Raw genomic sequence first — 72089 nt, 5'->3', positions numbered from 1 at the left:
GGATTATTTCCGATGTCGGAAAACACCCGGAGTTCAACGACGTTGGGCTTAATTCATTCGCTCGGATTTCGGAGCCTTTTATCTACCTTGTGTCTGACAGTAATATGATTAGTTTTTTGTTGTTGTTGTTTTTTTCCATCCCCGTTGACCTTCTTTCGCTCGATTTGCTCCAAGGCTTTCCAGCAAGGATATGATTGCCAAGCACGCTGTGGGCCAAAAATGGCTATCGCCCTTCGACCGATTCGACCAGAAACCATTCGGCCCCGTTTTGCGCATCTGTGCGCCTTCCCGGCGGAAATGGTTTCCCGGCATGGGTTTTCCCGTTCCAGCCCGCTATCCCAGCACAGATTGTTATTACGTTGCTAGCGGGCACCTCATTTTCGTACTCCGAACCGGTGCTCCGATGGCGAGCGTGTGTAGCATTTTATGGTTCCGGTTTCCAGCATCCAAGCAAGCCACAGTTGTCGGATTGTCGTACGGCCGGTTTGCTCCTGCTGCAACGGGAAATTAAACAAAATGCCCATTACGCCCGAACAGGTCGCACCAGGCTGAACACGAGCAAGCTTCACAGAGGACAGATTGCTTGAATGGGTTTTTTCCCCGAATTAGGAAACAAGATGTTACACTCGGCCACAAAACACAAAGGAAGGAAAATGGTTGAAATGGAAAGTGTCTTTGAAAAGCCACAATCATGATGAGAAAAACCAACTCTTTGGAAGGATTTCATTGGCGAGCGAAAAACACTGAACACCACCGTATCCACAACGGCTTTGTGCACAATCGGTGAACTTTGGAATGTGACAGATTTTTGTCTTTTTAGTTTCCTCTTCGTACCACGTCTTGGCCGACCTTGTACCTCCCGTGGCCCGATTTGTTATCCAAATGCCGCGTCTCAAAACAACCGGAAAACAATTATTGACACGAAAACAGCGTTGCCAAACAACGTCGCATACGGTCGTTTTCTTCGTCAACAGCACCAGCACCGAGACGCTCCGACGCTATTTGCTCGAAGCTAACAACGAGATAAATCCGATGGAAACGTACTGTTTATCCAATTGTGGTTTCGAAACAAGGTGAGGTTTTTGTTCGAAGCCGAGAAAGAAAGGCTTTCGTAGCGAACCGTCGCCCAAACCTAGAATTTTCTTAGTCAACTTTCTTATCTACTAATGCATTGGATGCTTGACTTGAAAAAAAAAAGTCTGGTCATGCACTCTTGTTTGCTTTATGTTTCGTTCAGATGTAGAAAACTTTAACCAACAGTTCTGTTGTTTTGTGACTCATTTTTGGAGCGTTTTCTTTACGACTGTCATTTCGCAGAAATACATGTTCCTACAGCTGCCACCAAAATGCCGCCAACGTTCGTTTAAAGTACGAAAATCTCGCATTGTTCTGTCACGTTCCAGTTTCGAAGATTAATGCGTTAGTTTTCTGCCATGTTTTCACTTTCTTTCAGCCAAACCCCAGCATCTTGCCGCCATTGGAACCGGGGAAAAAAAGAAATAATTTCATGTCCATGTCGTCAGCACCATATGGTTCCGTTTCGGCTGACAAACATGCTCGTTCATGGCGCTACATATGCTGCAACATCGCACTGCCGTTGTGCAATTCGTTTCCGTTTATTGTGTCTCCGTGAACCGATCAATTGGATGCACAGCATTACGGCGGGAAATGTGCTGATGCTGCGTACATTAGGGGCAACATATTTCCCTAAGCGTTTTCCAAAAAAATAGTTCACATAATCTCCGTATTTAATACTCCATCTAATGCGAATGCCAAAGAAATGATCCATGATTCCATGCGCAAGACAAGGTCCCTGGGGGGTTTTGTATGTACAAATGCGTCTAGCAAGACACATTTACCATGTTGGCCGATGGTCGGAAAATAGCTTTTACTTTGTCCCATGTTGCGTTCGCATGGAAATCCGCTCATTGTCCGCTGCCTGTACGTAACGTTTCACGCTACAATAGACACTTTGAAAGCCATTTTTCCGTTGCGTTCGGGTTCCGTCAGTTACTTCTTTTTCTTTTCCCCCTTTTGCACTCTGGATCCCGCAGCACCGGCCACGATTCAACCGTAAGGATACGGCACTCCTTTCACCCGGGGCCACCACCAGTGCCACTAGAGATAAATTAAACAGGAAAACCCTTCGGCCATTGTAGTGTGTCCTTTTTATTTATTTTTAATCACGTCCATCATCGTCCGTCTACCTCGAGCACCGGCACGAGGGTTCGCTAGCCCGGTACGTCTTCCCCGGCTTGAAAGCGAGCCGGACAGCCCGGGTACATTATTAGTTTTCGTGGAAAAGGATACAGTAACAGGCCTCGGGTAGCCCCGGCGAGGCTGGTATCGTGGCACAGAAAAGGAATTAATTCGCTTGTAACGGAAAACTACGGGCTTTTTCTCGTTACGGGACACATTCATGGCCGAAAAGGCTACGGATGTTGACTTTTTACTCGATCTGAAAACGAAAAACCGTCGTTCAAAGAGGTTATTGTAATGAGGTTTATTTCTTCTCTCTCTCGTACGGTATATATGTATCAGAATGTGTTATTCAACAATGGCCAACAACATCATGTGGCACCGGATGGGGCTCCGGTGCGAGCGGCTGGTGGGAAAAATAGCTTCGACTCACGCTGGGTTTGGTCGTGAGCGGTGGACTCCGACTCGACGGCTTAACGGCTTCGTTCGGCGAAAAGAAAACTCGATTAAATTGGCACACATGTCGAGACGTGACGAGTGGAGTTTTTATTTCATTGCGAACGACCGAGTGTGTGAAACATTCAACCCAAAACCCCACACAACTTCTCGCCGGGGGTTGTTTCGAGAACCCATCCTGAGGTGTGTTTATTTACGAATGCCTAGCTCGTCTTCTGGCGTCTTCGGGAGACCCGACCGTCCATTCAATTCGCATCTGCGTGTCATATGTACGTCACTAAAAATAACCAACTCGATTCCTGTATTTGACAAAAGCAAACGGTTTGAGTACATAATCCATCAGTCTGCACTTTGGTTCTATATTATTTCTTGTGCATATCTTTAATGCACGGTGGAAATTGCAAGTACGTCTTTAATGGGACACACTTCTTGTTGAATTTTAATGACTTTGGAACTGGTTCCGAAGTCGCTAGAAATATTAAAATTATTAAACGTTCCCTTCATAGCTTGTTTTTGACTTCCAGCATAAATTCGAATTCACTGTTTCGGCACGATTCATTTTCATCCGATATGGCGATGATCGGTCGTTGGTTTTTATAATCACAAACTTTCCCTTTGAGCGCAGGTTGCACCATTCGTTTTTGTCCGGTGAAGTTTACTTTAAGCCGGGTAGTGGAACCTTTAGGGATTTCGTTTAGAGGAGGAGAGTAAATAAGTGGCTTTCGATAAACATGTCGAGTATTCAATTTCGGCGCACGACCCAAGAATCGTATTTCTATTTCTCCAACAAAAACAAGAGGCAGCCATTCTGAAGGAAATTCTTTTTTGAGGTCGAAAAACACCGCTGAAAGCGACGGCAAACAATCATTTGAATATCTCCCGATCCCCCTGATGCAATCGCGGGTTGGTTCCGCAGGGAGGAAGTTTTGCGTTTGGTTCACATTCTCTTCGGTGCAATATGCAGTCAGCGTTTGCCAGTTGCCTCCTTTCCGGCTAAGATGGTTGAGGGACAGATAATGTAAACATAATAATACACTTCTGGGCCGCGGTGGACGATCGGAAAAGGGAAGTTGGGCGATCGCGAAACATGGTACCCACATACAAACATCCTCGTGATTGGTATCTTGCACTTGAATACGTGCCCACGTCGGCGTCCTCCGAAACGGGGAGGGAACAAGAAGTCGCGCTGTGTCTATTCATTATGCAGCGCGATTGCATCGACGGCCGCTGGCATCCCGAATGTCATCGCCATTAACGAGAAGCGCGTGAAGCATTCTGCACAACCCCTTCGGCACTGCAAACACAACGGCAACTCGGTATGGACACCGACCTGCCATTTTTGGGATCTCTTTCAAGACGTCGACCGTATTCGCGTTTACCTTCACCGAAGCTCAAATAAAGGCAACACCACAACGGCAATCCATCCATCCATCCATCCATCCGTTTCAGCCATCTGTTCGTCCCTTTTTCGGGTCTTTCCAGCACGAACGGTGACACGAATGGTCACACGAAAAAGGCAGGACCGTAAATGAAAAGGATCTTTTGCATATTTGCATACGCGACTGACAGCCAGCTCCGGAAACTCACGTGCAGCGAATGGGGAGGGTTTCCAGGGACAAAAGGTTCGGGAAAAATAGCACAAGATTGGCGGCCCATTGTACCAACATCCCGCTTGAGGCCGCTTGTTCCTTGTCGCAAGGAGGTGATTAATAGTATTGGATGCTTTTATTTATTTCATCTGAATTTATTTTTGAAATATTTCAATTCTATGAAGCTAAGACGATAAGGTGAATCATGGATACTGTTCAGAAATCGACGTAAATTTGTAAATGTACATATTCTTCTCCTTTGTGCAACTATTGTGTATATGTAAATGAAACCTATAAATTTGTGAAATGTAAGATCCTTTTTATATTTTTACGTAATTTTCAAACTATGAAAGATAGTGTGATAAAACATGGTTTACATATTTTCTAATCAGCAACTAAGCAGAGCAAAATGTTTTTTCGACTAAATAATCGTCGAGAATACAAATTGTACTTATCAGGTTTGAAATCTCACTCACTACCATTCCACCATCCATTTCTCCGTGGAAAAGCATTACACAAGCCATACGACCACCAGCATTTCCATTCCCGGAAATGGCAAATTCTACCATTCCATGATCACGTTTCGGCACAATCTCAGGCCCTGTCCGCCCGACTCAATCGACTATCAAAAATCCCATTCCGAAAACCCGCCCCAGTTTGCAGCCGAGCGCGAGTCGTTCCGTCCCAGGGATGGAACGAATGGCCGAAATGGTGGCGGAAGGTGGTGGTGACACCATTTCGAGGAAACAAGTTGTTACAATGAGTTTCATTTTCCGTACAAATGGCCACACATGCACTCTTCGGTGTGGAGTAATCGAGTACTGGTATAAAAATAAATAAGTATCGCTAACAATGACGAAAGAAAAAAAAACGCATCTGAAAGTGAACCAAACAATCAACACACACACAAAAAAAATAAACCTAACCGAGAGTACACACCGAACCGAAAGAAACCCATCCCCCCGGAAACGGTTCGCTTGCGCTCGAGATTGGGCTGCCACTTTCGGCTGCTAGTCGCCATTTGGTCCGCACGTTGGTCAAATGGATACCAAACTGGAGGAAGAAATGTAAAAAAAAAACACATATGCCCCAGGAAAACACACACACACATGTGAGACAAAGTTGAAAACCGACATGAAGTGTGGCAGAAAAACAGTCCCGCCATTAATTTGCGAACAATGTAACATGTTGTGCATTATATGCTAAACGAGTCGGGCCGACGTTCGAGAACTCCGTTTCCCGCGGGTCATGAAAAACATGACGACCAACGTCAATGAGCGCTGATCACATCGCTCCGCAAACGCGATTCCGATGATGACGACGACGACGACGACGGTGTGATGGTGCTGAGCTGGGCCCACATGTGGATCCATGGAACGACAACATTCGGCGCTCGGTTGCGGAATACTAATATGACCTACTGGCATAACCTCCACTCTTCAAGGGTTCGCTCGCTCCGGGGGAAAGGATTGGCCCACGGTGGGCGAGGTGGAAACGTACGTTTCAATGGGCAATCGAGTTAGCATTCGATGCGAGCCGAAAGGAAACGCCTCTGTCACTTCAGCTGTCAATTCGGCACAAAACTGCTCGAGGGCCGAGGGCAGTTCATGGAACGTATTTGGCACTATCATTCAACCGGCATGAGTCCATTCCCGGACTCCACACGATCCCTCGTTCAAGGGGAGGGTGGTTTAAGCCGTTTTATTATGTTGGATAGAATAAAAATTCAAAGGTTTTGTACGACTTTTCCTTTCCTGACACGTTGCGGAGTGAACTGTACCTTGATGGAATGACTTCAAGAGAGGTTTTTCGTGTATTTTTAATGACATTTGTCAGTTGCTATTCTGTGTGCGAATAACCATTCCTTCCGAAAGGAATAAAAACCATAAGAACAAAGCATCTGGAAAAGTTTTACATCTCTTCAAAACTTTGAGAAATTCGTGTTGATTTTTCGTCTGTTCTGACGTTAACAATATAGTGCTGCTGAACATCTTAGAAAATTGTTGTTCAAGAAATTGAATCATTTTCACCCCAGCAGAAATAATAAACGATCGCAAAACTCGACTTCGCCATGCCAAGAGCGAACCACTTTCCCACAGTCAATATTTTCGGGGTCAAACGCGGAGGCAGCGCGGTGTAGCCGCATCTCACGATTTGTCCTATCGCGAATCGAAACCCTTTCCGTGCTAGCAATTGTGCTTGATTGTTCGGTAGCCCGCTTTGCCCCGGGTTTCCCTTTCGTCGGTCCGACTTGGGAATTCTACCTCCGGCGGCGAAACGGACGACCTCTTCGAAAGACATCCGACTTGCCGGTGGGTGAAAGTTTTGGGCCAAAACGTGGAGCGGAGGGGGCTTGGGGATTGTTTTGCATCAGCAGCATCCAACTGTACTTGGCCGGGTGGAAAAAAAAAAACTCAGCGACAAAGACGAACAACGGATGGCCTCTCCCCGGGGGCGCCCTATTGTTATGATTGAATAATTGAAATCAATCAAAAATAAGAACCCTACCACCCCATTAGAATTCGTTCCAAAGACTTCGGACACAATTTTCCCAACACACAAACACACGAATACAAAGCGAGACACAATCGACCTTTTAAGATGACTCCAGTTACTTCGATACACTTTTGTTCCTCTTATGCATCGTGCTCTCCGACGTTGTTCCATTGTTTTTCGCATTCGGTTCTGTTTCGCATCATCGACTGCCACGTTTCCTCGCCATTTCCTCACGGGTTTCCGCAACCGCGGAAGAGAGCGCCGGTTTTCCCACACGCCAGACTTCCCGTGGGACGCGCGCCGTAGCGCTTCCGAGTCTCGTTTTGGTTTCGCGCGCGCCCAATCTTAACGACCGTTTCTCAATCGCAATTTATACGATACAAAACCTCGCCGGGTTTCCTATGGGCCATTGAAAAGGGGAATGCTGTCATTATGTGAAGATTGTTTTCTCTCTTTTCGCGAAATCTTTACTTCTACTCTTGCCGGAAAATGTCGGAGCCGTTCTTGATTTCTTTCTTTCTTCCGTGGTACAACAATCGAACCTAACCAGCGACCAAATTCAAATCCACCGGTCGGTTCCGTGGGACTCGTGAGCGTTTGCAACGGTCGATTTGATTTCCCCAACCAGCCACCGTCCGGCTAGACCATGGCAAATCTTTAACCTCGCCAGGGGCATACCCGTACCTAAGTGGCTTACATTTTAACGCTCATAAATTTCGCACTTATTCTGCTCGCCCGGTTCCGTTCGCCTTGCTAAGAAGTTTTCAATGTGCGCTCCCTCACCCGAACCGAACTGTCAGGCCCTAATCACCCGGGAAAATAATAACAATGATAATAAAAATAGTAAATAGGCATACAAAAGCTCAGCGGCAGCCTGCAAGACGTCCTTCCGAGGCTTAACTCTTGAGGAAGAATAATTAATGCCCGGGACGGCATTCTCCGCGCGCTGGTCGGCGCTGCCATTAAAACCTCCCGGCTGCCAAGACTGACGGCCCGGGACGAGGCGGGCAAACAAACAGTGAGGCCCAGCTTAAGTCACGTCCTATACACGGAGGCGACAGGGTTTTCGCTTTCGGATTCCCTTTTTGTTTTGCTCCGTCGTGGATTGTCAAACTAGGCGGCCTAGCAGCAGGTAGCCCCGGAGCCGACATGAAATATGGCGCTGCGATGATCTGTCAACGTCCAACCGGGCCGCTCGGATGAAGGTCAGCCGGTCAGCTGAGTCCTCCTCGATCCGTCCGGCTGGTCGCGGTGGGCCGACCCGGGAATGATGGATGAAGGTACGGATGATGATGATGATGATGGTGATGGTGCATTGTGACAATAGATTAGCTACGCTGCCCAAAGTCAGGACCCGGTCGGAGAGGGGACGGAATGGCTGGCCTTTGGTGAATTTATGCACAACTGAAATCCGGATCCTTTTGCAACAAAGCGGGTTTTCGCTCCAACGAAACCGGATTGATGAATTTTATTCCGAAAACAATTAATTCACCATTCATCACGGGCAGGCTCGGTGCTTCAGGATCTGAAGTTCCGTTACAATGAGGATTAGGTTTCATTCTTTGCCGACCCTCTCATCAAGGCTACCGATCAAATCCCTTTTCCATCAAGGTCCACCTAGAGACAAAAGTTGCCTGGAACCCTGAAGTGAAATATCTCAGTTGATAAGAATCGCTTAGGTTGTTTTACACAATGTTGATCAAATTACCTGCGTGCAAAGAACCCAACTCTATCCCGGCAGAATCCAGACGGCAGCCAGAATAGATTTTTGCAGAAGTTAAGACACTTCTGTCCGTATATTACGTTCGTTGGATCAAGCGTGGCTAGAAACAAATCACGGGCGTACAAATGGCTGCACAGAAATCCAACTGAAATGAGTCACTCGTCAATTAATTGAAGGCTCCCAGCAATCATGGAATAGCTTCTAAAATACTCACATATTTCGCCTTTGGTAATAGTCAACGATGCACAATTATTTTGCGGGTGAAAGCCTCCGTTCGGCAAGAAGGTCTGGGTTCCAACGAGAGGTCCAACGCCTATCTCATAACGACATGTAGCTATCACCTGCACATACCTAGCGTCGGTTTTCGTCAAGCGGTTTCTTGGCCCGACGTCGAACGGATGTGTAAACAGTGGTCCCGCGGGATCCAAGGCAAAGATGGCACCGACCCGTCCGGGGCACGTCTTACCCGCCAAGCCGACAATCTGTCCCCCCATACTGAACCCAACGAGGGACACTTTGGACAGGGCGTAACTGCGTTTACTGAGGAGTTGTAGGAGCTTCGATAGTCGCTCTGCCACCAGCGGAACGCCACGGCGGGCTGAGATCTCGTACGTCAAGGCGGCATACGGGTGCCAGTCTAGCAGGCAGCAGTTGATATCGGGAACGAACTGGCGGAAACGTGCAGCTATCTCCTGGTAGGCCGTCAAGTTGGTGGTTTCAGTCCAACCGTGGGTGACGACCACAAGCGGTCGCGATAAGTCGATCTTGCTCCCGACGCTAGAATCATCCTCTAGGGAAACCTGTTGGAAGTACGACACTCCCGGTTTGGTGCAGAAGAACCGAATGTCCTCTTCTGGTACCAGCTCCTCAAAGCCTGACGTCCGGGGTGGTGGTTGAGCGACCGAGTCCAGGAACCTCGCCAATTCCGCTTCAGGCAGATGCTCTAAACTTTTCAGCAGCGATCCGCTCGCGCCGCAACTCGACCAACAAAGGACAATAATCAGGCAACACTTTCTCAATCCGTCCATAGTTCCGGCGCAGGATCGTTCCCCGATGGAACCACTTCAAAGACAGTGTTTGATGCATCGACCAAAGGGTGCTTTTATGGACAGTAACAATATGATTATCTGCTCTTTTCACGTGCAAGACAACAAGACAGCTCATGTAATGCGTGGTAGGATGCATTGCGGCACGTGTTGTGTTCTTCAGAGTTCCTTAGTTTACTACATGTTAAACACAATGTTACTTTAAGCATGTTGTTCTCTGATATACTGGAGTCTACTTTACGTTCAGTGTGTTTCTTAGTCTCGGTTCCTTTGATACAATATCTTAAAGTTTCCCTATAGAATTAAAAACATTTGGTATCTGAATTCATAGAACACATTTCGTGAAGCTCAGCCACTTCGGAACGCTGCGTTCTAATCCTCTTTTTCGAATCGAGCATTCAGAAATTGTTGTGATTTTTTTACTGTCACTTTATTCTCGAGATGTCGTAAAAAAAACTCTAATTTTACGATCCTTTACGAACTTTTGAACAACGCACCAATTTACGCACCGCCTCTTACGGCCCACGTTCGGAGCATATGGCAAGCGGTCGAAAACCTTTTTTACTTTTCTCTCTTTCCCCGAAAAATAGGTAGCGACGACATATCGCCTTACCGCCTTTCCAAAAAAATAAAAAAAAAACGACAACACTCCCTCCATGTGAAACGGAAACGCATCAATCCGGCAAAACGTCCCACTCGGAGTGCTGAAGTAGACCCCGACGAACGGGCCAGAAGAGATAAAAATCGATCATCAACGCCGTACAATCAAATAATCCTATCAAGCCGTCCCAGAGTGAAGGGTTTCCAACGGCGGAACTTCCCAAAACTCCGGAGAACGCCGGGGAAAACTTCTCGGCACTCGAGAGCATCGTAATCGATCGACGTGTAGCATAAATCAAACGTAAACAAAGCCAATCGTAGCAAGCTCTCTCTCACTCTCTCCTTCTATCGATTAGACCAAGACAATCCATTTCGGCTTAAGCCATCCCTTGAGGCATCCGAAAGGGGCACGGCGAAGACGAATCACTTGAAAACCATGGAATGAAATAAAAATAAAAAAAGGCATACTAAAACATCCCAACAGCCGAATCCGAGCGGACGATCTTCGCAACCGGCAACCGTCAAGGTGAGTGGCCAGACCGGGCAAACGTGAAGGAAGCGTCTTGCCAGGCCAAGAACTTGACGCTTGGAAATGGGCAAATTTACAAGCACTCTGCTCGTTGCGGCATTCGTTGTTTATATCTCCTCGAGCCAACGTTGCCTTCTTAGCCCGAAAGCAATCGGCACGGAAGCACCTCCACCTCTCCCTCCTTCTCACCGGCTGGCCATCGTCTGTTTTACGGCCCCGGAGTTCCCCCTTGCAACATGACTCCTCGGTTTCGCTATCGGCCAGTCCCTCGCCCTCCTAATCCGCACCGCCGCTTATCGTTTGCACCGCCCGGTTTCGGATTCGATCCCTGCATAATAATGGGCTTTGGCCGCGGCCTTATCCCCCGAGCGGTGAAGGTGTGCGCTCCGTGTATTTATTTTCATTAACAAATCGCTCGGGGCCGCTTTAAGGTTTCGACGGATGGACGCGAACGCCGGATCTCCCGGTCGGCACCGGGGTTAAGGGTGCTTTGTTATTGTTATCTTTTGAGTTTCCCTTTTTCGACCGCTACTTGCCGCCCGGGCCAATAGGATAAGACAACCGGCCGTGTGCACTCCTTCTCAAGAACACACTCTCAACAACTCCCATGTGCTGTTTTGATTGTAATAATAATAATGATGAAACCGATGGCGATAGTTGAACTCCCGGGTTCTGTCGGGTAGGTAATTAGGAAGAGAAAGGTATTCTGATCGCAAACAGCGAACAGCGGGCAGGAAGCGAGATAGATTAAGAAGTAATACGGTGGCAACAAGAGAGTACCTGTAATAACACCAATTTAATGAGGGTTCATAGTCTGTTGAGGAAGATAAGTAATGCTGTGAATAATATTTTTATTTCATCAAATTGAATGGGCTGTTCGAAAACTGTTAGTAATGGAGAAGTATTAAGTTTTAAATAGTTCCTCATTTCTCAGTACTTTACTGAAGATAAATTTCATTTAGTTTTACTCTTGCAAGAAACACGACTTTTCATTTTAATGAGTTAAAAAATAATAATACACAATGGAATTCTTGAGTGAAGTTAGTTTCGTCCCTTAAGGACGGGACCTCTGCATGGGACCAACAACAATCAAACACAAACCATCTCCAGTGGTCATTACATTGTTATGCACTCGATGCCGAATATCGTTCATAAATTTGTAGCTCATACAAATCTTAAAATCTGACAATTAATGCCTTCGTAAAAACATTCCCTCGGTTTTCCGTCCCGCGTCGGGCTCAAGTTCACTCGTTAACGGCTCGAGAATGAACGAATCTGATTGTTGTCCAACTGTGTTTTTCGGAAAAGCAATAAATTCTACTGAAACCCTGTACCCTCCCAGGACGCGATCTCCCACTGAGGCGGTGACGTAGGGATCGGGGTCCGGTTGGTCGTACGTTACGTATTTGCCTGTTGGATTCGGGTTTTCCAAGGAACATATTTTTTAGATTTTCCTCCTTCGTCTCGATCTTGTCAGTTTTTCCTATTACTACCGCTACTATTGCCACCCGAAACGAGGTTCATTTTCCCGTGGCGAAGCCTCGTCCGTTGCGTTGGTCCTTACCGTTCTGCTCCCGGCCCGGTTGGCATGACGAATGCTGAGCGTATCCCATGACGTATCTGTCAGTCGTCGGGCGATGGGAACGGGACTTGGCAGGGAGGAACGGAGAGAGGGAGCGAGAGAACTCATAATAAAAACTACAATGTCATGAAATTTTATGCCTCCTTTAGATGTGCGCCGTGCCGTGTTGTGTGGTAGTTTTTTTTTTTCTTTCTTTCGTTTCTTCCAACAACTTCGTACGTGTTGGGAACGTGCATGGTACGAGTCAGTGAAGGAAATAATGGCCAAAACACTCCAAGGATTATGGAGTACGGAGCTCGGTTGGGTGTGGTGTTTCTAGACCTCCCCAGCAGAGCTCGGCAGCTTCACGCAACTCCTATCAACCGGGACCGAATCGGCAACACTGAGTGGAAGCCGTGAAACTGTTCGGTGGAAAAATCTCAGGACATGTAGCTCTCCCACCGGCAGTGCGGGTAACATGATACCGAACCATACTTCCGGGGTGCCATCTGTGGATGTTTTCCAGCTCCATTTCCATCGGGTTTGCGAACCGACCTCTTGGCAAAGTGGGCAATCCAGTCCGCGCCGTGTTCCAACCCCCCCGGTCCGTGCCCTGGTCTGTCTGTTTAATTTCATAAAATCTCTCACCCCGCTCCCGTGTGTGTGTGTGCACGTGTGAAAAGTGTAACGGACGACGGCTGTTGACAACACCGTTGTGTATTGGCCGGGAATGGCGTGGGCCCGGCGTTGCTCGGCAGGCAACATTGTACGCGCCGCTGCAAATCGCTCGTAAATTATAATGGCTGAGCTCATTAAAACCACTATAGCGCCTTCCCACGCTGCGCCGGTGCTGTTGGCCGCGCAGCTGTGCTGACGTATTGATGGTGATTTTTCGTTACAATTTTCCCCTGGCACTCCCGTGCCGATTTACTGCTACTGCTGCTCCCGTTCACAATTCCATTCGGCGATATCATCTCCTGCATCGCACGCCATGTTGTGGAGCGCGCGAAACTAATTTCAATTAATAGTTAGTAGCAGTCGTGGCGTACCGAGCCATTTTTTTCCTTTCAAATGTGTGCTCGATTCTTTTAATTTGTGTTGTGTTGTGCTGTTTTTAATGCCCTCCAAATTATTGGCTATGCAGGCGCTGCGAACCAGGGAGTTTATGGTGGTTGAAGAAACCTAGTTACGACCGATCATCACCCCATTTCGCGAAATTCATGTTTTGTTATTTGATTGTCAAAGGTTTCTATTAGATCTGCAAAAAGAGAAACATATTTTTTACGATCTTCAAAACCGTAGAATCTTTAAGCCAAGGATGTTTTTCTCAATTGCTTCAAAGTTTTTGCTAATGGGACATTAGCTTTGGCGGTCCCCTCCTGTTTATGTTCGAACCCGTTCATGAATGTAGTGATTTTACATTTTCAAGCTTATCCTCCAATTGGTTCTTTCATTTTGAAAAAAGCCTAAAAAAGGACCTTGTAGGCGTTATTTTCGTCCAAAACTAGTATGTTTTTGATAAGTTAGGACAGAACATTTTTTTGTATTCGAGATTACGAAAGTCGGGTTTTTCTAGTGTTTTAGATTTCGTAGATTAAGTTCTAATTCTGGTTCAAATTGCAATCCCATCGAAACAAGTTATATCAAAAGTGGTACATAAATAAGATTTGGTTAAAATTCTATATTGGAATATATAGAAACAATTAGGCTTTTACGAAATAAAACTCATTACTAAGCATGAAAACAATGAAATTTATACGAAAATTATTAAATCAACACGAACAGAATTTACTACGGACGATACGAGACTCACAAGTTTTTAACCACAGCAATGAATCATTTAACATTTTTTGGCGGCGGTTTTTCGTATTCCGACTACTACCAACTATCCTTGATAATTTATATTTCAACTCAAAATTGTTGAGTATGTGAGAAGCAATCAGAATTCTTATGCACAGTACCGAGCACATGTTTCACGGAGGGTGCTTTATCGAACCTTCCATCCATCGATTTGTGGAAGGGTTTTCCTGGGAGGCATGTGCGTGCCGAGGGCCGTGCCATTCGATTAGATTCAGATTTAAATCACTCTCAGCCGATTCCCGGTCCCCGCTCCCACGAACGTGCTGGGCCGCGTGTCACCACGAAACGTTACAAATCGCACACGATGGAAGATGACAGCGTACAGTTTTATCGGATCGGTTCCATCTTTCAGATGCAACTGACATATGAACACGTCGTAGTCGTCCTCGCAACAAGCCGCCACCACAACTGCGCTGTTCATTAGAGGCACGAAAGGCACGATGCGCGGATGCGTCCCGCGTTTTGTGCCCCGCAAGGTGTCACGTGAGCGAGGAGGGGGGGGGGGGGGGGGAAGAACACCCGTGTCTTCCGTGGCCGTGCATGTTGCCGATGTTTCAGCCTGTCAAACACTCACGTCCGTCCGTCCGTGCCGTGCGTGTAGCGTGTGTAGGGGGTCTCCCACCGTGAGACGGCCCGGCGAGAACGCGCGTGGGGCAACGACAAACAAAGTGCACCGTAGTTAATGACGTGATTACCGGAGCGACGTGGGGGAACAGAATGAAAAAAAGAAACAAGATGGCCAGGCTAGGAAGCCACCGTCTCCGAGCGGATAGTTGTAGGCTGCGGCTGGCTGGTAGCTTCGCCGTTTCCTGTCACTGCTGCCAACGCGAGAGATGGCACGATGGCGGCAAACGGCAACATAAAGCACACATTTCGATCGGTTTTTAATGAGAACCGTTCAACTAACGCAGCCAGTCGTTACGAAATGATTGTATAATACAGTGCAACGCGCAACAATGGCAAGTGCGTTGATTACAATGGTTGGTTTGTCAAAAATGTTCTTTACTGTTTTCGATTAAAATGATAGCAGCTAATAAGCAATGGACTTTTTAAACTTTGATATTAATATAGTTCATTTCCTATTATTTTTATAATAAAATTTCGTTTATTCGTACAGTTTGCAGTGTTGAGTAAAGTTACTTGAATAAACATGGCTTAGTAATAACGGCAACTAAATTTCAAATCAATCAAAACTAAATTAAAAATCAATCAAAACGAACAAAAAAGTTTCCGATAAAGAAAATTGATCTTTTTGTGTGCACAAGTGTACCATCGTCAGCAGTCTGAAAGTCCACCCAGCCGCTTTACGCGTACGTAGATCGAAAGAAATGATGGCACAGTGTTCGGAAACAAACATTGTACTCATGTCCTCACCCGCATCCCATGCCCCCATCCTATTCCTTTCTTGGCAGGGCACACCAACTACAAAAAAAAAACAACTTGACAGTCAGTAAAAGTAGGAAAAATAACCACCCTTAGAAAATGCCATTCTCTTCTCCACTGGGCAACTTCCTGGTGCTGCCCCAAAACGGATCGACTCATTGAACGACTCTTCATCAACAATTGTCATCATTTTGTCCGGTTCAGAACTGATGGTCCATTCTGTTTCTGCCTTCATACCGCTCTCTCCAAGCCCTTCCCCTCCCCCAGGACACAGAGTGTCTGTTCCGATTGGCCCATGCCGATGACGAAAACGATGGGCCCCGGGAACGACAACGACGCCGTCAGTCGTTATCGTTATAATAATATCCATTATTCTTCCGGGTTTCCTCGCCACTTTCTTCCCGAGCGGGCCAAACCGGCGGCTCAAGCAGCCAGCACCCCTCGATCTCGGGTGCGTTTATTCTGGAAATTACGGACTTTTATTGTTGAGTGATTTTAATGAATGTGCTTGTTCGGTTCGTTCGACTCGTTTCATTATTGCTTCATTTTGCTGCTGATGACGACACCAGACAGCGAGGAACCGGAGCCCCGGGATGGGGGCAGAGGGAGGCAGAAGGGGCCGAAGAAAGGGGTTGAAAAATGGGCACAATCCTTTCCCAATCCGCCTAGCGCCTAGTTGCCGCTCCCTCTCGGGGGAGCCATTTTGTTGCCGAAGGATACCAATCCCCTTATAAATGGGCACGGAAATGAGAATGGATCTAAGACTTGCACGCGCTCCGGCATCTGGAAATGCCATCCCCCGGGGGGTCGTGGCCGCTTGCAGAGACGTTCCATCAAGATCCGTCCCTAAAACCACTTGGGAGGACAATCATAGCATATTGTGCGTCGTCGCTTTGGTACAAGTATTTCTGTGAAGTATTTATTTTACGACGCATCGCTTGAAAGGAGGAAGTACAACAACATTCTTCCTCCGGATTTCTGGTTTGAGAGAAACTTTTCCATTCCCGTACGGTGCTTGATATTTATTTTAAACGAAATAGTTTCAGCCTTACACGCATTTTTCAAAACATTCCCTCCCGTTTGGGGTGACTAAGGCCCTTGCCAAAGGTAATCCATCAATCTTCAACATATGATCAACGGAAAATTAGAGAACGTTCTTTGCCGCGTCCGGCCGGGGTACATTCTGTTTCGCACTCGCAATCGTCCCTCACGAAGCATAATCCTTTCCCTACCTCCCCGGGCCCGGGAATTCATTCAATGCCATCCGAGACGGCAAAGAACCATAGGCCGGCCCAGCCTTCCGTCGACGCCTACATTCCATAGCCCGGCTTGAGATGGTAAGCCGATGGTACCATGGTGATCGCAATCCATGGGAAACCATGGCCCAGCACATTCTACGGAAACCACTCCGCAGGGCCGTCCTGTAATATTAATTCTAATAACGATAATAGAAAATATGAAACGAGGGAAAGGATGAGGTAAAGGGCCTCACACAGAAAGCAAAAAAAAAAAGATAAAAACAACCGTCCAAAACCTCTACCCATGATTAATCCGGCTCAAGTGAACACCGGCCGGGGACAGGGTGGAAGGGTGGAAAAAATTCTATCCTTTTTTTTGCGAAAAGGGTTAATTACCCTCGAAAAGTATAAATAGTAGTAATGATAGCCCGAGCCCCGACCGATAGACGCGCCAAAACCATTCATTAGCAAATGGGGAAAATTTAAAGGAAAAAAGAGAAATGAAATAAAACCCAAGGGCGAAATGGTGGGCCGGCGGGAAGAAAAAAAAAGGGCAGGGAATTTTAAATTTCTGTGACCCACGAGCGAGCCACTTCGGTGAAACGAAAGCTTTGAAAGATTAATGAAACAGACCACTAGACAGGGCTGGCGCGTTTCGTTAGCGCGAGGTCGCCGTTTTCGACGATAAATTATGCTTATTATGGATCAAACAGTAGGTTTTTTTTTGTGCTTTCGTTAAGTCCTCCGAACGCAACTGCAGTTTTATGATACACGGAGAAAGTATATTTTATTCATAAAGACGTCTTGTGGAAGGAACAGATGTTGGCTTACGAACGGTTGAAATTTGTGATAATATTTTACTAGTTTAATTGGAATTTTAACATCTCATTAAAAGAAAGATACATCGGCACCAAATTTGCGCTAAGAGAAAATAAGGAAAATGTAGGAAACTTTAAGCTTGTTAATGCCAAGCACACAAGACTTTTCTAGAGAATCTTGAACACAATTTCTTCCTCAACGATCGTCACCATTTCGCCCGTCACTGAACGATGGCTGCCGCCCCTTAATGGCCCTCCTTAGAACCTACCATTTTTGGGCTCAAAACTTGTCTTGTCATTAGCCTTTTCCGGCCTTTCGGCGCCCGCCTTTGCCCGCGCCAAAACAAAAAAAAAGGGGAGCATTCGAGTGGTATGTGTAATGTAATTGTACTGTAATTACCGTTCTAATTATCCTTCCCAAACCGCGTCGTTGCCTTCGAGAGCGGGGTTTTCCCTCCGCCATACGGTTCCGTATGGTAACGTTCCTACCATCCTCCCCGTTTCCATTTTTCCTACCCCCCCGGTCCGCGGTGTCCTTCGAGCGGGGAGACTTTATCGGGGGGCCGCTCATCATCGGTTTGCAGGAAGTGGAAAATATGATTTGCGGAAATTGTAGGGTGCAGCGGAACGTTTCTTTCGCGTTCCCATTCGGCCGCGAAGATTGCAGATCTCGGCCACGGCTCACAGACAAAAACACACACACACACACACACAGTCATGGCGCAGTCTATCGATGCTTAATTGCTTCGCCATGCGTTTGCGGTTTCGCTTTTCGTTTCGTTAGGGGCTTTTCCTGTTGTGTGTGCTTTGTTTCTCTAGACCCCGTCTGTTCCTGTTTGTTATTTCGCGTACCCTCCTGCGATGCAGGCTTGCTGGCATTATCAAACAGTAAATGTTCGCCCGTCTCGGAGGAATTTCGGTCCGAAATGTTTTGGCCCCCTTCCGATCCGCGCCAAGTGTCAGTTGAATCGAAACGCCAAATTAAACCGTGGAACATGTAAGACACGAAACATGCCGCCTTGCGATTCGGCTCCACCATCCTTGGAGGCTTGTCTTATGCCGTTCGCCCCATCCGCTCTTATGCTGTGCGCTGCGTGCAGCCGCGTTGTTCACTGTCGTGGTAGGTTTCCCTTTACCTTCGCTCGCCGCCAACCACTTCCCTTTTACTCTCCCGTTGGTTAATGATTATGAGTTATTAAATTTTAATTACCCTCACACGGCGGGGAAGCTAGAATGCGACGCGAATGCTCGCCCCGTATCGTTAATTATCGTTTTGTGACGAAGATTCATCAGCCGGTGCGGATGAGCAAACGTGGCGTGGTATTTAAATGGCATGAATGTGGGCATCGTCGGCCGGCCGGCCGGAAAGCCTGAGTCACAAGAAAGTATGTGTGCCAATTTCGGGTGCGGTTGGGGGGGTTTGGGTGGATTTTCGGGGCCCTCGTAGCGTATGTTTTCCATGTTTTCTTTTTTTTTTTTTGCGCCACGGACCATGTCGAACGCGATGTCGGATTTCTGGTTGACGTGCGGTACAAATTACTGCGCGCGGTTGCACTAAATTGCACTATAAAAACATAAACGCAGTAAACAACAAATATAATTGAACAAACAGCCAGCCACAACCTTGCAATTGCGATTGTATCCATTTCGAGCGTGTTTCTGCTAGGAAATCGAAACCGGAGCGGAGGAACGTTGAACTGCATCCAGCCGACACGTTGTTTGCAAAAAAAACACTAACCGTGTTTTAATTGGGCAAATAATAAACACATTTTATTATGCTACGGTTTACCTTTGCTTGTAGCAAAACATTAAATGAGGAGTAATGTTGTATGCTTTGAAGCAAAGTATGTCTACATCTAATTTATTAAATAGCCAGTATTATGTTTGTTGTGACCGATTAATAACACCACCTTATTTTATGTACAATGTAACCTACATAAAGATGAGCTCAAAAAACATGTAGTTCGATTACTGATCATTTATTTCGAACAAACGTGTTTTATTTATCAAAATCAAATAAAGAATGTAAATGTAAGTGAATCGTTGTTTTACATTTGAGTTGGGTGTTATACATTTGAGCTTATTTTTCCTTTTGTCAGTCAGTTGAAAATGTTCCTATAGATACCAACTTTTCTTTGTTCAACTGATCTACGATAAAGAAGATCCTTTTGTTATCCAAACCCATCTGATCAAGGCGATCAAACCGACACAAAGATAAAACACTCTCTAAGTACAGCGTAACATTTTCCTCGAACAACCAATCTCAATCAAATGGAAGTGGTTTAAATTATCTAACATCATAAATCAACAACACTACCTGCCCGTTTGGTACCCCTATAAAACAACCATCGAATGGCAGGAACTATCCAACGTACTGGGGGAAAAAAAAAACCCGGGGCGAAACATCGTGGGGCCTTCAAATCTCTGCCGGTCAGAATAGATCCGTCGTCCGATTGGTGCCGAACAACACTTCAATCAAACCCTTTCAGCGGGCTGCGGTGGCTGCCATAAAACTTCAAGCTACATTACGTCTCCCGCTCGTTAGTGGCAATTAAACGGAAAACCCCGCCGTCGCGACGTGCGTACGGCCTGCGACGCGTCAATTGAAATTCAAATCGCATCCATTTGGAAAATTAAGGTCACCTTAAAGTGACTTTCTAATAACTAGCAAGAGGTAGAAAGGGGCGTTGGGAGGGTAGAGCGGTAAGGAAAAACCTGTCAATCGCTCCGGCAATCCATGCGGTGGTTAATGTTCCAAAACATTACTACTTCGGGTGGGTTTATTTATTTTTTGTTTCCATTTTGCGCTGACTTTGTAGACGCGACGAAAGGTGTTCGCATGAGACAGGGCACTTTTTTTTGTTGGTTTCCTTCAACTCCACCAAAGGGCGAAGGTGTTAAGGAAGGGTTAGATAAAACAAACCCCCCCCACCAACTCCCCGAACGGCAGGGGATGGACCAAAAGGTGCCTGCTCCAGCAACATCACCCTCCCCTGGTACAAGAGTAAAGCGCTCTTGTTTGGTGTTTCTCGTTCATATCGCTGACAGTTTTCCGTTGGCACGGCGAAAACACATTTCCACCGAATGCAGCCTGGCGTGCGGGAAAAACATTGCGGATGAGCGAAGCAAGTAAAGCAAAAAAAAGAGGGAAAAATATACACACAAAACTGGCAACGAAACAAACCATCAACAGCAGCAGCAGCAGCCCCAAAGCATCTCGAGAGGGCTGTCTGAATGCGCAATATACATAAATATCGCATTTAGAGCCCTCATGCTACATACATATTACATTATTTTTATTTCGCCCCAGCATTGCAGGCCCGGCCTCCCGGGTCGCCGGCGAGAGTCGTTTGGATGGCCCTGAACTGCCACCATGGTCGCGCGGAAAACAACATCCACAACAGCCGCCCTAGCAGCAGCTGATGCACGACAATGCCAACAACGACGACGTCGACGACGACGATGGGGGTTGGAGGCGATCCGGTGGTCCGAAGAAAACGCACTCACGGTGGCAGCACGGCGTTGGCATGGCGCATTGGCGGGTAAGGCAAGGAATAAATTGTAATACATTGTTCATAAATAACTTCGGCACACTGGAGAAAAGCCAAACAAACGCGCCCGAAAGCCGAGATGGTGGCGAGGGAAAAAGGCACAAGGGAAGGGAGGCACAGATACTGTCGACATCGACATCAAACCCGCTCGCCCACTTTACGGCCGGCAAAGCAGCGCCGAAAAAAAACAAAACAAATTATTATTCTCCCAGCTGGGGGGGGAGGTAAAGCGGGCCGAGATTTTCCTCGATCGTTTTCTTTCTCCCTCCCCCCACCTCGCTTTGCGTTGTTTTCATCGCTTCCTTTTTGACTGATCGGTTGATCTTCGAACTTCTTCTCGCCGCGCTGGGTGTGTGTGTATGTGTTCATCGGACCGCGAAAGGGAATTCAATCCGGGGCTGGAAGGATTATAATAAAGCAGCAACGAAAGAAAAGAAGCAACCTGAACAGCCTGAACCGCTCCGAGGGCTCAGATGGTCGGGGATTGCAGGATTGAAAGATGATTTAATTAAAATAATTGAAAGATTTATTCAAACGGAGATGATTCGACCGGCCCATCATGGGAAGGGGGGGTTCCACCATTTATTGCCAGGCAGAGTTTTCGGAATCGAACGCCGACGAACGGCGAATCATAAAACGCCTAAGAACGTCGAACACTAGACGTCGAGCTTTTTTTTCGGAACAGCTTTGCCGAACAATCGATTCCACGCTTCTCAACCATGCCGGGGTTGGGTTGGGGTTCCTTCTTTCTTTTTTTTTTTTATTTTTGCCTTGCCCCGTTTCGTTCACCTTTTCCGCGGCCACGCTCGGTTTCGCTGCGGTTCGGGATTAATTATCCTTTCCGATTGTGTCCGTGGGTTGTTAAGGAAGCTCACCACGGCGTTGCACCGTTCGCCTGCAATGGCGTGCCGTGGACTCGTTAGTTTCGATGAATGAGACGATTTTATCCATCTATCCATCAGGGCCCCGGGAAGATGATGATGACGACGGCGATGATGATGGCGGTGGTCGGATGATGGTGGTAATGAAGCATTCAGTTTTATGATCGCATTCGCCTGATGGCTGGTGTTCCTTTTCTTTCCCTCTTGCTTTTTTTTCCACTAACGAAACGACCGATAAGATCGTCCTGGGAGGGGGGGGGGGGGGGGGGGACGAAAAAAGATACATTGTCACATCACGTCGCGGGAAAGGTTTCCACGTGGGATTTGAAGATTTATTGGGCTTGGAATGGAATAATTATTCGGAATGTAACTACGCGAAATAAAATACAACACGAGCTGGCATGATTTAAGATACGGTTTCGTCACGCTGAATTTTAAGGAGCATGCGTTCGGGAACGTGTGTTTTGTGCGGAGAATTGGCTGAGGTCTTAAGCATGTTTTATTCAAACTGCGTCTTATTTGATAGCCCGATAACATCGCTTCGTTGTGTTCTTTGCATCTGCGTTTTCCAACACGTTTTTATCCTATTATCTAACGCGACATCAAACCCATCCTCATCCAGTTTCTAGAAACATTACTGCTTTTGACGATTATGAACTCTTTCTTGTATAAGCCTCATTCCAGCATTAAATTACTCAATAATTTTTGGCTAGCTGTCAAAGGGAAACATTCCCAAATTGGATGAAAGAAATGGCCCCATATGTTGCCATAATAAGGTTGGAGCACTTCCAACGTGCCGACACAAACGACTCACTAAATGGTGATGATTATGCCGTCTTTCAGTTCCCCCCGCCCAGCTTCTAGCATAGCATTACTACGCAAATCATAACTACACACACACACACACACACATGCCAAAAAGGCACTCTCTTTTCCTTTCATATTGCGCACGTACAATAGCGCGGCCATTTGTAGCTCATTGTCTATTAGTGACTGCTTGCCGCTTGGAGCGGGCGCCAAAAGGAGGCGGAGTTTTTTTCTCTCTCTCTCTCCTCATTTCTTTTTTGTCTCATCGTTCCATTCTGCATCGTTGCCAGCGCCTGCCTCGATTGCGGTTGTTGTTGCAGAAATGGATGGAAAGCCATTTATTAGACGGCGATTGATGGAAAAACTGGTCGGGCTGGGAAAGGCACGGACCGGGTCGGGAGAACGCGATGACTAGCGCCTAATGTGGCTTCGCGCTGAATCATTAATCTTTCGGGGGGGGAGAACGAGCCATGGAGCCGCTTTCTTCCTGGCCTGGCCTGGAATTGTTCGATCGAGCATAAATCGGTCGGAAGTTGGGTTCTTTGTTTCGGGGACGGTCGAGCTAAAGATAGTTTCAATCGTCCATGATAAGTTTATAATAAAATTGCGTGAAGAAAATTCATTTCTATATCGTCCGCAAAACTTTACCTCTTCTGCACCAACGGTGACAAAAAAGTCGATCGAAAGACAAATGTGCGGTATTGAGAACTTACGGACAGTAATCCCCGATCACCGGTCAACACAACCCTCGTGGAAAAGTTAGACGAGAGGAGAAATGAAAAAAAGGGAGGCAGGAAAAATCCATCCCACCCGTAAGCCGTTGGATGGCGGTTAAGATTAAGTATTTAAAGGCCCCCATCGACCACAAACCGAATCCGGTGGACCTCCCGCATGCGACCTCCACCCAAGAGCTCGGTTCTCCCGTCACTCGGTCCCACTCCCCTCCATCAGCCCGATTCTACCCCCGTTCAACCCGTGAGGAAAAGAAAAACGCCGGTACGCGATTACCTGCGATTTTTACCTCCCCCTTTCCCTGCTCCATCGTGACCGGTTTAGCAGCGGGTTCACACGGAAGGGAGGGCCGGCAGGTGGGGGGTGCCTTTTGTGACGAAGACAAGGTAACGACGGAATCGGCGAAGAAAGATGACGACATTACGGGAGGAGATTATGTGAACTGCGAGCGGCGACGGTGGACGCTGTAGGGCGTGGAAGGAGGGTGGTTGGATGAAAGTAAACCCGTTACAGGCGGGGTGTAGCCGGGGAGGGACGAGCCGTGGACGGACAAATGGTGAAGATGACACTTTTATGAGATCTGCCCAGTCGGTGGAGTGGATAGAGGAGAAAAATATAATAAAACACGTGCGATAGAAAGCGAGCGACGAGCTAAAGGAGAGAGGGAGAGATGAACACAATCTAGGTATGCTTGCTCACTTCCACTCCTATGCATTTACGTTGTCATACAACCACAGCACCAGCTAAGCAGAAACATAAACATAGAGGACAACAATGTATGGGTGTGCATAGTTATGCTGTATCAAATACATTATGGGAACTAATCGTCAGGGAAGAAATACTGCAGTCATGCTATTGAGCGTTTCGTAATTTTTCATTAACTCTATGAAATGTTTATAGATTTTTTTTGAATTTTTCTATGTTCAAATATTAATAATTAATGCCTGTATTCGATCGTGTTGCAAAATATGCTAGCAAAATTTTCATACAAATTTTCTTTCCCTTTACTACTCCAGCATCGTTTTGAGGTTGCCTAACCCTGACTGCTGCCTGTGGATGTGTTGGTAAAGCATAACCACCCCCGGTGAGAGTGTAGTTGTCTAGTCCATTCTCTCCGTTGGTTGGTTGGAGAACAAGGATTTAAACAACCGTTCGCCCGTGTGTGTGTGCCACCCTTAACGATCGCATCATATGGTGCCGCATCGTGTACCTGCGCGAGAAAAGGAAAGGTGCAATCAGCTGGAAACAAACACACGAGGAACCGGTCGCCATTGCGATCGCACACCAGCGTGCGGGATTCCCATCTTTACGCGCCGCTACGTCATCTGCGGCCGCGTAAACGGTGTGGAATGAGAGAACACCGTCATTGGTCGCGGCGCTAGTGTGCGTACTGGGGGCTGGTGTTGGTGTTCGGTTTCTCCGAAACGGTCGCCCGACGGCGTGCGCTGCAGACGAGCGTCGAGCACGATGCTCAGTCGAGGCTTAACGCCCGAAGAAGCAAGATACCCTTCCAAGGAAGGACCGCGAAACAGTACGTCGAAGCAAGGCGTTCTACAGAAGCAAACGTTCAAGTGAATGAGAGAAGGAGACAGAGATAGCGAGTGTAAGAAAGAGGAAGAGTGTGTGTATAGTAGAAGGTACACACGCATTGTGAAGAAGACAAGTGAGTGCAAGGATATCGTAACCGTGGAGGAAAAGGAAGGAGCATCCGTGTGAAGAGTGTTCCGAACAGCCAGGAGTAACAATATCAGCAAGAAACGGAGTGTTAGAGCGAGAGAAAAAGGAAAGAGCGAGTGCGCGCGCGTTATTGCTTAGAGAAGGCAATTGGTGTGAGCAACCTCCATTGGGAAGCGAGTCGCTGCAGTGTGCACACAAGAGAGGAAACATAGATAGAAGGAGCAAAGCAGAGCAGTGGCTGTGTGCAAGCGCATGTGATAAAAGTACGCGAGTGTGTATGTGCCTGGCAAAGCAAAAGGAGCCATCCTTTCGTCCCGACGAAAGATCGGCAGAGGTGTGAGGGGTGTGTGAAGTGACAAAAATCAATAGTCCTTCGTTGGTCCTTCGAGCCGGAGCTAAAGTGGTTGGAGTACACAATACAGCAACGACAACAAAAAAGAATCAAGTCGCAAGCAAAAAAAGGAATACCAGCAGCGTGTGTACGGGTTTTTGTGATACCACCGATATCCGGGGGTCCAGCGAAAACAACTCGCTGCGGCATCGTGTCAACGTAGGGTTGGAGCAGAAAGCAAAGAGAAGTGTGTGCGAAGTGTCAAAATCAGGTCAGCAGACGCGCACGTCGAGTGGATTTCGTAGCTCCGTCTACTGCGGACCGTGTTACGCTACGCCATCGTGTTGTGTCCGATCTTCTACAACGCCATCCACCGCTAACAGCTGCCCGTAACACAGTTGCCAACAGTTTTGCCAACAGTGTCATTTTGTGTGGTTTATTTTTCTACAACGGAAGAGAAGAAGTGCTCACCGAAATACCAAGTTAGACCGTGATTTGTTGTAACAACCCCAAAAATTTCTAACCCACTGCCGGCAACACAATTCACAACAGCAGCAGCAAATCGCAGTGTGCACAGTGGAACAGCAACCAAAGTGTGATAGCAAACAGGAGGAGGAAAGTTTAAAAAGGATACCTGTCCAACTGCAAAACCCCGTCGGCAATCGGTCTGCGGATCTTCGAGAAGACTGAACAGTCTGACATCAAGCACGAGCAAGGCTGCCCATCATTCCGACGGAAGGCTCAACGTCGTCGCATCCTTGGATTACTCAAAGTTCCTTGTGGCAACGCGTGCGGAAGTGTGTGCGGTTGTGTGTTTCGAAACGAGAATTTCGAGCTGTGTGCTTCAGCTAATCCTTGCTCCCCGACGGTAAAGGTTACGACACATTTTCGCCGAGTGGGAAGTGAGTGGAAGGAAGAGGAGTGCAAGCAAAAGAAAAGAAATACAAAATCGGTGCCAAATGAAGTAGCAACAGTGACGACCGCAGCAGGAGTGTGAAGTGACAGCTCGCACGGCAACAGTAGGCTGTGGTCTCGTGTGTGGGTTTGTGTTTCGTGCGTGAAAAAAGGCGTGAGTCAAGGGCAAAAGTCGTCAGGATGGCGATGGCAGCGTGCTACCCGACCTACGACCACATGACCGGCGGCAGCACCAACGTCGGCTCGGTGCAGCAGCTCCAGCAGCAACAGCAGAGCCCAGTGGCGGCCACTAGTCAGCTGCACCATCTCTCGTCGAGGCTGTCGGCGGCTGCAGCGGCAGCAGCCGTGGCCGCCGCCGCCTCGTCGAGCCGCTCGGTGCCGAAGGATTTCAGTATACCGCTGCACGTGGACTGCAGCGTGGAGTACGAGCTGCCAAACCAGGCCAAACCGCCGGTCGGGGCGCGGGTGGAGCCGCTGCTGATGATCCATCCGTGCTACTTCCGCAAGATGGAAAGTCAGCGGCGCAGCCCGTTCGTCAACAACATGCCAAATTCGTCCCGCAGCTCCGGTTCGTCGATGGCGGCTAAGAATGCCGCCGGAGTCAGCAGCAGCGGCAGCAGCAGCAGTGCAGGGAACGGTACCAACAGCTCGGCCAACAGCAGTAGCGCCAGTGGCACCGACTCGTCGCTGGTGAACGGTGGTTGCTCGACGGCTGCGGGCAGCCGGCGGAACTCGTCCGCCCTCAAGTCGTCGTCCTCCACAGCCGCCAGTAGTCAGTTCCTTCAGCTGCACCTGGATGACTACGTCCAGCGGCAGATGCATCGCTCGACAGCGGCCACCAGTCAGCAACAGCAGCAACAGCAGCAGCAACACTATGCTGCTGTCAGCAACACTGCCGGTGGCCATATGCAGCAGCAGCAGCAACAGCATCTCCATCAGCAGCAACACCTCAGTCGCCACCAGGGCCAACAACACCACCACCATCAGTCACAACAACACCTTACCAGTCAGTCGGCGAGTCAGTACAACCTCACCAGCCAGTCCCAGTCACAGCAGCAGCAGCAGCAGCAACAGTCCGCGGCCAACACCGACTGGAACCGGTACCATATGGGTTCGTCGGACTGTGCCGGCGCCACCGGGGCGGGTGTTGGTGGTGGTGTGGTTGTCCGCAACGGTGGCACCGGCTACCCCGGCAGCAAGGTGGCCACCGGCTACTCGACGGCCAGCAGCAACGCCGTCAGCAGTAGCAACAAATCCAAAAGTGTCACTAGCGCGTCGATGAAGCGCAACGCAAGTAATACGGGTATGAGTCAGCATCAGCTGCAACAGCAGCAGCAGCAGCAACAGCATCAGCAGCAGCAGCAGCAGCAGCAGCAGCTTCAGCAACAACAGCAGCACCACCTTATGCCGGCCAGCTGCGCCGTGTACAATAGCACCGCCAACGGTGTCAGCAGTGGCCTGGTGGAGGGTGGCGGCGCAGGCGGAGGCCCCCGGGGCTGGGGCGACATCGAGAAGACTTCAATGGCGGCGGCAGTGCCCCGCGATTTCCAGGCCGGGCCCGAGTCGCTCCCACTGAAGGCGGGCGTGATGGCCGCGGCCAACCTGCCGCCCCTGTCCTACCAGCGGGGCAGCGGGGGCAAGCGGGACGCGATGCTGTCCGGCGCCGGCGGCTGTGCTGTGTACAGTAGTAATAGTAACCGAGGCACCAACAGCAACACTAGCACTAGTAATAGTAATAATAGCAGTAGCAGCACGAGCGTCGTCAACACGGACCTCAGCCTGTGGGAGGCGGCGGCGACCGGTGCCAGCTCGCAGGACAAGAGCTCGATGGCCGCCGCCATCCCCCGGGACTACCACGCGGCCGGTCCGGAGCATCTGGCGGCCTGCAACAAGCTGGCGGCCGCTCGCCAGCAGCAACAGCAGTACCAACAGCAGCAACACCACCACCATCAGCAACATCACTCACAGCAGCAGCAGCAACAACAACAACATCGCCAGCAGTTGCAACACAATCAGCAACAGCAGCAGCAGCAGCAACATCATCACCAGCAGCAGCAGCAGCATCTGCACCATCAGCAGCAGCAGCAGCAACAGCAACAGCAGCAACATCACCACAACCATCAGGTTGCGGTGGCGGCTGCAGCGGCAGCGGCAGCGGCGGCGGCGGCGGCCGAAGCCTCCGAGAAGCTGCTGTTCGCGGCCAAATACCGCCAGCACCAGCGGGCCTCGCACCGGCTGCATCCGTACATGATGAGCTCCAGCTTCACGCCGCTCATGACGGCGGCCTTCCCGCCCATGCAGCAGGTGTCCTGCTACAACGTGTGATTCTAAAGCGGCCAACTCACGGGGCGACCTGCTGCGGACCCGGTGGACGACGGTGGCGGTGGTGGTGATGGTGTGCCGTCCCGGACGACAAAGGACGAGACGCAGGAGGTAGTGTGCGAAATGGATATATAAAATAGACAGCAACTTTTTTGTTGCAAATTTAAATGTGATAGTAGTTTTTACTCCCAATTAAACTTCAGCTAAAAGATGGAAAAAAAAGGATAACCCAAATCGAAGACTATGATGCAAGCGAGCGAGGGAATCGGTGGGAGGGAGGGAACGTATGTAGAAGAAGAAAAAACATGAGGGAAAAGAGAAAACGAAGAAAACATCCGGACGTTCTTTCGGCATTAGGCGAAGGTAGTAGGCAAATAAAACGAATAAAACAAAAACAAACCAACGGGACTTTTCGTTGCTAGGTGGAAAATGCAAAAGAAATTCTGCCGTGTCCGACGTAGTGAGTGTTTGGCTTTAATGGAACGATAGTACGGGATATAATATACATATATCTATATACATATTACAACAACAACACAACAACAACAACAACAACATCAACAAAAAAAAACTATCTAGCCTCAATATCTTGATTTTTCACATTACCTTCAGAGGAAAGCGCATATGCAATGCAAAAAACCTAGTGATGAATGAAAGGAAAGGGGAAGGCGTGGCATAGCAGGAAAATGCATACCTAGAACGAGTAGAAAAGTTGACCGAGAAACATATAAAAGTAAATAAATTCAGTCGTGGAATGACAAAATTACATTTAGACCAACCACTGTTTAGCTATGTTAGTAATCCAATTGACAATTAATCTATCTATGTTCCAAAGAAAGGCGCAATCGCGCAACACGACTGCATAATGATGGGGGCTGGGGCGACGGAGCAAACCCCGGGGCTGTACGCCATGCCGAGACCGGAAATGGGCACCCCCGGAGGTCGTCACTAATCATGTTGGACGTCGCTGGACGTATCGACCGAACCGAAACGGTGGCCATACTTCACTCGGTGGTGTCTTCTTTCGCTGGTTTTGCTCCGTCTTGTTGCGCGTTGTGGCAAACGTAGTTTTGTTGTTGCCCTGTTTAGTTGTGCGTGGGTTCTCGTTCGTTTATTCTTTCTGTATTCTTGTGCATGTGGGTCTTGTATACTGTATGTGGAGTGTGTTGTGTTTATCCTTTCGGGCGTGTTTGAGCTCGTTCTCGTTTTCTTCAACTGCAAAGCGCCGCTCTTCTATCGCATGAGATTTCAGCCCATACTATCTAGTATCGTCGCCATTTGCTGCTGGAACATGTTCCATTCCTTCCAGTTGCATAGATCTGATAGACGTTATGCCTATTATTCACATACACTGTGATGATTGAATCGTCAAAAATGCCAGTGTTTCATGTTCGTTTCGACTAAACGCATAGAGGTGTACCTATTTATTATTATACTCTTTCGTTTACCTTTACTCTTTTATTATCTTTATTACGTTGTTTTGTTATGCCCGTTATGTTTTGCGTATCCTTCACTCCCTCAATGCTAGCGGGTTTGAGGCAACTATCTCCTTTTCTGATCATCTTTTTATTTACCTAAACTATCCTTCTGTGTATCACTCTGTGCATCCATCAGTCGACGTCTTCACGTCTTCTCACGTAGCTCATGTATGTCTCTTGCCGCCATCGGTTGTCCGCATAGTGAACATTGGTTTTCCGCTAGCCTCTATCTACTGACAGTACTGACATAATCGAATAGAGAAGGTAAGACGTATACTTAATGCCAAGTTATTGCATGCGAAACTGTAAGCTGAAAAATAGTCATAAAAAAAAACTACGAAATCTAACTAAAGCGAGAAAGCAACCAAAAAAAAATACAAAAGACACAAAAAAGAGAAACGAGCAAACAAAACAAATAATCAAACTCAATACAATACGTTCTTTGGATGTTTACAAACGAACCCTGGAATACTATAGACTTGTTTTTGGAACACCGCAATACTAAAACAATGAAAACGAACCGACAAAATCTATCATAACAAACGAAACACACACACACACTATGCAAATGAATATTCGGTATAGGAAGTAATGGACATGCATGAAAACAATGATAAAATAAATATGCTAACGACGAATAAAATCAGCAAACCAAAATGGAAACAAATAAGCAAACATGGTAAACACTCATTTAGACGCATCAAAAAGTGGTTCGAAATACACAGCATGCTAAAAGTAATGGAACAAAAGTATACTCAAACACACCTTCTCTCTCTGGTTGGCAAAACGTTGGCAGAGATGCAGGGCACAGTTTAGTTATTTGCGGAATTGGGACAAAGCGATGGAAAGCGTACCGGGCCGAGTGGGGCAGCTGTCTGGCTGGCCCCGGCGAATTGGTGCGCGATGGCTCGGCCGTCGTGGCCCGACGGGAGGATGGCGGATGGTCATGCAAATCTGTGTGTTTTTGAAGGAAATGAGGAAAATAACGATGTAAGCGTACACAAGTCTTATGTAACAGTAGAATAGGAATGTGCAAAACTTAAAGCATAAACAAAACGGATAACAAATTACACGGGCAAAACCTACAACCTTAGCATAAAATTAACCATACGGAAAGCTGTGGGGTGGAAAAACATTCAGCAAAGAGCGAAATAAAAACTACATGCAGTTAAAGCAGAACAGCGGAAAACCCTATGTGTATGTAACTTGTTTGTAAATAGTTGACTGGATGGAAGTGGGGGGGTGCGCGGAAAATCCGGAAGGACTGAATGGGAACGATGAACGGAGCCGAAGGGTGGGCCGAAAAATGGATATGGAAAAAAAATTGAAACCACATGCACACTCACGGATGACAAACACAGAAACACGCAACACATATGCGTACAGGCGTACGAATACATACACTCACTCAGTCAGACCGACATGCGTCAATGTCGTTGTCGTTGTCAAGTCAAAGTTTAGTCATCGCAACTATTTCGCTGATAATAAACGTTTAGTAGGCAAGGTAGTAAAAGGTGGAAACCCCTAGGAGAGGCAAACAGAAGAAAAACCGGCACAGAAGCTAGAAATTCCAATTTACAATGTGAAGCGAAGGCGTGCGGTCCTGCAGCGTGCGGTGGCAGGGATATCGAGTAGGGACCGCCACGAGGGTAAACAAGAATAATAAAACAAGTAAACTGAAACTAGTAATAGTAACTATAAGAATAATGTAACAAAAAAAACTGATAATAATAGTAGTGGAATGAAAGGAACTGAATAAAACGAAAGAGGAAAAAAATCATGTGAACAAAAAAAAAACATAAAACAAAAGTAGGAAAACCAAGTGTGATGAAGTCAATGGGATGGAGGAGAAGTTGACTGGGAGAAACAGGAAAGCCGTGTTGTAGCCGTAGCAAGGGACGATTAAAACGAAGAGCAGTGAAGAAAAGAAAAAAAAACAACAGGAAACGAAGGACAGAAACAGTAAATGACGGGAACGGAAATACGCGAATAGCAACTAACTGACAGCGAGAAAAGGCAAAAACATGAGAGGTTAAAAAAAAAGAAAATGCAAGTAATCTGTGTATAAATTATGATAATTTAATTATTTAATTAAAGAACAGAGCAACAAAGGAAACACGAAGCAACCTACAGACGAGCACACACACACACACACATAGACACACAGTAAAACAAACGAATAACCCATTGGCAGACGAATGGACCGACCGGGACAGACAGGAAAACAGGACAGACAAACACTCTCTCACAAACATTCAAACAACACACAATAAGACAGTGCAGGAAGTATATAATAAAAAGCGGAAGAAAAATGCAAACACATCGCGAACGCGAAGAAAGTGTTGGACGAAAACACATTGTACGGTGATGCTGAAGAACGGTAGGCAAGGGGGGAGGTGGAAGGAGGGGAAGCGAAATCAAAGAAGAAAATAATAATCGCAAAAAGGTTAAAACAAAAACAATTTTAATGGCGTTTTTATTTGTGTTATGTGGGGTTGGGCTGGCATGGGTGGGTGGGATGATTTAAGGGTTGAATGATGACAGCGAAATGAAGATGTTTTCCTCCGTTTGTTACTTCCGTGGGCGCATGCAAGGTGTTGTGAGAACGTTTGTGCGAAACGGGTTTAAATAGGTCAAGCGGTGCTTATGACGCCACCGGCCTGGCATGCGAGCGATGGTTGAAGTGGAGTGAAAGCATTCCAAACTTTGTACCCGTGTGGTCGTGGGCCAAGAGTTGGTAAATGCAGGCATCAATCATCAGGGAGGTTTAATTAATGAGCCATCCACATTTTATCTCGTGTTTAATGGATCGTTTCCGATAAAAAGTTTCTACAACGCGCGGCTCTGCAAATTGGTTTCGGTCGTGAAGTGGGGAAAGGTTCTTATGGTTAACCATGAGATTATTTCTTTCAGAGTGATTTTCGTTCAATATGTTCTATTCATCATTTCTAGTTTGTGAAGGGTTTTCCCTCGTTTCTGCAGTCCTTTTCGGTTTCAGTCGCATTTTAATTTTCCTAAGGAACTTTTCAGATCATAGCAATTCACTTTCAGTGTATTATAGTAACCCCTACAAACCCTATGTTTTTTATTAGTAAATTTAACACATTTTAAGAGACAGTTGTGTAAGAAAAATCAATTCACTCGGAAAAGATCGTCCAACGTCCTGAAACGGCAACATCATCGTTAATTTTTTTTTCCTGAAAATGATTGCATTGAAAGAATGAAAGAAAAAAAACAGACTTGTTCCAGGAGTTGCCTGGTTCCTTTGCGTTCGTCGACCTTGCGCCGGAATGTACTTCAGGACATCACATAATTGTAGTGAGAGGATAAGCTCCAAATTGGCCTCCCGACAATCGATTGCGGCAGCCAGTGTTGGTGTTGGGGCGAACCGTGCGCATCCACACACACTCACGCCAACAAAAATGGCCACCGTACAGCTGGGAGCACGCCTAATGGAAGGGAGCCAGCCAGCCGGGAGAAAATAGAAAAAAAGGATGTCTGCGTTTTTTGTGAGTATTTCCCATTTTCTGCTATCCTTTTCTGGTGGGCTTGTTTTGTGTTTCGTTCTCGAGCGGCGCTAGTAGATAGCTCCATTGTATTCGAGCGAATTTGGTATCCCCTTCTGCTCCCCCCAACCAGAGCAGAGACAGCCCTTGCCAATGCGGTGTCCTTGTTCCTCCGAGGCGCAGAAAGGACCGGCTCGGCTGTTCGCCCGCGTTCGTTCGGATTCCGTTCGTTTGTGGATGCGCAATTCGAACAGATCAGCCGGTTTCGTTTGCAGGACGTTCGCACCAACACCACCAGAAGCGAATCGGTTTCTCAAACAGCTGGTTTCCAGGTAACATGCGCGCTGCCTACTACGGAGCTCCAAACGTCATCGGGCGTGGTACTTCCGTGCGTCCTCACTCCGGCGCACCTTTCCTCGATCTCTCGTTCGACGTCGCTCTTGGGTTTTATTTCGGAATACGCTCTAGGCAGCCTCCAGAACGAGCTACTATTTGGACCGAACACCATTGGAGCCTTACAAACACACAAACACACAGGTTAGATAAAAAGAAGCAGATAAATTAAGAGATAAACCCTAGCGACCGTACCTTCGAGTTTCTTCTGGCCAGACGTCGATGACCGCGGAGCATCACCAACGCTGAGGTGGAAGGGCGCAACGCAGGCGAAGGGCAAGTATAACAACCAGCCTGGCCAAAGCGCAGGCAAGCATCGACATAAAAATACAATCCCAAACCGACTGCCTGCCAACAAGGCAGGAGGGCAGGATTTAGTGTCGAGAGGAGTATAAAAGGAAAGGCAAAAAATAAAGCATCGTGTAAGGTTTTACAACAGCACGAACCCACGTCCAATCTGACTGATCGATGCACAGATGGAAGGATGGATTAGCCAGCGGTTACCTACTCCATTACTTTGCAACTTCGTTGGGGTTGTTTATAAAGCGTGTGTAGGTAGTTTATACCATGTGCAACGCAAAAAGTGCAGTTTGCCAGCGTGTATTGAGCATGTTGAGAAAACAAATAATAAATCGATCCACGTGAAAACCAGTTCGACACAGGAATTTTATACCGCAAATATCCCATCATTATTTTTCTAGGTGATTTTGTGCAATTTATTTGTAGCTTGACCGGGCAAAAGATTCTTCCAAAGTCATCACGTTTTAGCAGCTTTGCATAATCATTATGTGAAATTTATAATCTTCCCAAGTAGTACGTGGTCGATAATCCTCTTCGACAAGTTTTAAAAGTAGCTAAAGCTAATAAACAGGAAAAAAAAAACTGAAACTTTATCTTTTCCAGCGATAAACCCACGCCAACAGCAACGCTCCGAGGGTTTCAGCTGGGCTTGGGACGAAAAACGGCCCAATAAACTTTACTTTTATCCACCGATTCGTTTTCTCCCTTTTGGCACAAACATACAAAATAGCACAATTGTTGACCAGAAGAAGGAGGTGGAGATGAATCTTTTGCAGGGACCGACCAAAACCGGGTCTTGGGGAGTGCCTGGAGGGGTTAGAATACGTAAATTGCAGCTTCCTCGCGACTATAAAGTCAGCGCACGAAAGAGTGGATATGCAGATAAAAGTTCGCTTTATTATTATTATTATTATTTTAAAACCTTTCGGAACGACTCCAACAGTGACCGAGAGTGAAAGAGAGAGTGAGGGACATAGGGAGAGAGTGAGATAGAGAAAGAGAGCACAAGACGAAAAGGTACAAATTCATGCATGATGCTTCAAAATGCGTGGAACTGCTACTTTGGAACCCCCCCCCGAGGGAGCCTCTGTGGCCATTTGGGTTCTAAAAAGTTGGAAATCCGGTGCCGGTGCCGCAGAAGGTGGCCCACATTCACATATTCGCCTTTATTTTATTAGTTTATACGACCGGCCGTACGCATTTTGGGCGAACGAAGAAGAGAGATGAAAAATCCCTTTCGTTTCCATTTTTATCACTTTCGTTACGGGTTATCGCCCATCGATCGGCACTGACTAACTGGACGGGGTCGTAAGGTAGGCTCCTATCGGGTGGCAGGTAGAGGTGTCTGGCTGGGTCGCGGGGTAACGGTTGTTGTGTTGTGGAGAGAGAAAAAAAAAAGATTTACCCACATCCTGGGCCTTAAGAGGATTGCCTTGTTATTTCTGCTGCCTCTCGTGCCGCCGCACGCTCTTGGCTAAGATTTTCCATTTTCTTCGGCCATCGCGGGTCGGTAATCTGAGATCGATTTGCGCGCTAGGAAATGGTTATGGCTCTGGCCATCCGAGGTCGAGGATGTGTGCCTTGAGTGCCTGCCGAAGACGCTCTCTATCATCAATGTGTTTCCATTTCCTTTTTCATTCCTTGCCCTGAACCTCCCATCCATTTTCCCTCTCGGGCGTGACAGCTGTCCACGGTCCGGGGAGGGTTTCCCGTTGCAGCAGGTCCCAAAACTTTGGTGACGTGTTCCTGCAATTATCTACCTGGAGGGCGAGGATTACTTATTCTCTTTCCAAAGGTGTCACAACAGTGTGCCCGGTGCCCGATCGATTCGATCCGATTGCACGATGCAACCGAGGCAACGGACAATTCGGGCTCGAAACTTTTACTACCACCGAGGGGGAATCATCTCCCGGCTTATCGTAAGTGTGCATCGAACGGACACCGGAATCCCCGGATGTCATCCCGGTGCCCGGCGGTGGCCCGATAAGATAAGCCCACGAACTGCATCGACCAGGGCTCGCTGTGCCGGTCGACAGGGCAAGCGATTTGTCTTATCGATTCTGTCCACTTCTTCAACTTTCGATGGCTGTTGGAATGCTCACGATGCTGGTAGTTCCTGCTGGCTTTCGTTACTTTTGTAATCGCCTTCAAAATCGCGTCCATCGTCGGAGCCTTCGAGAGGAGGACGCACAGGTACGGTGGGTTGTCTGTGTTTCTGACGTTGACGTCCTTATCTCCCGCTCGAAGAGGGGGGAAGGTTAACTGGAGTCCTTTATCCCAACGGCAATGGCAACGGAACACTATCATCTTCCGTCGGTTTGGAGCTTCGACGTCAATGCAACGTTCACTAATGACTCCATTCGGATGAATGCGACCCGATGAAATGAGATGATGAGATTAGAGATCTTTCGTGCTGACGTTTCCTTTTAGTCTCTGAGTGGACGGGCTTTATCCGAGGTAGGATTTTAATTGTAATAAAACCGGAACTTTATCGTCACGATGGTTTCTGAGTGACCTATTGGAACTTTTCGGTTTGATATTCAAAAGGAAGGATTTCTTTATAGGAGCTTTCGTTTCCAGCTGAGTTTCTTTTCAAATTAAATAAAAACACCCTTGAACTGTGAGAAAAAGTTAGTGACTGTAATCGGTCAGATAGCAGTCAATTCGATTTGATTTTATCGAAAGTTTTTGTTCAATTTCTTAGATATAAATTTAAGGATTCAATTGGTATATGTTTTGGGACAGATTATACTTCTTTAATGTCAACAAAGTACTGCTAAAACAAGATGAACTTCAAAGAAAAGGTTATATAAGTTCATTATCTTGTTTGATAGTCTTGTTTAGTGCCGTTTTTACAGGGATCATAATTAAGTTACGATTGACTGAATTTACTCAGATTCATTAGGGATTAGGAAGATTCATTAAGAATCAAAACAATAATTTTGAAAATATTACCAATATAAGCTCACTTAATACCTTCAGTGGACAGAGCCCCCTTAGTGTGAAATGAGTCTGTTCCAATGTTATTTATTGTATGTCTGACAACCAGACTAGAGTGTTCGGGTCTGTTTCGTTTGTCACACTCAGTCAATTCCACTTCCAAGAAACTAGTTCAGCCAGCTTTGACGTCGAACGACGGCGCGTCCCAACGATGACCCCACGGGGACGCTTAATGCGTTCAACGCTCGTAATTAATGACACCCCGGGAGAAGTAGTGCAAAACAAAACGTGAAACGGTTATGGTTCCCCGCACGAAATAGAACCGAATGTCGCTCTTCAGCTGCAGCGCACTCGCCAGACATGCACGTCCAAACGGTCGCTCCAAGGGCAAGCTCGGCGTGGAAGCACTGTGGTCAAACTCGAACACGGCGGCATGATCATCTCGGCGACGGGACGAGCAGCATCGCAATTCCCAGCGCCATCAAAACAGTCATACACAGGCGCTCGCACATACCGTGCGCCACGTTCGACGCCGAGTTTTGACGATTCCGTCCGCGTTCCGGGTCCGTGCGTCCTTCGAGCCGGGAAACGGTTGACATTTGGTGTCGCCTGCAAACGTGGGGTTTTTCGTTGGTACCGCCCGAGGGTTAATGGTTCGCCCGGGTGTCAAACGGCAGTCCCGGCGGCCCGGGACTGACAACCTACCCCGGGAGCTGGCAAACATTAGAGCGAAGCGAAGGGAGGCAAACAGAAATGAAAATGCGGAGAAAAAAACACCACCAACTCATAAAACATGACTATGTCACGTCTGTGAGTTCTCCATCGTCCCGGACGGACGGACACGATCGGTCATCCGTTGGTCCCGTGGGAAACGTGCGGACGGTTTGTCAGCAAAAGTAGGAAAAATTGACATACCCCAAAAGAAGGAACAAAAAACAGACACACACATATAGTCAACTCTGTGTCCCTCGACACATTGCAGACGTGCTCCACGAACTCGTATCGGCCGCATGCCACAGTGGACGGCGCATCGGATGGTGGTTTTTACTGCTTTTCCGAAGCGTTTTACTAGCAAAGAAGAGGAAGGTTACTAAGGCCAGTATTCCTCCACTCGAGAGGTTTTGATTTACATCGAGTCGAAAAAGCGGACCCAATCAAGTGAGGGAGAGAAAGAGTGTTTGTTTTTTTACCATTTTTTTTTGCATATTTTTCCTTCCTTGCCCTTCATCAAAACGACATGTACTTTGCTCCCGGAGCGGCATCCAACGCCAATCGTTTGCGTACCATACATCGTGCTGATAATGAAGTGAAGTTCAGTAGAACGCCCCTCCACGAAACTATCTCGTGGTTCTAATTTTGTGGATGTTTTGATTTGGCGCACGAACAAAAACACATTCAACCGGCACTGGACCGACCTTTCGGTGGAACGTTTACGATCCAAAATTACTTAGCTTGTTTACTGTAGGTGGCTCTACATCTAGTGAGTTCAAATGCGTAACCCCATTTCAGTACCTTTTACGAGGAATCCAAAACATATCGTCTGCCAATCTATAAAACCTTGTACGTTTAATCAAGAAAATTCCTATTCAAGAGTTTTATTCCAATTTTAAGTTGAATCGAAACATAGATCTCGTATATCTTTAAGTCTAAGATCTTTCTCGTTTTCGGTGTCAAATGTTTTTGAACAGACTTCACTTTGTGATTGCTTGGTAAATAGTTATTGTCACCTTTGGTACATCGTATTCGTTTGGCTATTACCCTCAGATTCCTTATTAATTTTTATGTCTTGCAAAATTGTTTGCCTTAACCACATTCGATGTACTCGTAGTACCAGATCCCATGAGCTCAGGAAATCTCATGAAATATAAAGAGTCCTAAACATTGAGACCGATTCTTCCCAGTTTATGTGCTCACATCAGTTCATTGACGTAGGATTCAAAACTGCTGCAGATTTCTAAAAGAATCGAAGTACCTAAGCTTCCTCAGGAAATTGATGTTTCTCGTTAGACCATCATCTTTGAAAGCGCTTCGCAATTTCTCCCAGGCTTCCTTGTATAGCATTCTGAACTAGGCTACAGTTCATTGGTCCATTAGATTAAAGAATTCCATACCATGCATCTGGTTTGTTTAACACCGTGAAAAGTAACGAGCTCATGACACCAACCTACTGCACTATACAATTAATTGGGCTGACTTCTTATAGCCTACAAAAACAAAATGTAGTAAGGAATTGAAAAATGAATCACTCCAAACTTTAACGCTTTAGTATTCGTGTTTCCTATTGGTGGATAAGTAATCAACATTTTATTGCGTTACTAACTGTTCAGAACTGTTTTGCGCGGGGACAAAGAAAGGACATGCTTTGTGAACGGGATTCGTGGTACGTCACTGAGGCGCTTCGGTGTCTCCGTTTCCGTTTGCGTCAGTCACGTCGCGAGCCGGGTGCACTGGAACAGATGGATGGGGAATTAAACCGATGGTGGTACAGTAATTGAATTGAGTTTACCCCCTAGACTCATCAACCGCCTTGCACATGACACCGAAATCTGACGTCAGTCTTACGATCGATAACGCGAGTGAGTTTGTGTGTGTGTTTGCATTCAGGAGCAAGCGAATTGTATTTTTCTCGATGTTGACGGAAACTCTAAACTCGAGTCAGCGCCCTCCCCGCGTGACAGGCGTGATGTATTTGGGTGGCACGGTAGCATCCCCGTCCGGAGCAACCCCTTTCGCAGTGATAAGACGCATCGGGTAAATATTTGTCACCCCTTGACGTCCCCAGGCAACCAGGTTCTGGCGCGCGCGTCATTAGCAGACACGATTCGGTTCGATTTATGGTGGCTCCAGCATCGCTTCGTTGCGTTTCGCATTTTCGGAGACGCACGACTGTGATATGCGTCATCGTGCGGCCTCTCGGAACGAAACAATAGACTTTCGTGGGGGGGGGTGGTTTGAAACGTGACGCAGCGTTCGTTGGCGATTGTTTACGCTACTTGCGCACCTAATGACCTACACACACCGTAAACTCGGGCGGCTGAAGTAAGGGCATTTGTTTCAGCGAAAAAGAACAACCCTCTTGCGATGCTCGTGTTCTCCCGGGTTTTTGTTCTTGCGAGACCTGAGACATTCCAACGGACGGGAGCAAGGAATCGAGGAAGGAAAAATCATCCCCCTCTTGATGCCATGTGCGCGAAAATGCCCATCCTTCTGCCCTCCCCGGTTCCGGCCCTCGAAGGTAATTGATTTTCAGGCAATCGAAAACAATCCAACAGTGAGCAGTGTTTTTGATGCGTGATCAGTTTTTATTTTCGTTTTCTGTGTGTGTGTTGGCTCATTTCGTTTGTTTGTTCGAGATTTCCAGCTAGATCTTACCGGAGATACCAGGTTTATTATTATTATTGGCAGCTCGGCATCGGGGAGAAGATTCGGCAGGGAGATAAAGCAACAGCAACAACCTAGGAGAAAAAAAACAACTCCACCAGAATCCATCATCATTAGGACGCGGGAAACAATGATCTTACGGATCGGTGGAACGGGGGCGACCTGGGGATGGGTCCTTCGCCCTGAGGCTTCGTTCGATTGCTGGAGGATTGTTTTTTTCCGTTTTGGGGAAACAATCGTGAACCCCCCTGGAACTGATAGTCAACGTGCTCGTGAGTGTGCGATGATGGGGCTGTAAATCAATCTAGGTTAATGGAGGAATGCGAAACAATTGGATGATGATTTGCATTACTCGCTGCACGTCGTTAGCGTGATCTCATGGCGGATAGGAAATTCTACTGGCAAAAAGACGCCGTTGGTTTTTCTAATGGTATGAGTGGTAAATCAGCCTCAGTTACGGGGATTCCGGTTCCTTAGCGATACGAAAGGAATAACTTAATTTGTACGATCCATTTAAATAGGCGACGACCTTCAAACGAGCTTGCTTATACAATCAGCCTCGTGAGGTTCGAAGCTGTTAGCGCAAAACGAGGAATAGCAGTTCATTGCTGAAGGTGAACTTCATTATTTATTCCTAGGATATACTTTCAGATAGTTTTATAGCTTTACATTGCACATCCTATAGGAACATTGATGAGTCTAGTTAATTTTTATTGGTTTTTTAGAGAAGGAACAGGTATCTTCAAACAAGATTTCATTGTTAGGTTTTTTTATGTGTTCCCAAACCTGAGCTAGAAGAATCTAACTATTACTTGGTCGCCAATTCAAAAAACAAAGAAATATTGTTCCATCATTGTTGGCCGTCGAGAGCAGAAAGAATAGGTTTTTGTCTTGCCATCCGGGCAGCAGGCGAGAAAAACGGAAAAGTTTTCCTTCGGCACCATTCTTCCCGGTCACTTCAAACTTCCACTTCCCTGCGAACGTTGAGAACTTTCCATAAAAGCCCCATTGTGAGCGCACGGCGATCGATCTCCAATCGGCAAGCGATTGTAATTGACGACAATGAGCTTTTCTTGCCTACATTTCGTCATTCGTTGATGAGGAGTGCTGCTTCAAGACGCGTGTTTTCATTTTTCTCCTCCCATTGCCTAGCGTACGTCTCTTCAAAGGTGACCGAGGGGCTTCAAAGGTGGCCCCCTTGTGTTGAACCTAACCTTTTCGCCTCCCCTGAACCGCCATGATGATTGGATGCATTGTGCAAAAAGGCTAAAGTGAGGCTCGGATGGGGGAGAAGGGGAGGGGGAGAGCAAAAAAAAAAAAGTAAATCCGATAGCTCAATAATAACCGCAGCAAATCATTTCGGAACGAGCAGATAATGAGTGTTTCGTCCGCGCGGACCGTGCGCTGCAGGCTGGGAAAACTGTGGCCGGGGCTGGAAAAATGAATACCACCAGCACCACACGTTCTCCCGGCTGGGGAGGAAACCCATGGGGAGGGCGAGGGAACATTCAATCGTAGCGCGAACTGATTGAAATGGCGCACCGTGGCAATGGCATTAACGTCGGGAAACGGTAGCGACCGGCATCGGTCGGAAAAAGAACCTCCAACCGATCGCCGGCAGCCAAACCGAAGCCAAAGAAAAACCGCGGTGCGCCGCCTGGAGTGCCGGAGGTCCCGTGCGATGATTGTTATTTCTTTCTTTTTTTTGCTTTCCACCCAACCGGCGGTCGTTGTCTCGAGGTACTTGTGCACTTCTTTTCGATTTGGGGCCCGCTTTTTTCCCACTCGGAAGTCTCACCTCATGAGTCGGAGTTCTCTCGGCGGCGTGTAATGGTGTAATGGGCAGCCAGGAAAGTGGGCTGCTTGAACTCTGGCCACGATTATCGTCGGTTTCGTGGCTTCGGAAACCTGTCCGTCCGGAGTAAAAAGGCCGCGCACTTTGAAGCCGCGCGAAGCGTGAAGCGAGATTCAATTGGGGAATAGATGGTGTTTTTTCTTTACTTCACTCTTCTAATTTCATTGTTACCTGGCACGTCTGCTGATTGCAGTATTGCAGATTTCTTCCGTAATGGGATGGGTTTCATTTATGGCCATGATTGCTTCGGGGAAGGTATTTTTTTCTTCTTCTGCTTCTGCTGAACACTTTAAAGTTTTCTATGGTCGAGGGTTACTTACTTCTATTTCGTTTGCTTAGAATTTTAAAGCAATCTGATATTTTTAATTGTCCTCTGGCAAAAATGAGAACATGAGCCCACTTCAGCAACAATTTGCCTTTAAAAGCATCTGCAGCACTTTTTCGCAATGCGTTTTAAAAAACGCAACGGTGCAATGCACGGCATCGTTCCTATCCTTGACGATGTTAAGCTGGTTCATCTCTTCTTCGCGATCGTGATCATGATTGAGCGGAGATTTATGATCGTGTCTTCGTCGTACCTGCACATGAGCTAGTGGTAATGAGGTTATTTTTCTCTTATTTTTCCATCAACCAACTCACTTTCAATCGCGCTTACCATTGGCTTCCTCGAGCTGAGGCCGGCTCGTTTCGATTGGATTTGATTCTGCAATTTTTAAGGCATCCATTCCATTTCGATATTCCCCCCCTGGGTGATCCCCTAAGTGCAGTGCTCGGCGAGCTCATTAACATGCCACCACCACCAATCGAGCAGGAGGGAGGTGGGCCCGCAGATCGAATGCGCCCGCAGTTAATTAAAAGTCCATTGTACCATTCGCGGCACGCAAGGCAAAAAAACCAAAAATTGGAGCCAAGACTGCAACTAATCGGCAATCGATTATCGGACCCGGCCAAAGAAATGGGGCAACAAAGCAACAAACCGTTCCGCGGGGAATTGTTTCAAACGTGATTAGTGTGATGAAAGGTAAGCCCCTGGGTGCAGGAGGACGGCAGGAAAAAAAAGAAACAAAACATTTCGCTATTGTGCGCGGCGAAAATCGTCCCTTTGCCAAACGCGGTGGAAAACGGTTCCGACGCCGAAGAAGATCATTAATTAGACGCCCGGGTTGGTGAGTGTCGCCCGTTGGTTTTTCCCTTCGTGCTTCGTGTTTTTCGTCAGCGGTCCGTGACAAAAATGGTTCCCAATCCAAATGGGATTAACGTTTGCCCAACGTGGGGAGCGTCTTGATGGGCGAAATGGGAAAGGAAAACAAAATACTCGGAAAGAAATTGCGTGCGAAAGCTGGAGCAGGTTCGCGCAAATCGACCGGAACGATCGATAAAAGACGCTGAGTTATCCGTGGGACGGGGTTGTGGGGCGGTGGTGATAGGGTTCCCAATCATTTCCATCGATCTTCGGTCGCCATTACGGGGGGAAAAGCGGGCCCCAAAAAGTGCCTCCGGTCCAAAGTGGGCCCTCTCCCTCCCGCCTGCTCGAACGATCAATCATCGTCACTTCCTTGGGATAGTCAAAGGTCGAAGGCTGGCCTGGGGTGAAGCAAACGATCCCCGAACTGATGACTGAGACGAAAACGTTCCCACTTAAGCCGATGGAGAAGGAAAAAGGTGGTGGTTTAAAGAAGAAAAAAAAAAATGGCGAAGGTGACAAACGAGCGAAGAAAATGAACGCGATGTTTAAATTGCAAATTAGGACCGTGGGTAGGCTGGGCCCGCGAATCGTGCGATCGGATATCTCCACCATCTTCCGTGCCTCTCACCACCAACCGGGCCGGCGTAAGTTAATACTCGCCGGAAAAACCCCTTTCCTACCGTTTTCGTCTGGATGCATTTGAATTTACGATTTTTAAATCATTTTTATGAGAACCACCAAGGGATGGATGGCATTTTCGTGCGCGGTGAAATTAAATCAAATATCTCAACTGATCGATTACGGATGATTTGATTTTCGCGCTCTAATCAATTTATGCAAACAAATTGGGCCGAGTCTGGCCTGTCAGTGTATTTGAAATGCGGTCGTCATCATTTGAGATTTCGATTCCGATCATCGATAGTCGCGACAGCTGCAATGATGGGATAGGAAATGAATTATTCATTTTAAATTCTGATTTACGTAGATGAAATATACGAAAAGTTTTACCTTGGCTGTTTTATAAAAAAGTATTATGGACTTCAGTTTTCCACCGAGCGTCATTGGTGCCGTCAGCAGCAAAAATAGCGACCCGGAATTATGTTTTATACACGCTTCATATTCACGTCACATCGTCCCAACTAATGGCAGCCTTATTCTCCACGAAAAGTGTCCCACGACATCTCGGCGTGTTGGTGTGCGGCGTATTAATTTCACCCAATATAACCGGCCGGAATGGTTTAATTACGGCTCCCCTCCCTCGCAGAAACCTTTCAAATCGAAAACGGCTTAATTGTGTGCCGCAATCTAATTTTATCTTGATCGCATTTTGATCTCGCGCGAGCTCGCACCCTCTCCGCGTTTTATGATTTGCGAGCTTCCTTTCGAATGGGCGCGCCCGTGTGTGTGCCTGTGTCTATGCCGGTCTCGGGCACGATTGCATCAAAGTCCATTAAACAGACGGGAAAACAAAAGAAAACCCCTCAACCGCACGGAAGTGGGCTATAATTGGTAGATCGCCTCGGTATCGCCGGATTGTGGCTGGAAAACGGAATTTTTCGAGCGATTGCAATCGAGGCAAGGTGGCCGAGGTGGCCGAGGTGGAAAGCCCACACCAAAGAAGCGCTCTCCAGCACAAGGTCCTCGAATTGTTTGTGCGGCAGTTTTTCTGTTCGCTTTTCTCCTTTTTCCTGACGTTTTAACGACCATCGCCAAGAAGAGAGCTCCGTAGGGCGGAAGTCTTGAATAGATGGAGGACTAGTGTAGTGGTTTTCTTCGACTTTTCTATACCCCTCCTCCCCTCTACCCCCTTCCCCTTGGGACACGTACGGACGTCATTAGACGTTCGACGATGGACGGCGAAACGTGTCGCCCTGGTCAGGATTTCAGTTGTCCAAACGCAGGGCTCCAGCTGGTCGTTTCCGTTCCGTCCATCGTTACCATTTATCAATAGTTTTTCTCGTGTGTCCCCTCCTTTCCTCCTCCCTTTCCCCCACCCGGTGCTGGTGGCCCTGGGCTCGATGGCTCCTAAAATTCCCATTACGCCACCGAAAACGCCGCCATTATCGATGAGTGAAACCGAGTCGAAGTTTCCGGCCCGTTCGCTCGCGGTCGTCGTAACGTCAGGTCCGGGGGTTGTTACAGAAATGAGGCCATTAAAAATCAATTTATGCACAATAAATCACATTAGTGTTATTATTTCCAGTCCCTTCAGCACCAACCCCCCCTCCTCCCCGGGGTGTTGCAGAGGAGGGAAGGTTACTTGCGCCAGTTTGTTGTTTTTCCTTCGTGGTATTTTTATTTTACGTTCCGCGTTGCAACCATCGAACGAGCGCTGTGCATTGTTTTGTTGTTATCGTTACTTTTTTTTCTACTGTAGCGGAAAATTAAAGGAAACCCCTCGGGCCGAAGTTCTTGCTGGCCGGTGAAATAGGAGGGCAAGTTGTTCCATTGTTGTTCAATGTTCGAGTTGCGAGAATGGGTTATTTAGGCACGGGCAAGAAGTTTTCCACGGAAGGAAAAGAATCCGCTGGAACCATCTATTGAAAATAATGACAAAATAGAACTTTCACAAAACGGAGCAGAAGGTGTGTTTCTTCACAAATTGTCTTGATTCGTTTGATGGTTTTATCTGAAACTTTTAGGACAGATGCGATGCAAGTTTTCCACCTTCATTAGTACAACAGCCGGATGCGCCATCAAATAAGGTAACAGGTTGCACAAAGAACACACACACACATGCACACGTAGGGTGGGCATCCATTTTGTGCGGGGGTTCTTCCCCGAGGAAAAGGGTCGATCGAATCGTAAAACGCGAAAGCCCCAGCGCCGGGCGGAGTTTGCGCGGTTCGGCGGCGGAATGTTTGCGGAACTGGGTTGCAGTGAAATGGAAAATTAATTACGCCCGCTTGCAATTGATTAACCCGCCATCGATCCGCGGCCCGCATTCCGAAGCCCGGTGCGGCCAATGCCTAATTGGAATCGGGATCGATGCCAGCCCGGATGGGTGTGTTCGGGAACGGGTTTGGCTTCTTGTTTTCTTTCGCAGCCCGTTGTTGTTAGCCATCGGGCCTGTGGAAGACCCCGTGGTGGGCCAAATATGGGCGAAGCACGCGGCACAATCCACATCCCCCCCCACCCCTTACAATGGCCCCGTGACTTTTTACAGCGCACTGTCCGCAGCGCAAGGGCCCCGGTTTGGCTAGGGATCGGATTTCTTTGAAAGGCTTCTCGTCCGATGGCCATGTGACTTGGAAAAAAGAAAACCCAAACCCGGCCATGGGATGGGGAAGGTAGGGGGCACGTAGCACGAAACGGGGCCGAGAACAAACGACTCGACGCAGAACGCGCGCGCCAAAAAGCAAAACACGGCTGGCGAGTGAAAAGTTGTGTACGGAAACGTGATACACGCGGCCCCCTCCCCTCGCGGGGAAGGGAACCACAGGTCCGGGAGGCCAATGTGCTGTTGTGGAAGTTGGCCTTAGGAAAAGCGACCGGCGGGTGAAAAAAAAAAACCCCATAGCAAACCCCGGCCCGGTGTCGTATGATAGAACGGGAGCAGCTCGATTTTCGTTTTTCTCGCAAGAAGTTGACCACTGTCGGCAGGACGAGCAGAAACCGAACCGCTTCTGGCTTAACAATGGACAATATTTATTTTCCACTTACCGAAGTTTAGTGTTACACTTGGCAGCGGAAATTGAAAACAGGGACCGCTTTGTCTGAAAGCAATTGGTGTTTGATACGCGCGTGGCGTAATTCGTGCACAAGTCTTAAGCTAGCATATTTGAGGCTTGCATTTCTTGTGGTAGTTATAAATTTAGTGTATTTTTCTAATATGTAGTAGGTTATAGCCCACTTCTCTTATGACTTTTTGTAAAACAATCGTTGTTTTCCAGGGACGTTTCAAATCTTTTACTTCAAAGTAGAGAAATTGATTTTCGCCAACTATTTCTTCCCCATTTTCCATTTGCCCATTGGTGATGGAAACTGAAACCATAAGACTACATTTCCTTCACGACTTCTCTGCCGTGAGGCAGGCTTCCCCTTTAACCCTCGGCAACTCGTTGCGGGGCACGTGAAGATCACCTTCTGGGAAATCGATCGTCTCGTTTCGAAGCCTCACTCGGTTGCACTGAAGAAGATCTTTAAGATCGATTGCATTTTTCAGCGCGACGAATGAGCAAACCCGTCAGCATCTGTCATTCAAACACGAGAACGGGAAAGGAGGGCTTCAAGAACTCCGCGGAAAGAAGACCGGCGGACTGTCGTTGCGAAGTGGTTTTCGAATTTACTTGAGACGCTCGTGGAGAAGTCCCAGACGTGGGAAGAAAAAGAAACGGGCAACTTTAACGAACGGTCGGTCGGAAACTTTAACCATCAACCGATAACCGCTTTCATCACGTGAGTTTTCAGTTTTCTTTCCGACATTTGCGCTCCACGCTCCGATCGGTTTTGATAGCTGCCCGGCGGCGCAGACGGGCAAAAGATGCTTCGAACCGAACCGTAGGATGCCAAAAGATAAGATGAAGTGTCACCGGCTTTCTTGGCCGAGTGTATTATGGTTTGTACGGTGTTTTTTTCCCCCTCGCTTTGCTTATTTACGTTTTCGGTTCCACCAAAGATTCTCGCCGCGTTTCCACGACGGAAACGGTCCGCCTATTGGTTTATCCTTCACTGCACGTTCGCGCACGGAACTTCCATCGTCGAGCAGACGAAAGATGAAAGACAAACCACTTTACTCCACTTCACTCACTTTACGTTTACCTCGGCCAGAGTGTGTACATTTAAGTTTTTTTTTACTTTTCCCCCCGCTGGCCCGCACCTCTTACGTCGACCTCCTCCTCGGGAGGGGGTCCGAGCATGAGTCGATTTAGAAGTGAAGTGAAAATAAATGGAATGCACGGGGGATAAAAGGCAAAAGCCGTAACTCACGGACCGAAAATCCATCCGCAGCCGCAGACGGACGGAATCAAATTTCATTCACTTGTTCTCACCTTCCTCGAGCGTCGCCTTCGGCCCCTCGTCGACCCCTCCTCAACCGTCGTCCATTTCACCGGACGAGTGACGAATTCCGTGCGCGTGCAATTCGTGGCCTAATGACGCGGCCGGCCAATGTCGTACGTTTGCAACGATTTCACTTCCCGTGGGGTTTATTTAGCGAAAAAGTTTTGAGAAAAATTTAAAATATTCTTGGAAAGCAGAGGATGCATTACGATACATTTTTTAAAACATATTTCAACACCCTGTTTGTTTGGTTCAATTTTGTTTCCAACGAACAAAACCAAGTAATGCTGGTTTGACAGAAGTTTTGTGACAGATTTTCCCTTGAGCAGCTTGATTAAAATAAATAACAAATTCTGAAAGAAAACCGATACGTGGTCAACCTGAATAAACTTACATTTTAACCGAAGCATAAATAGCATAAATTTTTATTTTTTAATGGTGACTTCTTTTCAAATATTTTCCTGTTATTTAAAAAAATCCGGTGTGGAAACAAATGGTAATCCAAGAGCAAGTTCGCTAGCGCATCGAAGCAGAAAATGCTGAACCCTTCTGCAGCCACTTTCCACCGATCCAACGATCAAAATTAGCCCGGCAGCAATCGAGAACGTTGAGAATTCGGTTTGAAACGCCCCGACATTGCGATCGCGAGATTTATGGAAAATGTGCGAAAAATTCTCAACCTTCCACCGACGCCCATTAGCGCGAGGATAAATCTTGCCGCCCGTTTTCCCCGTTCGAGAACGGAGTTCGGGGGAGAAAAAGAAGGAAGGGAAGGTGAAAAACATTCACACACCACACTCGTACGAGCGTTGGTCAGCGCACCGTGTTGGCATAGGACCCCCGGTAGAGTGGGGTGCCCTAAGCTGCCCGTTTCGAGGACGGCACTAAAGTGCGGGTCGCCAACCCAAATCCGCCAGCCGCGGTACGTAAATCACGGTCCGCCGGCACCTGCCACTCGCAGCTCGCCCCGCGAGAGAATTTAAAAGGGGACATCAAAGATGGATGTGCGCGCGACATTCTTCGCATGCCACACTGGCCGCACCTCGGGGGGGTGGACACATTTTTGATGATTTTTGGTTTCGGGTTTTCCCGGGAAGCATCTCGCCCTGGTGTGTGTGTGTGATTGAGAAAATCCATGACATTTTGCCCCGGGGAAAATCCCGGGGCTTCCGGGCGGACGTGTGACGTGGGTCCGTTTTCGGGCGGAAGTCATACGCGACCTCCCTCGGAGTGTCGTTTCGTCAAACGAATGCAACACGGAACATGATGCACACAAAGACGAAAGACGAAAACCAAACCTAGATCCAAAGGGCATCGCTAGGAAGAAATCGAACACGACAGGATGTGCTGGGTGGACAAGGTCGAGGAATTAGATACCGGGAGGTGGCTGAAAACCGATTCGAGAATAAAATGCATCCACGCCGTGGGTGTCCACTTTCGGGACAAGCAAGGATCTTGTATCCGATCCGAACATCAAACGTCAGGCGAAAGGTGGACCCGGCACAAAACCTTCCGAAAGCCACACCGCGACCGTGTAACCGTATCCGGGCGCAAAAGGCACTCCCCTTCCCAGCGTGCCAATTTAAAGTCTCCACGGCGAAACAGTATCACCATCGGAGTATCGGTTTTTGCAGATGTCTAGACCTTGGACACCCAACCTTGGGGAAAAGGACGTAAAGGGCCTGCGACGTTCGACGAGTTCTCGATTAATATGTAAATATTGCAACCGCTCGGATGGGGGAAGAAGGCCTCTGCCTCCGACAGTGTCAGACGGTGTCGCACAACCAATAATGGCACAGCACAAGGCACATGCAAATGCCTTCCGAACGGATCGAAAACAACCCCTGGCGGAATGGGCTGGCGGGTGTGTGAATGTGGGCCAACCTTTGCATCAGGCCCGCATCCATTCCATTTTCCGAGCGCTACTCGGCAAGACGCCGGTAAAGTAATTAGATGCAGATGCAGTTCGCGCTCAGGGAGCCTGATTGCAGACGTCTTTCCATTATTTATCGGAAAGTGGATTTGCATGAGGGTAGGGAACTGTGAAATATATTTTGAACGACAGAAGGACATATGCACCGATTAGCCGCGGCCCGGTAGGGTGATGGGTCCGGAATCTGCGGGAGAAACATATTCCTCCCTGGCGGACAGATATTGCGAAAGAATGCCCCATCGAGGCGGTTCCGACAAAAGGATGCGCCGATACTTTACAATGCGGTCAGTTGTTTGACTTTCCTTTTGGATCACTTTATTTTTTCCTTTGCCTTCCGATTGTCCTCCCTTTTGCATAATGCAATATTCGTTGAAATTCGTCTTCGCACGTTTAGAAAGAGAAGAACGTCGGCGCGACCTGGGAACGGCGTTCGGTTCTGTTCGGTTCGGTCGCCCGCCGTTGTTGTCCTTATAAAGTAAAAACTCACTTATTTAGGCAAATTCAATTCCAACTCCATTCATCCGTTCATCCATTCATTCATTCATCGGAGAAGTTGTGCTTGGAATTATTCATAAATTCAAATGTCCCTCCGGGCGGTGTGTGTGTGTGTGTGTTCCGGCAGATTGATGCTAATGCATTCACCAATTTTTCCTCACCGTCAGACGGTTCGGTTACAAAACTTGGTAAATATCATCTTCCCTCGACGGCTAGAACTAGGGGCGTTTTGGTGCAGAAGGTGAAGAAGATTTGAAGCGAGATCCCTTCCTTCACGGCTATCATTAGGGGTTGGCTTACCGGGAAAAGCGTATACTTTACAACCGTCTCATCGTTTTGGCATTCGGCTTTAAAGCCCCAATTTATTTCCCACCGCCATTGGTTCCCCTTCTTGGTGGCGTGTCGTTTGTAAGTACGATTTATTTAACCTCTTGCATCGACCCATAAGCCCCGGCGAGATCGCCTTCGGAGCGGTTGCGGAACGTAGGAAAAACCTTCAATTACTCATCGGCAGCGGAACTGCGCGATTATTCGCCTTCGCAAAAAGTCGGCGGCTCCGGTTCTTTCCACCATTTTTGCTTAGAGACGTTGTGTGAATATGTATGTGTTAGTTCCGAGTTTGGTTTTTCGCAGCCCATAGATTTCGTCTCGCCTGCGATTTTGTTTCTTGTATCCATCGGGGTTTCCACTTTCGATAAGCAGCCCGAAAAAAAACGGCCTACGGTCACGAGCAAATAAATTTACTCACGTCTTGCACGATCAAGTTGCAAGGGATTACCTTTTCGCTCGATCGCATCGCCGGCTTGCACTTGTACGTTGTGGAATCGGTTTCCTTCCACCTCGCTCAGGACCTTCGAAATGCTTCGTCTTTATCGTGACGCCACAAAGCGACGTTCCTCGACCGAGTTACGGTAAGAATGAACGAAAACATCGTGATAAATGACTATCATTTACATTTATCACGGTGATGATCCAGTTTCCTGCGTCTCCCATCCCACTGGTTGTCGTGTCACGGTAAAAATGGAGAGAAAAAAAAGCAGTACCGACACGACATCGCATAAAACAGATGGAGCCCTACGCCATTTGCCTTGAGTTCAGCTCTGCTTTGCGTCGATCGCTGTAAGGAAAGTGTTTTCCCCTTCACGGACCTTTGCTCACGGATCGCGATCGGAGGTTAATCGATTCCGTTGCATTCTATTCCGCCGTTCCGTTCAGCGTTACCGGATGACGTTTAGATGTTCTTAGACGGGGAAACACTTCGAGGGCCGGTTGCCGTTCCGTTCGACTCGTTGTTTGGTAATCACGAGCCAGGTAGCCTTGAAGTGGCGCGGATGATTCACCAGCATGACGCATCGGGCATTCGCTTGGAATTGCTTTGTTCAAGGAGTTAAATGGTTTTTCCCTTAGGTTGCAGAACCGGTGTTTAACTACCATAAAAACCCCTCAAAAGGTGAGAACCGTTTCCGGTTTCGTTTTTTTTAAAGTATCAGGGTCGCATCTGGTTTTACTTGCATTATTAACACATCAAACGAGTTTTAAAAGAACAAAATTTGTATTTTAAAGGACAATATTACGGTTGAAAAAACTCTTTCATAATTAACATTTCTAACCATTTATTTTTGTATTCAATCATTCGATCTAATCTACATCAAACATACAATGGGTTTGTTTGAAACCATCACACAATTCAGCTTCCCGGCCATATGTCCGTGAGCGGACTTAAACTACTTCCCATGGACGATTTGGTGTTCCGTCCGCCAAATGAATAATCCATTTCGGAAAGAAACAACTACCCTATTAAATCCTGATTGCCTCACGAACCGATAGCATCGGACGGCTCACGATTAAAAAACACCAACACACACACACACACACACAGGTCGCCTGCCTTCGATAGGTTGCCCTGGGGGAGCGACAACCCATTTCCTACAGCCGCTTTCAAGCGGTTTTTCAAAAAACTTAATAGAAAAAGGACGACGACAATGTCGCCAACGGCACCCTCAGCCGTCCGTCCGTCCGCGCTGTCACATGTCTGCCAAAGATAGAATAGGGAAATTAAAAAAAAAAACAAGGTACACGGCACTCGTGGCCGTTTCCCCTCCCCCCCGGCGGTGCATTGGATTTTAGTCTGGCCGTGCACCACCGACAACATTATCTTGATTGCCAGACACGATAGTCGGTAGCATTACAGCGTTAATTAAAATCTACAATCGAAACACAGCGTGCGGCCCCAACTTGTTTTTCCTCCCCCCCGGGGGGGAAGGACCTGTTAAAAAGGGGGGTTGTGGGACGTTGGGGCTTGGTTTTTGCGCTAATTTCCAACTGACAGCGATTGTTATTCTGTGTATAGCTCACACACTACGAGCCCTCTTTTTTTCTCGTGCTCGGTTCCACGTTCGACGGCTTCTACCGCATAGCGTCATTAATTCTATCACACGATGCGCGGTTTGCCGGAATGCACAGACACATCAGAGGCCTCTCCCCCAGGTGAGGGAAGGAGGACCGAGAGACGCGATAATCGCGAACTCATGCAATCGCGCCGGCCCAGGGTTGCCGTGGAGACGCCGCCGCCGATGGTTGCCCCGTTGTACGGACTAATGTCTGCTGCAATGGGTTTTAATTCGCATTATTAAGCTTGATTTATACTTTTATTTTCATTTGCTAGGAAATTGTTGTGATGTGTTTGGATTGTGTGTAATTTTTCTCCAACCCCCATCGCCCACTGCGATGCGCAGGAATGTGTGTTTATGTAGGTTTGTTGTGCTGCTGTTGTTTCATTGTTGCGCGCCTATTACACACATTCGCACCGTTCCCAGAGACTAAAACCCAGATGTGCGTCAGGTTTTAGAAGGTAGTTTGCCGGGATACACACACACACACATTGTAGTTCATGCACCATCGGACCGAACTCATCGCCGTACGGTTTCGGTGATGCCCTGTCATTATCATCGCGATGGCGCCCCGAAGGAGATGGATTAAAGCTGTCAAGGGTTGGTTTTGTTGTTGTTTGTCGAAGTAGGAAACCCTTTTGGGACCCCCGGGGGGTTGGAAGTGGGGTGGCGGCGAAGGAAATGTTTTTCGTAGTCGATCAAGCGCAAAGACACACACGCGCGTTCCGTACTTCGGCCCCCTTTTTTCGCAATCACGCACGCACAAAGCGGGGAAACAGCTAAATATGAAATTAATGCCAGACCCCTCTCGCGTTCCTCTACAAGGGGCTAATGATGGCGGCGGTGGCGTCTGCGGGTGTACATTGTTGCCGTTGGCAACAACGAGAAGCAACCCCCGGGTTACTAAGTAACGCGGGGTGAGTGAGTGAGTGAAACACCGCCCCGCACTAAAGACACCAAAATGCTCGCACATGCACTTACAACTAAATCGACACAAACCCCGCCACGGGCGGCCCAGTTCCGACTCCATTACGCGGGGTTTTGTTATTCATCATGGCTCGCTGAGCTTCGCGGCGCACGGAATTAACGGCAGCAACGCTTTATCTCCACCACCCTACCCTCTACTTCTTCTTTGGTTCGGGTGGGGGAAGGCTTTATTTTTTGCTGCGCCACTCCACGATTGTTTGCGGAGGATTAAATTCGATTAGGTAATTAAAGGCCTTATTTATGGCCTCGGCTTCGATTAGACGCGCTTCGGTCGACGCATGCGGAGTTATGCTACCGAGCCGGTGCCATATTGTAGCGGAGAAGTGGTTTCGCTAATGTTGGCCATTGGGGCCGTTCGCTCGTGTCGGTGGAAAGCACCTCAAAAAAAAAAAGTGGCACTCTTGACAGGATTTTTGTTTCACGCTTTTCCACACGTTCGAGCCACGCAAAACTAGGCAAATAGTTATCGACAATAATAAATTGATCGTCCACCGATCGATCGATGGTTGACGGGCGAGAATTAATTTCAAAAAACCCATGTTTGCATGCACCGTTTATTTGGCTCTTTCCCTCGGCAGTTGAGCGTGGAAGGAAACGCTATGGAAATGAATCACGCTACCGAGAAAAACTACCCCGAACCGTCAAACTCCACCCCGCCGGAATGTTGCCGACGGTAGTGGTGCAAAGTGCAGCTGCAGGTGGCAGAATCGTGGCCAGGAAACGACCGTGCATGGCACGTACCCAGGGTTGGTTGTAGGGACCCACCCGGACGGCGAATGGAATGATTGGAGTGATGAATGGGTTTTAATTGAATTACAATCGCCACGATTTCTCGCCGTTTTTGCAACCAAAGAGGGAAAGGGCAAAGTGTGGGAAAATGTGTCCTGTCCTGCTGAAGGCGATGGTGAATGGGAAAAGGGAATGTATGAAACAGGTTGAACGACGAGTAGCAGAAATAGCACCCACTGTTGTCGTTCGGCAAACAATCATGCATTGATTGCATTTTATAATTGCTTTTAGGAAGTGAACGACAATTTTCTATTGAATCATTTAAATAGATTGATACGGTTGATTAACAAGAAAAATAGTAAAACAATCTAGTTGTACTGTTTATTTAGTTGCAAAAACGAAGGTGAAAACTGGCTAAGCTAAAACAAAAAGGTTCCCAGTTTTCATCAGAGTGGAGACGCCGGGGATTGAACCCGGGACTTCTCACATGCGAAGCGAGCGCTCTACCACTGAGCTACGTCCCCGTTGTGGAAGGAGAGTGCCCAAAGCCAAATAAAACCGACCATCCCAAACAAACGGTCCCTCCGTTCGTGATGGCGACCTCGTAACTCTCATCTTCTTTCTCTTCTTGCGCTTCCGCTTTACGCGAGGCGGCGCCGGTCCATTCGCGATACGCGCGGCGTTACGTTCATTCATAAAACGCGCCCCCTTGCGACAACGGGTCCCGGGGACGGGGATAATGCCTTGTGACGTGTGCTCGACGGGGTTGGGTTGGGTTGGGTTTGGTGCCTCTTCGCTTCGCGTGGGGTCGGACTATTTTTAGCTCGTCTCACATATTCGTCCGTCTTCGCTCCGCGTGCGCTCCGTACCCTCCGTTCGCCGTCCACCCATCGTGCCGGGTCCGGTTTCTTCCGCTGCCGGGTCCGGTTTTGAGAGTTGTCGACTTGGCGGAGCGAACGTCGTCGGTACATCAAAGCGCACAAGCGCCCGGACGGGCGCGATTGGGAGGACAGAAAACCCCCCCGGTCGGCTGCCGGTACGGTTCATCTTTGCGGGAAATTATTTAACGACGGGGACGGATGATGACAACTTTGCGGATCGATGGGAATTTTCTGCATAACCAACCATCGTTGGCTGCATGTAAATGGTTTTTAACTCATGCGAGAGAAAGAAAGAAAAGCGTTGTTTTTTTTCCCTCTCAGGAAACACATCCCAATTGGGATTGTTTTTGTTTTGCTTTGCCAAACAGGGTTGACCATCGAAGCGCTACGCACCTCGGGACACTTGCCGCCAGGCTGGGTCGCGCCCTCTTTCGGGCACCAGTTCCACCTGAACTCGGCTTACATTTTCATTTATTACCTCCCAACGAACGCCGTTAACGAAAGAACTCATCACGAAAACGGCTGATTATCGTTAAATGTGTGCTGCATTTAAAAAGGGAGGTTTAATTAGTTTTTAATTGCATTTTCCAATTCACCCGCCAACGTTTCGGAACCTCGATGCCCGTTGGCACCGGTTCGTGCTGTCATTCGTCCGTTTCGAGGATAATCTCACCGCGGGCACGGCACGATTTTCTTCGAGCCTCGAACGCGCGGCGCCGACGTCGGGACAGCCTTTAACAGCGACGACCGGCGGCAAGCCAGTGAGACACGACGACACGAACGACGGCCCCTGCCCTTGGGTTCTCGACACCTGGGGAACGGGCCGGGGCTAGGGCTTGGGCACCCCGTCGAAAGGCGTATTTAAAGCGCCGAAAGCAAAAGGAAGCACACAAAGACGGGCATTAAAAAGGCCGCCAGAATGGCAACGATTAAGGAAATAAAAACACCATCATTAGGAGCGGAAACGAACTGCAGTGACAAGCAAACGTTTCGGCTTCGGCAAGACACCCTGGCTCGATGTTGGATGTGGGATGGGACCGTGGACGAACGAGGGCTGATTGGTGGGTGATGAGAATGAAATGCAAGAATAATGAACATTAAACTAGAAATGGGGCAATTAATTGAGCAACATTGTATGGAATGGTGTCTTTGAAATCAACTGGGAAATATAATTAGTAAATATAAATGGAATGAATAACCTTGAGCTAAAAATATCATTAGGCTCATAAAAACGTTTTAGTTTGGTATTGAAAAATTGTTTTGTCCTCTTGAAAAAGAAAACCGAAAACAGCTGCCCGAGAAGTGTTTTTCAACACCACCAAACACAAAACATCAAAAAGCCTAGAATTGTTCGAATTTTGTGCTTCAAGTAGCGAAAACGCTTCCCCGCCAGCGTCACAATATGTGCCGGCTTTGGAAAGAAGCGAGATGGTAATAAAAATAATAGTAATAAAAAAAAACTTTCAGTGCCATTTAGGGCGGCCATAAAATCTAGCTGAAATTGGCTATAAATTCCACCTTAAATCGGCACTTCTACAATAGTAATCCTAAGCAGACAAGCTACGACGGCAGCATGCCGATGCCGGGCCGACGGGGCGGCCTGCGGGACACCCCGTGAGGGTGATGAAAATTGCTTTAGTTTTCCGAGCCGCGTTTCCCTTTGTTTTGCGACGGCAATCGAATCGGGGCCCCAGCTTTTTTCAGGCCCGCCCGTTTGCCATTTTATGTCAATTGCTGTTTCGAAATCCGACCTTACCCAGTTTGCCAATTCGCCCTTCTTGGCCGTGTGTTTGTTTTTGCTGTGCGATCGATTTTCTTACGCCGCGGGACCGTGGGAGGGAGGGACCGGTGTGTCGGGGGTGGGGCACGGCTTTGGAAATGTCGTTAAAATTGCGAAACGCCACACAAAATCTCACCTTTCCGGCCCCAACCCCAACCCGGCCCGTTGGGCGGGAAAAACTTCATCAAACTGTTTGCCCTCTTAGGAGCGCGCGTAGGGAAGGAAAAACCCCTCGAGCCGAGGATTCACGGGCATTTAAATTTTTTAAATGCACCCAAAACTTTGCACGCCCCTCACTGTCGAGCGCGAACGACGAAAGAGGGCCAAGGGGAGGCTGACTTTGCTTCCGGGGGGAAGGGCCGACATTTTAGCCGTTTCGGGGTCGTTTCGGGAACGGAAAACTGTCGCCATTCAAAGACGCTCGGCGCGGCCTAGTCCCGGACGCGTCAATGGCGGGAAAACCTGTCACCTCGACTGGCACCCGCCTGACGCGCATCGTTAAAGCGGAAAATGTCATCCAAGTCACGAACGAAATAACGATTTTCGTCGATGGAAAAGGGAGGGCACAATAATCTTGCGTCGCTCGGGAAACATTTGTTCGGGAAAAAGTCATGCAAGATTGATTGCTGTAGGAAATTTGAGTTTAGATTTTCAGGATGTGGCCCGTACGACACGGGCCCGAAAATTCAGCTCGGATTTCGTTCCATTTGTTCTCGGTTCCATCTCCCCTCTCGCCTCCGGGGGTTGCACATCCCGCTCGGAGCACCATAACGGTGGGATTAATTTCGACAATAACTGATCCGAACGATAAACAACACGATTAACGGTGGGTATGTTTTTTTTTTGCTGATTTATCTACCATTTTCCTGTCCCGAAGCTGTCGGGAAATCCCTTCGCAATAGTGCTCGAGATGCTAAGACTTAAAGCAAACTGTCTAAAAAGCGTATTCTTTTTGTTTTTGAAGAGACGAATGAAATATTCATAAAAATATGTGAAAAATGTCACGTTTGGGTCGGTAGCGGAAAGAAGCTCTAAAATATTAAAGAAAATATCCTATCGCCACGAAGAGGAATATGAAAAATATAAATAGAGGGAGAGCGAGAAAAGAAAATGACAAAATCTATAGAAAGTGGTTTGAGAAAACCCCAGGACACCATTACAAACATTGCAAAAATAAACCGATACCCATCATCCGATACCTTGAAAAGGCAAAAATCGGTCCTTTCCGCACAACGGAACAATGGATCCGTAACACATTTTTGTCGCATTATCTCACCAGCATTCCAGGTCCCGAAGCCCAACAGCGCTGCAGTCCGATCGATTGTGTCTGGAAGAGATGATCCGATTCCCGGAGCTGCACAAGAAAAAGGTTCGAGGCAAGAAAATAACCTCCCGTTGGACGAGACTCGCCTTGGCAGAAGGCCGAGAAGGAATTGTCTTATCACGGGTACCAAGGTGAGAATCTATCATTAGCTGCTTTCGGGCCGGCACTACCCGCAACGAGGGTGAGTAAAGGCCGGGCGCAGGATGTTGCTGTTTGCCACACACTACCAGAGAGTGTTTTTCTTTCGTTTGCAACACGACCGAAAAGGGGAAGGTAAAAGCCAGATTGTTCTTTCTTATCTTGCCATCCCAGGGAACGCAAGAGGAAGGGCAGCAGGAAGCTCGTTAATTCTCTCTAATTTATCACCGACCATCTTAGGTTCATTTGTTCTTCCACTTAGTGTTTTTTCTCCTTCATCTCTCCACTTACGGTCCATTTGGTAGGGGAACGTAGGTTGGCTAGCTGGCGAGCATGACGTGAATGGTACCGGCTTTTCTCTACGAACGTTTTTGAATTTATGTTACACATTTTCGGAACCGGCCGGGTAAGAGGCGTGTTCGAATGAATTTATCTTTCCCCACGCTAAAATTATTCGATCTTTTCATCGCGAATGCGAACAGCTGATCGATCGATGGCAAACTCCGGCGAAGGCTTCCGGTTGCGCCCATTTTGGCCGAACCCGCGTGGGGTAAAACACGGGAAAGGCCGGCTCAAGTTGCGAAAGTTTCCTCACGCGCTTTTACCGTTTACCGTTTGGCAGAATAAATGTCTAAGGCCTTCAGTTAAAGGCGTATAATTAGGAATCAAATTAATTATAAACGGCCGCTGACGGTTGACGCATTGTTTGACGGCTGATCGAATCGAGCCAGACATAATGCATTTCGTGCGCTCTTGCACGCATTGCACGAGGGAGAAAGTGAAACACACACACAGAGCCTTTGGGTTGGGGTGCTGGGCTTGCCCGAAGGCCATGTTGGTAAAGTCTGTTGGAATCATATCGAGGGTATGCATGCTGCAATGTTGGCGCAAGAACACGAGCGCAGGAGCATGGAGCGAAGGGATGGGGACGCAGGAAGGGAAGGGTGACACAGAATGTGTCGTGTTATCAATGTTGCTCAAGGGTTTTTCTTTCCGTTTACGATTGCCATATGGGGTTTATCCTGTTGTTGTACTTGAAATCATTTTCAAGTTTTTTTCAACTTTTTTTTAAGAACAAATTAAACTAGAGATTGTTGTTACACGAATAATAGAGGAAAAATTTAGGTACCAAACTGATTTATGTCCTTTCATATAACCAAAAAAGCTGTAAATTCGCGATATATTCTTGTTTGGTAACAATTGTAAGATTTATGAATTGCTATCTGGCAATTAATTAAACAAAACTGACTCATGAAATTGAGCAATGTTAATGAAAATACAAAAATAAGAATAAAACTCTGTCAGGAAACTAGTTCTTTCTCAATAAACCAAACAAAAGTAATCCCCGCCGTCGATCTCGGGGTCCGAACTTCCGATAAACAATGCGTCCATCCATCCGTCCGATCCATCGGAATGATGAATGATTTAATTTCGTGCAACTCTGTGAATGTGATTTATGTTCCGCCAACGGATCCAACCCGTATCGCTTCCCTTCCACGATCCACCCGGTTGGAGGCCGCCCGGTTGTCGTGGTTTATCTGCTGCCCTTCCCTTCCCTCTGCAGCTTGCGGTAGGTCGTCCATTCCCAGTGGCCAAACAGAAGGAATCGACGGTGGAAAGGGAGGGAAAGTGGAGAAGAAAAGAATGCAGAAAGAAAAACATAACAACCAAATGCGCCCTACGGCGAGACGCGGTGGCGATTACGACGACGATTACGGCCACCGATCCGAACGTACGGCGTGGTCATTCCTTGAGCCTTCCTTTTGCCAAGGGATAATGAAGAAAGCAAACGGGAACGAGCAGAGAGAAGGAAAAAAGGAAAACAACACAACCCGATGTCCTCGGGAAAAACGACAACCGCCCGGAGTCGAAGGAAAACAAAAGGCGTCGCAAAAGGGAAAATCGGTCGGCCAGCGAAATGAAGAAAACCGACCGGGCACACACAATGACTCGCCCGACAATGAGCGTGTACACCGAGGCGTATGCGGAAAAGTCTTTTGTGAAACGGGAGCATGCAACATAAAACCCCGTCCACCGATGTCCGGGGGTCCGGAGTGAGATAAATGGTCCGATCGGTGCATCTATTGTTTGGTCGGCAGCACAATAACGGGTCGGAATATCTCTCCTGCTTCTCAATGGGCACGGTATGGTAATGAGGGGACGGAAAGGCAATTCTCCTGTCCGGGACGACGATCAAATTAAATGTGTGTCGGGTTTTACACACATCTGTGGGGAATTGTTACCATCCCAGCTTTAGAATTGCAGGCAATTTAATTAAATGTTGTTGCTCGGCCGATATCATGCTGGCAAAGGACAACTTAGGGTTGGTTGGATGATAGTGTAACATTTGTTTGTAACAATTTCATGAATCTATTAATATTTTGAAGATCAAATATGTACAGTTGCTATACTTTTTAGTTATGTAACATTCTCTGATAAATTGATTGTAAAATTACCATTCATTTTATATCCTTTTTTATGATAGAATGAAAATTTCCTCTTTCAACTTGTTCTGGAACTCATTTTACAACCAATATATTTTAATATTTTCATTTGCATTGCATGTAAATGTTTCATTCCAGCGTTTTGTACATTCAATCAAACAACTTCACAGAGATGTTTCCAACATGAAAAGAACCGAAACAAGAAAGACTTTAATCTATAGAGTTTTCGTTTGTATGGTAAAGTCTTTAGAAAACTCTTCTTGTCTACTTTTAGTAACGCCGGAACGGGAGTTTCCGTATCAGCAATCGGTTGGACTTCTATTTAAGTCACGCCTTAGTGCAAGGGCAAAATGCAGCCGCATCCTCTAGCGTTGAGCATTTCCCCTTCCCTCCCCAGCGGCCTCCCCAGGTTCGGATAGTTTCGAAGAGGATTACGTTCATGGCCGCATCCACCGTTCACCGTTGAGGTAGGGCTTCCTCGGCCCTTCGGAACTCCTCTACCACTGTTCCGCGGCGCACCAGGTCTACAGTCCAGGGGTTTTATTTTTAAGTTGGCTAAGAAGTAAAATGGATTCCGAGCGAAGCATCCTCCCGGCCAGGGATAGTTGATGTAACAAACCGTGCCCTTAATCCGAAACCGGTCCGGTCGAGATAACGTGAGCCAAAACCCTCACACCTGCACACGAACGGTTTCGGCCCTGTCAGCAGTGAGCGAACCACGGTGTCACGGTTCAATTCAATTTGTTCCGCTGTACACACAGCTTCCGGCACGGGGGCCGTCGTCTTCCACCCCAAAGCGGGAAGCGGAGCGGGAAAAATAATAAAACCGAGGAGGCAGGCAGGAATCGATGGAAAATCGAATCGTACTGGTGTTTCCCCTCCCTGCCCGGGCAGGGTGGTCCGAGCGTGAAGGGGTTGGTCTCTGCCATTTTCCCGTAACCGTAGTTTGTTTGGGAAACTCCCGCCAGCGCGTTTTGTACCCCCTCGGGGCTGCGTGACGAAGGCACGTTAATGAGATTTGTGAAAACTGTAAACACAATCTGTGAAATCGTGTTGTTTACTTGAAAGATAACCTTCTGGGAGGTTTTCCGTTCGCTGGCTCGGTCGGTTTGATCCGGGGCTGTTTACCATCCCGACGCCGGATTTGGGGCGAAAGGAAAACCAGAGGGTGCAGGAATTCCGGCTGTCCGACCGTTCGAACTTCATCAAGCAAAACCTCCGGCCGTCGGTGAACTTTGACGCATTTCCTTCGACTGATGGTGGGTGGGTGGGGAGGAGGGAGGAAATTACCAGGTGTTCCTTCAGTTGGTGGTGGTCGGTCACTTTACACCGGAAGCAGGCAGCTTTTCGGCCACGGCGACGGGTTTTCAAATGCGTCCTTGCGAAACGGGTGAAGTGGCGTGTGACTAATTGTGTCTGCCCTCGACGAGAAAATGCCATTTTACGCCACTTCAACTCAACTACTAGCGAGTGGGCCCGGTCGGTGTCCGTCGACTTCGTCTTCGTCTGCACAAACGTAAGACACGCGGTGTTCTTTCTTTTTGTGGCCAGCTCAGTCGTGCTGGTAAGATCGAGTAGACTAAATAAACAGGGACACACCGGAGTTGGCATGCTGTTCTGATTGTTTTAAGATTCCTTTTCACATGCCCCGGCTGTTTGAGATTGGATCATTGAATGTGGTTGGAGCTTGGTTATGTATTCACCAGCAACTGAAGTGTTTGTACACGGATTGTATTTCTTTTTGTGTCAGTCGCTCATCTTAGATCATCTTACGAGAAAATGTTTTACACTCTTATTGTGCAATGGAAGTAAATATAATAGTAGAAAAAAGCCTGTTATGCCGTTCTTTAATAAAAGATGTACTCAACAAATGCGACGATATAAAGATTTGATTGATTGTATTGTATAACAACAGTCATCATCAGATTAATTCAGAATTTCAATTACTTTTCAAATTACAATTTATGTTTAACTTGACATTTGTTTTGAAATACTTTCAATGACGAGATCAGATTTTTCAATTATTACCCTGAGATTTATAAATTGTTAATCTATGGTTTTTAAATTGTCTATCTGATTACTACTCTTTGTTCACGGTGTATTCTTACGATTCAAGGCCCAACATCATGTCGCGGGTGAGTTGAAACAATTTTTATGGTAACAAAATCCCCACCGATTGTTTACGTTCTGCCCTCCCCCTGGGATTACACGATTCAATTTATCAATAATCCTTGGAGTGGAATTAATGTTCAAATCACCACGAACGCCACACAGATGTGGCCGCGGTCGAAACCTGCACGAATCCAATTATAGGCAACCGCGAAACCGGCGGGCTAAACAAAATAAACACTCCAACCGGGCCGTGCTGGTTGATTGATTGGACGCCGAAGTTCGGACAATTTGGTAACAAAGGTCGTCGTCGAGCTGGTTCGTGGCCATTCGCGGACGGAAGTGGTCGCGAGACGAGCGAAACGTTGGCCAGAGTTAGCAGGACTTTAGTGGTAGCGCTTGTGGAAGATTGCAATTGCGAAAGTAATCAAAACTATTAAACTCTCGACTTGAGGCTGTCGGTTTTTGGCCAGCTATGGGAGACGGTTATGCGATGGAAGGTCACTTGCGCAGCAGCACCGGGTCCCAACCGTGGTTGGTGTACGGCTCCAGTCCAGGGGAACAGTCAACATGTAACTGGACGCGACCCTCCATTGGTTTTGGCCAAATGTTCGTTTTGGGACAACGCATTCAACGGAGCGTCTATTGCGGCAATTGGACGACCCTGGCACTTTGGATCGGTGCCAAACGGAACACACAAGCACTTCGGTCTCTCGGTCCGTGCCACTGCCGGCACGATAATGGCGTGAAACTGGCTCCGGCGAGCTGTGTTTGTCGATTCCGGTCGTGCGTCTGAAGCGAATGGGGAAAAAGACGACCAAACGACAAGCGTACGACCAAACAGAGTCATCAGCAGCATCCGTCCCCGGGACCGTCTTGGGCAGCGAGTCCATATCTTTAGTCGCCGAACGCGCTACCGATGGCCTTCCCGGTCAATGGATGCCTCGGGAGCCCGCACATATGGGGATATATGTTGCACCACCATCATCATCATCAGCATCATCATCGCCAGGCGTCAGCAGTATGTACGAGAACCATCAGAGATTAACGACAGCGATACCGAAACACATGCCTCTACTGGATACTCTTGGCACTCGGACGTCCTCTGTGGGGAATCAAACCGTTCGTCTTCTGGCCCTAGCGTCGTGTCCATGCCTCCCGTCACTACCGTTGTAAGCGAGTCGCTCGGTCGAAACCTGATCACGATACCGCAGGGTGTATATGCCCATGAAAGCCATCGTACGCTCGACGCCAGCTTTGGTCAGTTATCACTGGACGCAGTTCTGGGAAGCTTAGGCCAAGACGTGGCGACGTTCCCAAAACGCCTCGCAGTACGGAATGCTACCGACTTCTCCCTATCTGCGTTTATCGGCCGTACCCATTGATGGTTGTTTGGTTGACGATTGCCGTAGTGTGGGTTCTGTTGCTGTTGACCGACCCGACCGACGATCGACTGGTTGTCTAATTACAGCGATTTAGCACATGAAGGACTACCGCACTGTTGCTGCCGTTCCTTTTTCGGGCGGCTACAGATGGATTGAGTGCCGAAAATCGCCACAAGCTGGTCCCGCCGGTTTGCTGGCCTTGCCTTGTGATTTCGTGTGATTATTATCCCATTACGGATTGGCAAGATGGTGAGAGGGTATTTTGGAGCAATGGCGGAAGCTGCTCGGCCTAAAGGTGAACTTCAGAATTAAGCGTTGCAAGCCATCTGGCCGTTTATGAACTCTTCGGCTCTGCCTCAAATCAAATCCAATATCTCCTATATCCACGGACTCGATTCGAGGACAAGTTCACGGGGACTCGTAAATAATGTCCTCCTCCGTTATGACGCCCTTAGAAATTTGACCCCGTCCGTTGAATCCAATGCCAACACGTTGTCCAAACGATCCAAAACGGAAGTCATTCCAGTCCTTCCATCGAGCCTTGTGCGTCGCCGAGATATCGGACGAATTGTCGCCATGCCCTTTGGGTGTTGGTGTCACAATCAAGCTTTTGTACACGAGCTTAGGTTTTTTCTCCACATCCCTACACCGTTTCCGGTGCAAAATGGCACGCAGAATCCACGACTCTCGTCGTCACAGCTGTGCGTTCGATCGATCGTGTGTTGCCTGCGCCTGTAGGTTAGGATATCGGAGGACATGTTTGGGCGGTGGTCGAAGTGGTGTCGTGTTTTTTTTACGAGTCAGCAAATTGATGGCCCTGTTTTGATTTACTGAGCACGGTCGTACCACGTACTCTCGGGGGCAGGCCGTTTGGGTACATGCTTTGCACGTTCTTATATGTTTTTCGTTTTTGTTTTGAGTCCCGACTTTCCATTTCCTTTCCCAACCTTTCCTTTCTATCCCTTATCGACTGTTAGGGGTGTTGCCTGACGTCGAAATGGTTAGGAAACAAGAAAAAAAAAAACAGGGAACGTTTCCTAGCTGCGCTTTACGTAATCGTGGTCGTTAGGACAAAACATGGAACAGAATTTGAAAGCATTTCTGTGCTACATACATCGATTTGATTATGTCCATTGACATTAAGCCGGGTTCCTTTTTTTATCACCCCATGGCGATGGTTCGTTGAAACACAGGTTCGTTAAGGGAAATGGAAATCCATTACGCTCGGAAAACGACCAGGACGAGAACACGGAGTGGATTGAAATATGAGATCCAGTGATTAGCATTTTTATTGATGACAACCATTCCCGGAGAGGAAGCGTACGTATTTGTCTGACGACAGTTGGAAAGCGGCGGACCTTACCCGAAGGACCTTGAGATGAACCCCGATGGGATCAGTTTACCAGAACTCGAGACGATCGGCTTTTTGGGCCCGAAACATTTACGAGAAACCCACCACAGTGGCCAAAGTGAACCGCTTCCAAGCGACGAGATTTACGGGCACCTTTTTTTAACCACTCTTGGTTTTTCTCCCTCTTTTTTCCCCCGCCGGGATTGTGCCACGGATGAATGCATCCTGCGTTTTCCCATTCATCGACTTCCTGCTGCAGTAACAACGGTGACAAGAGGCTTATTTGGAATCCCCTGCCGTCCCGTTACGGCCCACCGAGGCAAGGCTCTTATGCAAGGACCGTGCATAACGCAGCACCGGATAGCATCAGGATGTGGATGTCGCCCGGAAAATGTCAACCGTGCGATAAGCTGAACGAGATGTGCAGAAACAACCAACAACCGCCAGGGACGAGGACGGCCTCGGCGGGTCGTCCGAGGAATTAAGGACTCTTGTCCTCTGCTCTGTTCAGCGCTTCAGTCGTCCGCTGCAGACACTCAGCAGGCTCTCAGGCCGCAGCCGATTGATGATCATATTTCAAGCGACGGGATCCGACGGGAACGGGCGTACAGGCTGGTAGACGCGCGGCCCGGCCAATCTTTATGACCTAGTTCTATGAAAGGGATTCGTGGATTTGCTTTCCTCTTTATTTACCCCGACACATATGGGAGATAAACGAGGCCCCAGGGGGTCGAAGTAAACACGAAGGCCGGGATGGGACTGGTGGCTGGTGCAGAAGTCATTCGTTTGTCGCGTCGGCCGTCAAGTTAATTTAGGATGAAGCTAAATGTGTCCATGGAAATGATTTGCCAATTGCTTTATTGCTCGTGTGGTTTTCTGTAACGGGGAAAACGAGGAAATATGTACGAAAAATAGTAGTGACAACATCAAATCAAGGAAAAATATTAGAATCAACGAATGAAACAAATAAACAAAAACCAAATCAGCTCCTAAAAATGTTAAAGTTTCAACGAAGCAATCTCAAATTTAGATCATTCCTTATCTTCACAATTTCGTAAAGAATAAAAATTAAACCCAAGGGATTGAACTTTTTTTTTGTGTGATAACACCTTATGAATTAATGGATGTGTCTTGTTATCTTCTGTTCCGTAGATTCATATTTTAATTTATTGCGTTCTCATTAAAACTATTACCACAGTACTTTACTTGTTATGTGTTTTAATTCGATCCATTTGGCTACATTCGTTCTTTAGGTCAAGTCAGGCGTCTAATATACTTTAACAAAACATAAGTTAAGAAAACCAAATAAATAAACGTAATTTATATAATATAACCCGCGTGGCAAACATTGTGTAAAAGTAAATGTAATGTAATGTAATGTAATGTAATTTCAACGTCCATTTTAAACACAGTAGAAATTCTTTTTCGGGTTTGAAACATTTCTTCATACAGTTGTACGTTTTAAAGTTATACAATAAATTGCACAACAAGCGAGGAAATAAACAACTATTGTTTCGTGCCGGTCGCCGTCCCAGAACAAAGACCCATTGTTGACGTTTGTCTTCGTCGTTTGAGATAAATCCATCTTATCATGACGTACCCCGCCGTTGCGCCGATCGATCAATGCAAAATACCGCGGACACGCTGGCAGGGGGTAGAAATGCTCGGCGAAGGGAAAAAGAAAACCAAAATCAGACAGACCGGGCGGCAGTGAAGAGTGCGCCGAGACGCGGAAAAGTCGTACCCGAACCCCGACGTGCCGGCCCCAAACGAAACCGTGCTGGCAATCGATTGCCGCATAGTTGGCATGTTTCTATGCTTTTGCATTCCTGGCGGATTGATTACCGCCGGTTGCATCGTCCGGGCTCTCGGGCTCGTCTTATTTGGCCACGGAGGCTCTTACTGTGTGTGTGTGTGCTGCGCTCTAGATAGGCGTCCACACGGGGACCGAGAACGCATGCGACCGAGAACGAGAAGACTATGCTGCACAAAACACCATGGCCAACGAACGGTGTTCGGCGGGGTTGGCTTTTCGCAATTTGAGGCCTGCCCAAGGGAGGGCCCAAGCGGGGGTACGGGGTCTCTTTTTTATTTGCTCTTTTATGTGCAAGGCAGAGGCACATTCGGTTGCGGTTTTGGCGCGATTGGGTCTAATAAGGGATGCCGATGGGATTGCATTTCAAAGCGAGCATGTGGGCAGCCGGAAAGCGAGAAAAACCGAACCGAACGTTTAAATGGTGCGCCAAAAAAGGGAATCCCAACATACACACGCGATGTGCTGTTTATCTGCCTTCGCGGAAGGTGACCGGCTGGCGAGGTGGCAAAGAAAGGGCAGGAGGTAAAAGTGGCTACAGTTTCCACCGGGGAAAAACTTCAAATGCGTTCGGCGGAGGTCACTCTGTTTGCACTTATCTTGCATACAAGCCCGTTTGTGGAATCATTTTTCATTTCAGTGACAGACCGAGGCAACTCCCAGCGATGAGCGCTTTGTTGGGGAGCAATTTTTGTGAACACAATTTTTGTCACCCTCCGAAGAGAGAGGGTGGAAGGCGTGGGTGGAAACCCGAGCCACCCCGGGAGCCAGTGTTCGGTTTCAACCACAACAAAAAAAAGGGAAACTTTTTCCCAGCCAACGTGCGGTCTTGAGGCAGGCACGTGAGCCGGTGTTTCCAATCTGTACCGTCGCCGGGAGCTCGCATTCGTAGGAATGATGATGGTTTTGGTTTTGGCTGTCGAGACCACCGCCTTTTTGCGGGGGAGGATGCAAAACATTAGTATCAGCACGAGGCACAAGATATATGCTGCCGTCAAAGGGTTCATGGGTTTTAGGGGAACTTGTTCGCCCAACGTTTTGGAGCCCACGTTTTTGTGGTTGAAGCAAAAGAGTCAAACGGAACGATTCCCAACCCGCAGTCGGCCATTTTTGATGCAGAAAATGCTTTTTGCCTCTTTCGACACGTTTTATAGCCGGCGGCAAACGGTCCGGATCGCCATTTTCCCTGCTGGCGGCGGATGCATCTGTCAACCCCCGGGGCCCGGGCATTTGTCGGCCGCAAAAACCGCAAGCGAAAAACTCGGCCGGCCATCTCGATTGCATGCCACATGCCCTGCTTACTGGTGCATACAATGCAATGTCTTACTTCTCTGCAAAGACGACGAGGACGAACGGTGCTTCGAAACCGGGTTACGTATGTTGGGGTATTTCGAGGGTTCAGCTCTGCCTCTCCCTCCTCATCTTCTTTCCTCCACGGACAGGGTACCGGGCGGCCATCAAAGGGAAAAATAAACGCAAGAAAACGTAACCGTTTCGAGATTGAGCCGCACACTTGAGCTTGCGATACTTTTCTGCAAAAGCGGGCGACGATGATGATATGGTTTCGGGCTGCCCGAATGCTGCTTGAAACCATCATCTCTCGTCTCTCGATTGAAATTCACTCACGTCGACCCAACTCATGCCATCCCCATTCCCCCACCCCCCCCCCCCCCCCCTCTTTCCAACGCCCACCCTCCTCCGCATGGCCACTTTTCTTAAATTCGCGGCACGAAATCGAAATGCTATTTAGAATATTTGATGAGTGACATAAAATTCCACTTCGTGCCCTGTGAGGTATTTCGGTGGAGGTGATGAGGGCGGACGGGACGACAGGCATTTTGGGTTGGGTTCTTTTTTTTTGCTATGCATTCGCTCCGCCGTTCTTTGGGCCGTTTTATTGAACGATGCGTAATGGTTGGACCGGGCTTGGGAATTTAAAACCGTCCGCGTGTTCGACATTCAAAGGCAATGAGTTTGCTGTCTTGATGGTGGGTTAGTTTTCGTTCCCCATCGCGTTCGAGTGTTGGTTTTGAGGTACATTACACTGTAAAGGATTCGGCGAACGAGTCCGTAAACATCCCTTAGAGCAGCGGTCGGTACGCGATTTCCATAAAAGGCCAGAAGATTAAAGAGATTTCGAAAGCGCGGGCTGGATACCTTAAACAGTGATTTAATGTTTTCAAAGTAATACTAAACCCTTTCGGATAGAATATCAACTTTCTAATTAGTATAGTTACATAGCAAGTGATGAAAGCAAGAATATTTGAAATTTTATCGTTAAACTTATTTAAAGATGTTCATACTCAGTTTCGTTGAATTATGATCAAGATATAAATTTTGGTTTATTGTACTGTGATTTGCTTTTTAGCAATGCTCTTGAAATTAATCCAGCTCGCAAATTGTTTTAAAATAGCTGGTTTTTCTGGCCTATTCTCTGAGTAACTAAAATAACTTCGATAAGTTTTGTATATTGCGAATTGCGACCCTTATTGTGGTTCACAATGGATATGAAATTGTACTCCTTGAATGTAGCTATTTTGGATGCACAGTAAACGAGTCATTGTCATCGGATTTTGAACTAGACTCACGATGCTCAGAAATTTAAGAACTATCAATAGTACAAATACGATAGAAATTTTTACGTTCAACAATTTAAATCTTCATTTGGAGAAATGAAAACAATTCTGACATGATGAACAAATCCAGTAAAAATTGAAATGAACCACTCAAATGTTATAACGGGCCGGACAAAATCAGTTGGCAGCCCGGACTTTGCCGACCCCTGCCTTTGAGGATCATTTTCGTTGGAATTGAACCATCAAAGCGAACGTTCTAATGTCGCTCGGTATTAGAGCCGGGAAAGCGGATGGTTGACGTTTGTTCCCAAAAAGTTGGAAGACGAGGTAAAATTTCAATTAAATCAAAGATGTAATAAAATGTATGACGCACCACGGGAATCATTTCTAATTTGTTTTACACAAGAATTTCGTTCCAAAGCAAAGAACTGTTCATTTACATTTTTAGCAAACGTCTTTCTGCCTCTCAGGCTTTATTTGCTTTCGGTGCCAAATAAAGTCTTCCGAACGAAAGACACCGGAGCCACGGAGCCAACTTTCACGGAAAGGGGCCCGCTCGAGCCACGGGCTTCGGTAATTGCCGGGTCACGTTACGGCGCAAGATGTTATCCAACTCGAGATGCCGTTTTTGCGGGAGCGGCCAGCTCGCACGGCGCACGGATCTAATCAAGCCCTCGGCTCGTCGCAAACGACGTGACGTGTGTGAGTGGGTTTCGCCTTGTCGGGGCGTGCGAGACATGTACAATTTATTCGCCACTCCTAGAATCTGTCCCCCCGGCCTGTCCTTTTGCCAACTCGCGATGGCCAACCACTTGAAGACACGTTTTCCACCGCCCGACGTTGGGCTCGGCCTTGGGTCGGTTGGCTTTCCCCCGAATTCCGGAACCCGGCGCCGGCAGGAAAGTTTCCTTCGCCGACGACTCCTCCCTGGGCCATCGGACCAGGCTCCGGTTTCCCTGGGGGGATGCAGGACCATCCGACATCCGAAGACATTACTGAT

At 47.6% G+C, this 72089-nt stretch overlaps 1 protein-coding gene and 1 non-coding gene across 2 annotated transcripts; one reads left to right on the top strand and one right to left on the bottom strand.

Moving 5' to 3' along the window:
* Window positions 1–24961: 24961 nt before the first annotated feature.
* Window positions 24962–29401, top strand: LOC131260714 (centrosomal and chromosomal factor-like). The gene has a single exon (XM_058262510.1). It carries the CDS (start codon window positions 26573–26575, stop codon window positions 28715–28717), a length of 2145 nt encoding a protein of 714 aa, XP_058118493.1. The 5' UTR covers window positions 24962–26572; the 3' UTR covers window positions 28718–29401.
* A 26339-nt stretch (window positions 29402–55740) lies between these two features.
* On the bottom strand, window positions 55741–55812 carry Trnaa-cgc (transfer RNA alanine (anticodon CGC)). The gene has a single exon. It is a non-coding gene; the product is annotated as a tRNA-Ala (tRNA).
* Window positions 55813–72089: the final 16277 nt, after the last annotated feature.

The sequence above is a fragment of the Anopheles coustani genome, chromosome 3 (genome assembly GCF_943734705.1).
Source record: "Anopheles coustani chromosome 3, idAnoCousDA_361_x.2, whole genome shotgun sequence".
Classification (NCBI taxonomy): Eukaryota; Metazoa; Arthropoda; class Insecta; order Diptera; family Culicidae; genus Anopheles; species Anopheles coustani.
This window is presented reverse-complemented; position numbering and strand designations above follow the sequence as displayed.

Coding starts and splice junctions, on each gene's coding strand:
- LOC131260714 (XM_058262510.1), top strand. CDS start 26,573: ATGGCGATGGCAGCGTGCTACCCGACCTACGACCACATGACCGGCGGC.